Genomic DNA, 72,089 nt, shown 5'->3' with positions numbered 1-72,089 from the left:
GATCAAGAAGTGTGTTTAGCATCAAAAATGTGGATATTGGTAGGTGTTATGATTTAAAAAGTAATGGACAGAGAAAGTGATGTAGGTAGAGACACAAGATGGCTATTTAGAGAAAGTGTATATGGAAAACTGACAAAAAGGATATGTTACAGTAATGGTATAAGGGGAATGCATACATGGGAAGAATATAATTAGGTGGAAGGAGAGTGAGGAATTATTTTCATGAAAGATGTCAGCATGAATGAGCATAATCGGATGTGTGGGGACTAATATGCATTTTTTGGCGGGTGGGGGAACACAACTATATTGTAAGAAAAGGCAGTTGAGAGATATAGACAGACAAAACTAATTGTAAATGTATATCCCTTCTATGTACATTTTTCAGGTTCTCCAGTATGAAAAACAACGCCTTCTTGAATCAGTAGAAGCTGCAAAAAAGACTTCAGATGAACTAGTTCAGGAAGTTGAAACAGGCCGTAAACGTTGTCATGATAATCACGTGTAAGTTTTAAGAATATTTTCCTTTTTTTATTTCTATAAACATATCTTAAAGATTCAGTCATGGAAGTTATTCATCTGAAATACATACTAGAGGAACTCAAAGCATTACTTGTAAATCTGAGATCTGAACATGCACCATCAATGGAAGCCCAGTTAAAGCAGTGAAATGACCACTTGTTCACTGAACAAGTTGCATTTGGATTCTACACTACTAAAGACCCATTACTTAAAGAAAAAAAAATTGTCTCTCAACTTGTTGTCCTGCCAATAACAGGTCTGTTACTTCATCCTGTCTTCTAGATGGTTCAAACAGGAATGAACCATTCATTCATCTTGTGCACACCTTTCACTCTCCTGCATGCTCAGGTCCTGATCTCTCAAAATCTTTTTCATTCTTCCTTCCATCTCCAATTCGATCTCCCTCTTCTCCTTATCCCCTACCCTTCTGACATGTATATCGTCTTATGAGAAATTATGTATAATTTTTATCGTAAAAATCATAGTAATTCACACATCAAAATTGCTGGTGTTTGTGGCATCTGAAAGTGGTGGTAAGATGAAATGAAAAGAGGTGCTGAGTAAGGATTCATAGCCAGCTTTTGTTGCCACTTCTACTAAGCAAAGTACTTTGCTGGGTATTTGGATTACACTGCCTTTTGTTAAAGCTCATGTAAATCCTGTAGAAAAAACTTTTGCAGTCATTGGGAATGTAGACTCTTTTTGTAGAAATTAAAGATAAAATACATAAGAAAATAACAATAAGACCAGTTTGTAGGCTCCCTGCACAGACATTAGAGATAGACTAAAGATTTTATGATCTGTTGGCAGATATTTGTGATGAACAAGATTCTATCGTAGTTGGAGATTTTAACATACTAGTATCTAAATGGGGAGATTCCCTTTCTAGTAGCTCCGAGTATGGACTCTACCTAAATTTGCTTGACAGCATCCTAATCCAATTAGTTGTGAAACCTACTTGTCAATAATGGTGAAGTTGGAGTAAAGTTTGATAAATGTGATCATCAGCAAATTACTTGTGAGGTCGCTTTCACCGATAGGTAGTATTTGGCAGGCATCCACTAACCAGGGAGGTATATTACCAGTACAACCCACCTGGGTACCAGGGGGAGTTAGTGACAACTGCAGATAGTAAGTGGGAACATTAGACAGGAGTATTAGGTAGAAGTAGTCAGTAGGAATATTAGTTAGGAACCTCCACAAACACTGCACTAGACTTGCCCTCTGTCAGTGGCCCATTAAGGGTGAGGCACTAATGGGTAAGAAGCAGCACTGGAGTTTGCTAGTCATGGAGACTCTGTTGCTTTAGCCACCCCCTTAAGGGAGTTCTAGAAGGGAACAGGCATCAGAGATATAAACAGTTGGATAGATTTCAACAGTGCATGTAACATGGGTCAAAATGAGAGTTGTGAAAATATACCCCGATCTTAAACATGCATATTTTAATTAACTTTGAATTGCTCTTGACAGGCAAACCTGGGATGATATATTTCATGAAAATGGTATGAACATAGCTTGGAAAAACTTCAGAAAAACCTGCAAAGAAGCAGAGGGAACATATGAACTAAAGCATAGTAGATGGTGTCTCTCTTAAAGAAAACCGAGGTGGTGGAACTGAGAAAGAAAAAAGTGCCTGTTTAAGAAAGTAGCTCACGAGAAATTTAGAGAATCCAATAAAAAGGGAATAAGTCACAGCCCAGAATTTGTCATCGTATTAGCTTAACATCAGTAGTTGGAAAACTTGTGCAGACCATCATTTGAGATAGAATTGTATTCCACTTAGAGGACCACCACTTGATAGACGATTCTCGTATGGTTTTTGACAAAATTGCTTGTTTGACAAATCTGCTTTATTTCTTTTATGGTTAATCAACATGTACGATGAAAGTAAAGCAGTTGATGCTATCTAAGCTTTTCTAAAAGCTTTCGATAAGGCTCCGCATGAAAGACTTCTTGCAAAAATTAAGTCACATGGTACTGATGAGGGTTATACTTTAGTGGATAGGAAATTGATTAACTGGCCATAAACAAGGTGTAATGATTAATGGCCGAGCCTCAGTGTGTTAGATGTAACAAGTGGAGTGCCGCAAGGATCAATCTTGGGACAGGTTCACTTTCTCATCTATATAATTAATGTTGATAATGGGCTGCATTGCAAGATATAAAAATTCACTAGATACAAATGCACTTTAATGTCTACAGCTTCAAACTTATACAGCACACTGATGAACTGGGTTCATAAATGGCATATGAATTTTGATATCGATAAATGCAAAGTTTTATTTATTGGTAGAAAAAATGAAAAGGCAAGTTACAGTATAAATTCTGTAAGGTAAATTAAGATAAAGACTTGGGTGACCTAAATCTGAGTAAGCAGTGCAAAGAGTGAATAAAATTTGTGGCTTCTTAGGAAGAGCCTTCAAATTTAAGTCCAGGTAAATCATCCACACTCTTCACAATTCATCAGTCCATCTTCATCTTGAATAATGTGTTCAGTTTTGGTCACCCTACCCTAAAAAAAGAACATATGTAAAATGGAGACATTACAGAGTCAAGCAACCAAGATGATTCCTGGACTGAGAAACAAATTCTACAAGATGAGATATACAACTTGAATCTGTTTTTACTTAGAGAAGTTAACAGGTGATCTAATATATTTATTCAAAATGATCAAAGGCTTTGATAATCTTAATCTATCAAATTACCTAAGACTTGATTTGTCTGATTTTACTTGTAATGGATACAAACTTGTGGGCAAACAGTTTACTTCGGACAAAATGAAGTACTTTTTCATCTACAGGATTGTTATCTTAAGGAATGATTTACCAAATAGAGTTGTTGAAAGCAGTATCATAGTTATGCTTGAGAATACACTTGATAAATATTTGGCTTCAAGTCCAGGACTTTCATTATTTGTTCCTCCACAGATAAAAATGACAATTTGCAGGTTATTCTCTTTGAATTATCTGTATACCTTCTTACTCATCATACAAATCTCAGTTTCTGATATCTCCCAGTATCACAAACAGCCTCGAAAGGACCCACTGGTCTGTTGCTATTTGAATTCCTTTGTATTTGTATTCCTCAGTGATGTTATTTTGCCACCAAAAAATAAAAATACTTATTTGGTGTTTTCATTGCTTTTCCAGCATGAAAAGACCATAATGTTTCCCTATAATTCTTCAAAAACAGTATTAAACTGTAGAAATTAAGAATTTAATAAGATGTACAAAACATGCAAAGAAAATGAAGTTCTTCAAAGACAGTTGACAAAACTCGAATGCCATGGTTCTATAAATTTACTGTAGAGTATTTAGTTGTTGAATGTTAAGGCAAAGGATTAAAACACTAAAAATTTTTGGCTCATCTTGATAACAATATTATTGATAAGAAATCTACTTGTAAATTTTTTCATCCTTGCTCGCTATTTTCTGCCTTAGTGAGGGAGTGCCAGGAAGAGAAATAATGGCTACATTTACTCTCATCCAGTCCTTGCTGTCATATATAATGCATTGAAACCAGAGCCCCCTGTCATTTGGCAAGCCCACAGATGATTACATTGTTTCCCAACTGCTTCATATCCTCTGGTTTGGCCCATAGACAGCACAATGTCCACCTCCCCAAAAATAATCATCAGTTCATTGTATATCATGCATATCTTTCACCCTCCTCGATGTTCAGCCATGATACCTCAAAGCTCATCCTCATTCCATTCTTCCATTTCTTTCTTGGTCTCCCACTCCCCTTACCTTTACTTCTTAGGTGCAGATCCTCGTAATCAGTTTTTCTTTTCTTATCCTTTCCATGCTTTCAAACCATTTCAACACACTTTGGTCATCTGTCTCAATTAGACTGCTCTGACTACCACACCATTTACTATCCCTAGGCAATTAATTTCCAAGATGTCCACCTTCTTCCAGTCTTTTGTATTCATGGCCCAAGACTTATGTACATACAACATGGATGGCACTATTTTACCCTCAGACATTCCCATCTTTGCCCAAACAGACTGTTATCTCCTTCCACATACTTTTCAGTACAGCCACAGCCTTAATCTTCTCTCCTACATTATGATTTACTTCACAGCTTGAATGGATTCATCTGCTGCCACTTCCTCCCGTTTATCCTCAATCAAATGTTCAAATCATCCTTTTGCCCCCTTACTACACCTCATTACCTTACTTTAGTACACCTAAAGTCTCAACTTCTTTATTTCATATATTCCTAAATTCAGGCATTATCTGAAGCATTACTTGTTAAGCAATCCTCAAACACTGTTTATAACTGTCTTTCATGTGGTGAGTTGTGTAGCTTCCAGAAATTCCATGTTTATGCTGATGTGAAGTTTGAATTTGAGTGTTAATTACTTAGGCCAGCAGGTTCCATTCTCAAGTGAATGTCAGAATTCTGTTTTACAATGAGTATTGTTAGTTTACGCTAGTGTCTTCCTTACTATGAGAAAAGCAACCAGCATTTTGTGTTTAAGTTCTTTATTCATTTATAAAGACCACAGTGGTCAGGTGATTTTCTTCCATCCTCATATCCAGTTTGTGTGTTGCAGACAGGTATAGATAATGCATAAATTTACCCAGAATATGTAAAAGCTGAAGATTATATCATAACCATTACATTTTTTCTATAAAAGATCCTTCATTTTTCTCTGTTTTCCTTGCAGGGAGATCCAGAAACGCTTTTCAGCCCTAAATGAGTTGGTAGAATTGTCTCGCAGTATTCCTAAAGATAAAATGATTAGTTTTCATCATCATGTAGTGTCTAACGAAGGAACCAAAATGGGAGATGTTTAAGAATGCTTACATTATCATTTAGAGGATGGACATTTTACATGCTTTTATATAAAGCTATCAATTTTACTCTTAGAAAATCTTTGATACATGTGTGATACAATTAAAACTGTAATGGCTTTTAATAAAGAGAGTATTTAAAGAATTACCTCACTTGCAAGGGCCTTATTTCTCTCATATTCAGATAAATTCATGAAGTAAAATGCACATTTTACTCATAGGAAAGCATTAATTTGAACAGATCAAAACATTTGGTTTTGAGCTAATAGTTTTATTCATGTTAAGAGGTAAGTATCTTTGTACCGGAAACTGGACATCCTTGGATTTTTTGAGGTAAAAATGTCATACAGAAATGTATTGAGGGCACGTACAGCCACTAACTGATGCACAGCATTATTTTTCTACCGATGTGGTATAGGCAAAACACGCCCTAATTCAAAGCCACATATAGTAAAAGAAATAGTGAAAAGAAGAAATCAGAAACAAATTAGGGCTCTGCAGGCATTTGTAGAACCTAACTCCCAAGGGTAGAGAGGTTATACAAAGAAGGAAGAGAGGTTATACAAAGAAGGAAAAGATTTCCAAAGCAAAGCTGTTCCATAGAAGAATTAGGTATCATAAGTCATGTATATTTGCGTGTGTGGACGTGTATGTATATACATGTGTATGGGAGTGGGTTGGGCCATTTCTTTCGTCTGTTTCCTTGCGCTACCTCGCAAACGCGGGAGACAGCGACAAAGCAAAATAAATAAATAAATAAGTAATTTCTTAAGTGGCTTGTCTCCAAACAGAAACTATGGGAGACAGCAAGGTACATAGTGTTGGAAATGAAACAGCAGTTTAAAGATTGGAAAGTGTGTGACTGTATAGAAAGTTTTAGGTCATGTACAAAACTATGATGTACATTTTTCTGCTGCGTAGAGTAAGAAAATTTTAATTACAAAGAAATCAATATCTTAGCAAGCTAAAGTATAAGGTAGGTTGATAATGACTATTAAAAGTATTGGGCACGTGAAATATCTGGGATAAACCATGAAAAGGTCTATGGGGCCTGGATGTGGATAGGGAGCTGTGTTTTCGGCACATTACACATGACAGCTAGAGACAGTGTGAATGAATGTGGCCTTTTTTGTCCGTTTTCCTGACACTACCTCGCTGAACCAGGGGGTAGCAATGCTCCTTTTAGTGGGGCGGGGTAGCGCCAGGAATGAGTGAAGACAAGCAAGTACGTATATGTACATGTGTATATGTATCTTTTTATCTTTATACTTTGTTGCTGTCTCCCGAGTTAGCGAGGTAGCGCAAGGAAACAGACAAAAGAATGGCCCAACCCACCCACATACACATGTATATACATACACGCCCACACACGCACATATACATACCTATAAATTTCAACGTATACATAGACATATACATACATACACATATACATATTCATACATGCTGCCTTCATCCATTCCCACCACCGCCCTGCCACACATGAAAGGGCACCCCCCTCCCTCCAACGTGCGTGTGAGGTAGCGCTAGGAAAAGCCAACAAAGGCCACATTCGTTCACACTCAGTCTCTAGCTGTCATGTGAAATGCATCAAAACCGCAGCTCCCTTTCCACAACCAGGCCCCGCAAAACTTTCCATGGTTCACCCCAGACGCTTCACATACCCTGGTTTAATCCATTGACAACACGGTATACCACATCATTCCAATTCACTCTATTCCTTGGACACCTTTCACCCTCCTGCATGTTCAGGCCCCGATCACTCAAAATCTTTCTCACTCCATCTTTCCACCTCCAATTTGGTCTCCCACTTCTCCTTGTTCCTTCCACCTCTTGAGACATATAACCTCTTTGTCAGTCTTTCCTCTCATTCTCTCCATGTGACCAAATCCTTTCAATACACCCTCTTCTGCTCTCTCAACCACGCTCTTTTTATTACCACACATCTCTCTTACCTTTTCATTACTTCCTTGATCAAACCACCTCACACCACATACTGTCCTCAAACATCTCATTGACAACACATCCACCCTCCTCCACACAACTCTATCTATAGCTCACACCTCACGACCATATAACATTGTTGGAACCACTATTCCTTCAAACATACCCATTTTTGGTCTCCGATATAACGTTCTTGTCTTTCACACATTCTTCAACACTCCCAGAACCTTTGCCCCCTCCCCCACCCTGTGACTCGCTTCCACTTCCATGGCTCCATCTGCTGCTAAATCCACTCCCAGATATCTAAAACACTTCCCTTCCTCCAATTTTTAACCATTCAAACTTACCTCCCAATTGACTTGTCCCTCAACCCTACTGTACCTAATAACCTTGCTCTTAATCACATTTACTCTCAGCTTTCTTCTTTCACTTACTTTACCAAACTCAGTCACCAGCTTCTGCAGTTTCTCACACGAATCAGCTACCAGCGCTGTATCATCAGCGAACAACAGCTGACTCACTTCCAAAGCTCCCTCATCCACATCAGACTGCATACTTGCCCCTCTTTCCAAAGCTCTTGCATTCACCTCCCTAACAACCCCATCCATAAACAAATTAAACAACCATGGAGACATCACACACCCCTGCCGCAAACCGACATTCACTGAGAACCAATCACTTTCCTCTCTTCCTACACGTACACATGCCTTACATCCTAGATAAAAACTTTTCAATGCTTCTAACAACTTGCCTCCCACACCATATATTCTTAATACCTTCCACAGAGCATCTCTATCAACTCTTTTCATATGCCTTCTCCAGATCCATGAATGCTACATACAAATCCATTTGTTTTCCTAATTATTTCTCACATACATTCTTCAAAGCAAACACCTGATCCACACATCCTCTACCACTTCTGAAACCACACTGCTCTTCCCCAGTCTGATGCTCTGTACATGCCTTCACCCTCTCAATCAATACCCTCCCATACAACTTTCCAGGAATACTCAACAAACTTATACCTCTGTAATTTGAGCACTCACTTTTATCCCCTTTGCCTTTGTACAATGGCACTATGCAAGCATTCCGCCAATCCTCAGGCACTTCACCATGAGTCATACGTACATTAAAAAACCTTACCAACCAGTCAACAATACAGTCACCCCCTTTTTTAATAAATTCCACTGCAGTACCATCCAAACCTGCAGCCTTGCCGGCTTTCATCTTCCGCAAAGCTTTTACTACCTCTTCTCTGTTTACCAAATCATTTTCCCTAACCCTCTCACTTTGCACACCATCTCGACCAAAACACCCTATATCTGCCACTCTATCGTAAAACACATTCAACAAACCTTCAAAGTACTCACTTCATCACCCTCTCACATCACCACTACTTGTTATCACCTTCCCATTAGCCTCCCTCACTGAAGTTCCCATTTGTTCCCTTGTCTTACGCACTCTAATCTGCTCACCTCCCACGCTTCTCATGCCACAAGCATCTTTTGCACAAGCCATCACTGCTTCCCTAAATACATCCTATTCCTCCCCCACTCCCCTTACCTCCTTTGTTCTCACTTTTTTCCATTCTGTACTCAGTCTCTCCTGGTACTTCCTCACATAAGTCTCCTTCCCAAGCTCACTTACTCTCACAATTCTTTTCACCCCAACATTTTCTCTTCTTTTCTGAAAACCTCTTCAAATCTTCATCTTCGCCTCCACAAGATAATGATCAGACATCCCTCCAGTTGCACCTCAGCACATTAACATCCAGAAGTCTCTCTTTCGCACACCTATCAATTAACACGTAATTCAATAACGCCCTCTGGCCATCTCTTATACTTACATACGTATACTTATGTATATCTCTTTTTAAACCAGGTATTCCCAATCACCAGTCCTTTTTCAGCACATAAATCTACAAGCTCTTCACCATTTCCATTTAGAACACTGAACACCCCATGTACACCAATTATTCCCTCAACTGCCGCATTGCTCACCTTTGCATTCAAATCACCCATCACTATAACCTGGTCTTGTGCATCAAAACTACTAACACACTCACTCAGCTGCTCCGAAAACACTTGCCTCTCATGATCTTTCTTCTCATGCCCAGGTGCATATGCACCAATAATCACCCAACTCTCTCCATCAACTTTCAATTTTACCCATATCAGTCTAGAGTTTATTTTCTTACACTCTATCACATACTCCCAGAACTCCTGTTTCAGGAGTAGTGCTACTCCTTCCCTTGCTTTTGTCCTCTCACTAACCCCTGACTTTACTCCCATTCCCAAACCACTCTTCCCCTTTACCCTTGAGCTTTGTTTCACTCAGAGTCAAAACATCCAGGTTCCTCAAACATACTACCTATCTCCTTTTTTCTCATCTTGGTTACATCCATACACATTTATACACCCCAATGCGTGGGAAGTATTCTTTCTCCCGTATCTCCAGGGATAGTATATATATATATATATATATATATATATATATATATATATATTTTTTTTTTTTTGCTTTGTCGCTGTCTCCCACGTTTGCGAGGTAGCGCAAGAAAAACAGACGAAAGAAATGGCCCAACCCACCCCCATACACATGCCTTGATTCAATCCACTGACAGCACGTCAACCCCGGTATACCACATCGCTCCAATTCACTCTATTCTTTGCCCTCCTTTCACCCTCCTGCATGTTCAGGCCCCGATCACACAAAATCTTTTTCACTCCATCTTTCCACCTCCAATTTGGTCTCCCACTTCTCCTCGTTCCCTCCACCTCCGACACATATATCCTCTTGGTCAATCTTTCCTCACTCATTCTCTCCATGTGCCCAAACCATTTCAAAACACCCTCTTCTGCTCTCTCAACCACGCTCTTTTTATTTCCACACATCTCTCTTACCCTTACGTTACTTACTCGATCAAACCACCTCACACCACACATTGTCTTCAAACATCTCATTTCCAGCACATCCATCCTCCTGCGCACAACTCTATCCATAGCCCACGCCTCACAACCATACAACATTGTTGGAACCACTATTCCTTCAAACATACCCATTTTTGCTTTCCGAGATAAGTTCTCGACTTCCACACATTCTTCAAGGCTCCCAGGATTTTCGCCCCAAATTGGAGGTGGAAAGATGGAGTGAAAAAGATTTTGTGTGATCGGGGCCTGAACATGCAGGAGGGTGAAAGGAGGGCAAGGAATAGAGTGAATTGGATCGATGTGGTATACCGGGGTTGACGTGCTGTCAGTGGATTGAATCAGGGCATGTGAAGCGTCTGGGGTAAACCATGGAAAGCTGTGTAGGTATGTATATTTGCGTGTGTGGACGTATGTATATACATGTGTATAGGGGTGGGTTGGGCCATTTCTTTCGTCTGTTTCCTTGCGCTACCTCGCAAACGCGGGAGACAGCGGCAAAAAAAAAAAAAAAATGAATACATATTTCCTCTAAGGCTTTGTCCTATGTTCTTAATGCTCTCTTGCTAATGCAGGAAATGGTGAATATGTATGAAAAAAAATATCCTTGGGGATAGCGGAGAAAGTATACATCCCACATATTCCTTGTGTGTTGTAGAAGGCAACTAAAAGAGGGAGCTGGGGGCTGGAAATCCTCCCCTTCCATTTTTTATTTTCCAAGAGGGAAGGGAGGGTATTCCCTACTTGGCTCAGTCCTCTGTTTTTGATGCTATCTTGCTTTCACAGGAAATGGTGGATATAGTTCACCCCAGACACTTCACATGCCCTGGTTCAGTCCATTAACAGCACATCGACCCCGGTATACCACATCATTCCAATGCACTCTATTCCTTGCATGCCTCTCACCCTCCTGTATGTTCATGCCCTGAATGCTTAAAATCTTTTTCACTCCATCCTTCCACCTCCAGTTAGGTCTCCTGCTTCTCCTTGTTCCCTCCACCTCTGACACATATATCCTCTTTGTCAATCTTTCCGTAAGTCCAAACCACTTTAACATGCCCTCTTCTGCTCTCTCAACCATATACCTTATTTATCAACCAACACCTAGGGGTAAGTTGCAGTAGTTAGAAGTAGTAGGTAGGAACATTTAGGCAGGAGCATTAGGTACAAGTAGTAGGAAGGAGCATTAGGTAAAGGTAGTCAGAAGGAACATTAGATAGGAGCATCTTCAAACACTGCGCTTGGGTTGTCCTCTGCCAGTGGCCTGTTAAGGTTGAGGTAATAAAAGAGCTAAGGAATGGCACTGGAGTTTACTTGGTATGAAGTGTGTATTGCCATGGCCACCCCCTTGAGAGAGTTCCAGTTGGAACAGGCATCAGAGATATAGATAGACAGATAGATCCCTAGGGGTGGATGAACAACTGGGGTGACTGTGGACCAACTGCTGGAACAAGGACTCGAACCTATTTGCTTGACCCCGGGCAGTCCGTGAATGCGTCATGGTCAGGAACGCTATCTGCTTCACCAGAGGTCTATTACTTTCACCACTCTCTTCTCAACCATCGCATTACCTCTTTTCCAAACACCTCTGCAAATCTTCACTGTTGCCTCTACAAGGTGATGATAAGCATTCCACCAGCTGCCCTTCTCAGCACAATCACATCCAAAAGTCTCTTTTGCCACCCATTAGCTAGTACTTTTTTAATGCTGAAGGCTCCTGACAAGTACAAATAAAGGCTGAGCCTTAATCAAAATATAGAGAGAATTATGAAACAAAAAAAAGACTAGGGAAAGTATTTATGAATTTTGGAGGAAGTGAAAAACCTGTCTTTTGAAATCTGCATGGTAGAGAGTTCCAAAGCTTTGATGTGTAGGGAAAGAAGCAGGTATCAAAACAACCAACCCTTGAGTTGCTGATGGCCACACAATCATGTGATGCAGCTGCTTGCCAAGTATTGCCTGGTCTAGTAAGTGGCATAGGCACACAAGCACCTAGCTGTCAGGAGCAAAAACCAAATACTTATACAGGAGGGAAAGTGAACCAACATTGCAGCATAGGGCAAGGAGGTCAAGTTTGGAAGTAAGCCTAAGACAGTTTATGTCAGACTGCTTTTGACTCGACTCTGTCAAGTAAGGATGTAGAGCTAGAACAACCCCAAATGTGAGAGCAGTACTCCATTCAAGGAAGAATTAATCCCTTGTATAAACAGAGCAACTGTTCAGAAGAGAAGCTTCAACATCTTTCCTACTTAGATACTTTATACTTGTGTATGTCCCTCTTTTCAAATCAGGTATTCCCAATTACCAGCCATTGTTCAACACAGCTTTACAAGATATTCACCATTTTCCATTCAATTCATGAATACCACATGCCCCCACTCACACCCTTAACTCACTCACTCTCTCATCTTTGCAATGAAATTTTCCATCAAAACTGCTAAAACACTCACCCAGTTCCACCCAAAATACTTTTGATATTCCTTTTCATGGTCAGGTTCATAAGCACCAATATTAACCTATCTCTCACAATCAATCTTAATCTTTACCCACATCAGTTTGGAACTCACTTCCTTACACTTTCACAAATCCTACTTTAGCAGTAGTGCTAATCCTTCCTTAGCTCTTGCCCTCAAACAAACCCTTGACTTTACTCCATAAGACATTCCTCCCCTTTCCCTTTGAGCTTTGTTTCACTCATAGCCTGAACATCCAAGTTCCTTTCCTCAAACATACTCTCTATCTCTCCTTTCTTCTCATCTTACTTATATTCAGAGATCCCAACCTGAGACTTTGAAGAGAATGAACATTCCCTGCTTTGCCTTTTCTTCTGTTTTGTCATTTAGAAATTGAAATAAAAGAAGTAGGAAGATTCCAGCCCCTGTTTTCACCCCCTTTAATCGCTTTCTATGACACACAGGGAATACGGAGGTAGAATTCTTTCTCCCCTCCCTTAATACATATTTTAATTTTCTTAGGCAAGAAAAGGGAATGAGTTTTCACTTATATATTTCCAAAAGTCTTATACATAAGCAAACACATATCAATTATTTGGCAATATATGCCTTTACAAATCTGAAATGCTTAGTGGCTCACTTACTATAAGAGCTCTCATGCACCCACCAGCTGGATGCTTCCTGTGACTCAAGTATTCTTCAACAATTTCCAAAGTAAGGCAACAGCTCACACAGTTAACTGAAGGTACAAAACTATCAGTAATAAAAGTTTTATTCACCTAAAGCAGTATCCCTCATTAATATATTTCCTTTCATGAAAACTTCAGATAAAAGACTGTCATTAATAATCTATTGTGCAGATGTTTTTATTATTCACTACCCCTGGTAGAACTGAGGTAGCTCATTATGAAGGAACACACGACGGTCCACTCCCTCCTTTGTGATGACGGCCACACGAACAACTCCTCCACTGCTTCCATCACGGGTTAGGGCAAGGGTAAGTGCTGAAATACAAGTATATATAATCTAACATACTGCTTGGTCACAATCTACATTCACTTCTAATATAATGGACAAAAAATGAATGTCTGATAGTTACTAAGAAAGATACTGTACCGATCTGAAGCTAACGAGAACAGATCATAATTCTATTCCATTCGATAATCACTCAAAGGAACACTTTCATTCACACATCACTTACTGTTTTTCACAAATTCAACTGTCTCCTCCTGATTCATGTTGGGCCTGTAGGCTGCATCAACATGACCCCAAACATAAGTGCTACCAGAACCTCCAACAGCAACTGGTTGACGGATTATCATACCCCCAAGAGGAATTGTGTACACCTGAAAATGATAAGAAAGTGATCTCCATTATCTAGAATAGTCATTCACATGAAAAAAGTTTATCAAGAGAAAAAGTAAAAAAGATCTGACTGTTTACCTGTCCACCCTTGGATTTATCCCATCCAGCAACTATAATCCCTGCCATCAACATGTCTCGGTAATTGTAACAGATCTCTTTGAATGTGTTAGCTGCAACTTGAACAAGAGGGGGCTCTCCCAGCTTCACCCTGTAAGACAATGAAGAAAATGAGTTTCAAATAAATATTACCTGGAGAGCTGTCACACTTTTGGTTCTCAAGATACTAGATTTGTAACACTTTTGGTTGTCATGACACTAGATTTGTAACAATGATATAGGAAAACTTTAAGGCCTACAACTGACAAATAAGTATCTGGCATTGCTCAAATCTACACTATGAGAACAAGAAGACAAAACACTCAAATTCTGAACTTCTATGCACATATTTCTGCCATTGTCACAGCACTGAGTCAACCTAATATAATAAAACTACCACTTACAAGGTCAAACAGAAAGATGAAAAGCTACAGGAAACATGCAAGATGAAACAATGTAAAAGATATAATACTGTATAGTGATGAAATATATTTACAGTAGATTACTGAGGCATAAATGACGTAGGGAAAAATTTACAGATGAGATTAAAAATATTCTGATACAGCAATGAGAATTTATGAAAACAAAATAGGTACAATTAACTGCATACTGAGTACTGTGACAACTCAATACTTTGTCACTGTCAGTGTATTCAATGCATTTTAATATGTATTCACAATTCATTCTAACATTCATTATATCCCCAAACATTTTGCTGGGATAAGGGATAGGGGAGAAAGAATACTTCCCATGCATTCCTCACATGTTGTAGAAGGCGACTAAAGGGGGCGGGAGCGGGGGGGCTAGAAACCCTCCCCTCCTTGTATTTTAACTTTCTAAAAGGGGAAACAGAAGGAGTCGTCAAGCGGGGAGTGTTCATCCTCCTCGAAGGCTCAGATTGGGGTGTCTAAATGTGTGTGGATGTAACATGTCTAAATGTGTGAGGATGTATCAAAGATGAGAAAAAAGGAGAGATAGGTAGTATGTTTGAGGAAAGGAACCTGGATGTTTTGGCTCTGAGTGAAACGAAGCTCAAGGGTAAAGGGGAAGAGTGGTTTAGGAATGTCTTGGGAGTAAAGTCAGGGGTTAGTGAGAGGACAAGAGCAAGGGAATGAGTAGCACTACTCCTGAAACAGGAGTGGTGGGAGTATGTGATAGAGTGTAAGAAAGTAAACTCTAGATTGATATGGGTAAAACTGAAAGTGGATGAAGAGCGATGGGTGATTATTGGTGCATATGCACCTGGGCATGAGAAGAAAGATCATGAAAGGCAAGTGTTTTGGGAGCAGCTGAGTGAGTGTGTTAGTAGTTTTGATGCACGAGACCGAGTTATAGTGATGGGTGATTTGAATGCAAAGGTGAGTAATGTGGCAGTTGAGGGAATAACTGGTGTACATGGGGTGTTCAGTGTTGTAAATGGAAATGGTGAAGAGCTTGTAGATTTATGTGCTGAAAAAGGACTGGTGATTGGGAATACCTGGTTTAAAAAGAGAGATATACATAAAGGTGAGGGCAAAGGATGTAAGGGGAGATGGGATGGAATGGGATGTATTTAGGAAAGCAGTGATGGCTTGCGCAAAAGAAACGTGGGAGGTGGGCAGATTAGAAAGGGTAGCAAGTGGTGGTATGAAGAAGTAAGATTATTAGTGAAAGAGATATGAAATAGGATTTACGCATTTCTTTGACTAGGTGTCATTTTTTCTGTCGTTTTTAGTCTTCTACAAATCCTGGGAGCCTTGAAGAATGTGTGGAAGTCGAGAACATTATCTCAGAAAGCAAAAATGGGTATGTTTGAAGGAACAGTGGTTCCAACAATGTTGTATGGTTGCGAGGCGTGGGCTATGGATAGAGTTGTGCGCAGGAGGATGGATGTGCTGGAAATGAGATGTTTGAGAACAATGTGTGGTGTAAGGTGGTTTGATCAAGTAAGTAACGTAAGGGTAAGAGAGATGTGTGGAAATAAAAAGAGCGTGGTTGAGAGAGCAGAAGAGGGTGTTTTGAAATGGTTTGGGCACATGGAGAGAATGAGTGAGGAAAGATTGACCAAGAGGATATATGTGTCGGAGGTGGAGGGAACGAGGAGAAGTGGGAGACCAAATTGGAGGTGGAAAGATGGAGTGAAAAAGCTTTTGTGTGATCGGGGCCTGAACATGCAGGAGGGTGAAAGGAGGGCACGGAATAGAGTGAAATGGATCGATGTGGTATACCGGGGTTGACGTGCTGTCAGTGGATTGAATCAGGGCATGTGAAGCGTCTGGGGTAAACCATGGAAAGCTGTGTAGGTATGTATATTTGCGTGTGTGGACGTATGTATATACATGTGTATGGGGGTGGGTTGGGCCATTTCTTTTGTCTGTTTCCTTGCGCTACCTCGCTAACGCAGGAGACAGCGACAAAGAAAAAAAAAAAATCATAAAGTTGAATTTTCTCTTTCTTTATAAAGTCTTCTACAATATGCAGTTCATAAAGATGAATTTTCTTTTGACAATCATTTTTGTATTTGTTAACTTTGGGTCACAGTATCTGCGAATTCATTTTTTTCATAAATGTTGAAGGCTCCAATCACACACTACAGTCCACACCAACTCCAGGTCATAACTGAAATGCAAAGAGGTTAATGGAGGGGAAAAAAGAGACAAGGAAAATTACTTCGAATTTTGGATAAGTAAAAAACACTTTTTTCAGAAAATGCCAGGTCAGTTATTGGGAAAGAGTAAAAAGAGGAACACAATTCCAAAGCTTTGAGTCGTAGGGAAAGAAACTGTTATCAAAACAGTCCATGACTGAACTGCCAACGACCACATAGTATTCATGTGATGCAGCAGTGCTGTGGTCTAGTTAATGGTGGGGCACACCAGCATCCAGCTCTCAGGAACAAAATGTGGTACTTTGCTCAATGACATTCTAGTTAAAAGGAATATTAAATACTCACTCTAAAATTTCCATGTGTGATGAGACAATATCAGCAATAGCCTGAGTGTCTGCTGCTGAACCAGAGCGGCAGCAGTAAATTCGATCTGTTACCCGTGTTAGCTTATCAGTGACACGATTCGAAACAAACGTTCCCATTGAGGTCCGAGAATCAGCACCTACTACCACACCCCCATCAAACTCCACTGCCATGATGGAAGTCTGAAAGTTAAAAATCATAAAAATGATACAACTGTATAGAAATCCTTAATGTGAATAGGCTAGATCTTCATTGATTTAGTTATATACAAGATAAAACTTGAATACTGGTGTTCAAGTGAGAAACTCAAAAAAATCTCAATGTTCAAAGTAAATATCACAACTTCATCTCAAAGAAAGATCTTACATACAAACGAGAGGTGAAGAGTATAGCAGTACATAAATATACATAGGGAGGTAAAGAGTACAGCAGTACACATATAAATAAGAGTCAATAAAATTTTTTTCATGCATTATGTATAATGTACTGAAACTAGAACTAACCATCCTCATTCAAGCCACATGGACTAACTCCAAGCTTTCCCTTTATCCCTTACTATGCCCTGGTTCAGCCCACTGATTGCACATCAGTCCCCTAACACAACAAAAATCCTAATCATTCTATTGAAAACAAGGCACTAGTTATCGTAAGTGTTCTGGATTTTTTTTGCTCATTCTCTTCGTATGTCAGCACCATTTCAGCACTCCCTGGTCAACCCTCCCAGGCAGACTGTACTCACCATGACACTTATCTCTTACACAATCAACTTACACCACATTGTGTCCCCAGGCATTTCATTTCCGATACATCCATCTTCCTTCTTTTTTAGCCTTCAAGGCCCAGGACTCACACCCATATACTACTACTAAAACTACTGCACTGTACTCAATCATCCATGGCTTGACCCTTGTACACAATGACCTCTCCTTCCAAACACTCCTTAATGCACCTAGAATCATAGTCCCCTATTCCAACATATGGCTGACTTCAGCCCCTACTGTTCTATCCATTTCCATGTCTATCCACTTTCCAAAGGTCCTCCATTTAAATTTACACTTATACTATCCTGTCTTGCTCCTCTGTTGCAACTCATCTCTACTTCTGTATACATATACTTTCAACAGTCTTCATTTACATACACTACCAGCCTCTGTCACAAGCTTCTGTAATATTTCTTTGTAGTCTACCACAAGCTTGGCCACCTGCAAACAGCAACTAATTCACCTCCTATGCACCTTAGCCCCATTCCCCAGAAAACTGTACTAAATAGAACTGATAGAATATAAATTGTATTCTGAACATCACATCACATAAAAATCTAAGAAAGCAAGTTTCATACCAGGAGTAAGAGCTTGTGAACATACAGACAAAATAAGTTTCAATTTACTAAATATGAGCATAGTCATACCCCATGCAGAACAAGTGTGCCATGAGGGCTCTGTGTAAAATACATAAATATGATAAAAAAAAATGTACTTAGTACAATCACTTATGAAAATAAGAACTACAGCTTTAGGACTAACCAAAATATCATAAGAAGATTAATTAAAACTAGTATTTTGAATATGATTATGAAAGGATACTATTTTTAGCACACAAAAGTCAAGAGGTCATAAATATACTTTCTGAAAAGAAACCAAGAAAGAATATCAGTTTGGCACATTCAAAAACACTATATAAGGTTATGGAGTCTAAAACATCAGAATGTTTTGGAAAGGTTAGATAAGTCTTCTTGTGAAAAATAAATGTAAACAGAGTGAGACTAACCTATAATGAAGATCAGGAGAAAGACCAGGTGCCATAAATGAACAACGCCTCCTACTATCATTCAACTATATAACTGAGTTTGCCTCATCTCTTAATCACGATTAACAAAATGCTGCGATACCAATCTACAGAGAAAACTAACCTATGGCATTAACTTCGGACACCTGAAAATTTAATATATTAATACCTACAAGTATCAGGCTCAAAAGTAAGGAGAATAAGAGAATATATGAATATATATATATATATATATATATATATATATATATATATATATATATATATATATATATATATAAACTATTGGTAGATAAATGCACCGATATGATTTTCGTAGAAACTACAAAGTTAAAATCGCCACTTCCTTAAACTACAAACTTATCAATACTTACACCTGTTAGTACTTCATTATTCATCCAGTCGGGCATTAAAGCATCCAAATGACTACCGGACATCTTTGAGGAATGATTTTGCACCGCTGCTAACGCCATGATGACAAGAGTTGTTGTAGGAGGTACGGGTGTAACGCAAATACTTCTTATGCTACTACAACATATAAATTCTAGAGGTACACCATTAGATTTCATTTCATTTTTCTTTACAAGAAATCTACCTTACATACAGTACATGTCAATATATCTATGTTATATGAATAAAAACTTGGTTTCAGTTGTACTGGAGTTTCTATGCCTATTGTTTACATGTATAGATTTGATACATGAATAGATTTTCAGAGCTTTTGTTTTACATTAATAGAATTTCTCTTAAATTAAAAAAATAATAAGGGCAAGAAATATCAATAATCCACAAAATTAATTGCTCTCCAATACATAGTTTCCAAATTAGGGAATAACATGCATTTACATTTGCTATAACTACCGAGAAATGTCTGAAATCTGAATCAGATAAAAAAGTGTATTTCAAACCAATTTATAACTGCGGTAACCTGTCGTGATATTAATAATAAAGATGCCGGGGTATCTATGATTGCGATGCCAAGATGTTTTACCAGCAGCTTACAATTTCTATTTATTTAAGGACAGTCTTTGTTATTGCAGTATTTCCAGTCTTGTCTAAAAAATGCATTAATGATTTTCTTTCGAAGTATTTCACTAATGTGCAAATAATGATATACAGTAATAATTTCTTATAATCTGTAAATGTTCATTAAAAGACATTTAGAAGCTGTAAATGTATACTAATCCATCAATTTTAATATAATGCTACAAATCTGAATAATTCTGCAAAGTATTAAATGCAATTCACATCTTTAAAAAAAAAAGTTAAAACTCCTGAAAAATTGTTGGTTCTGCTGAGGGAGACGTGTCAGTCGGAACTTTCGTAGGAAGTCGTTGTCAACAACATGTATCTGAGGGAGTTATTATCATTTCTGGGCATTTTGTCAATTATTGGCGTTGCCGAAAGTTATTTCATCACTGTAGACGCCCATGCTGAGGAATGCTTCTTCGAGAAAGTTACAACAGGAACAAAACTTGGTAAGTTCATATATCTTTTCGGGAACTTCGTCCAAACTTAGAGCATCTGGTATGAACTACTGTATTAAAGTATATGTTTGTCCAGTGTGAATTGTTCGTGAAGAAGATTTATTTTGTGTATGTTTGAGATAGGTTGTCTCCACTGCACCAGATGTAATTTTGTTTATATCTTTTGGTCTATAGTCTAAATCTAGTAAGGAGGGCAGTCTTTAGAATCTTGTAAGCTGACGTAGAATCTAAGGCATAAGCATTTACAGCATATGTGATCAATTATTTTTGTGTTTTAAGAAATGTGGCGTGTTGGTGAAATTTTGGTGCTCAGAGGAGGGTATTGACACAGTTAACTGGTAATTGTCTAGAATAACTCCGCATCTCTGTTCGAGTTGAGTGATTACTGATTTCTGTTCTGTAGTGTTATTGTGACATGTAAAGGAAACGGTAACATGCGGAGCATGATTTGGAATAGTATATTGTATTGAATGATATTGAATAAGTCAATACGTGTTTAGCATATCAGGGAGAATGTGGAGTTAGTGTGAAAGTAGGTAATGCACTTGTAGAAATATCATAAAGACGTATGAAAACCTTATAGAGTAGCAAAATGTTAGTAGAAACATACCAGCTTAATATTTTTCTCTTGCTGTGGATTGCTCAGTCTGTCATTTGTTGATGCCAGTGGTTATGTTAATGGTAAGTTTTTATGAATTTAATTAGTATATATTGACTAGAATATAAAACAGTAAGATAAATCTTGACTGCTACAGACCTCAGGTGAGTATTTTTGTTGATTTTTTTCCGTGCATTATTCACTGATACTGAGCCCCGAAAGTTTGTGGGAGTCTCCAGGATTGGGTTTTGTCAACGAGATGTAAAGAATATTTAAAGAAGTTATGAAAAGGAGAAAAAACTTGGAAGATTATCCATGTTTGTTGCTGTACAGGATTTTACATTTGGCACACCTTGCATGCTCGACATCTTACGTGTTTATCGACATTTTCTGACTCATACATCTTCTCTTTCCCATTATCAAAAGATCTTTATGAAATGAACTTTTTTGAGTGAGTGCATAGAGTTCAACATCCATTGAGTCAGTATCACCGTATTTAGTGCCCCAAAGACTTGGTAATCAGCCATTAACTGGCATGGGATGCTCCATGTATGTATGTCAGGGCCATATCTTCCAGCATTATGTTATATGGTTAACTTGGCTCTAGGATTCTTTCTTCATAAGGAAAAAGTATGTATTCCAATTGAATTGGAAAGGCAACCACTGTAAGTCCAGATAGAGTCCCTACAGGGTAATAAAATCTTCTTCATTATAAAGGTATCTGATACTGTAGGATTTTTTTCAGATGATAATTATAGTTTTATGTGAAATAGGCTCACCTGCAATACTGATAAAGTGCACTCCAATTTGAATGATGGTGGGAAGAGGCAGCTTGTATGTTATGGTATTAAGGCTCATGTAAGTGTTTGTAAAAGGGATGAAAGTATATTTTTTAAAACTCATTATTCAAAATGATACCTGTAAGACTCTCGTTTCCTTGTCCAATTTGAGCATTTGTCACATGGTACTGGTTGCCAATTGAACCTTCTGGAAATTAATAAATGTTTTTGAAACTGGAAAACCTGTCATCTTCCTACAGAGTTGCTATTTGATCCTGCCAACCACATATAAGTGAATATTGAAAATCATTATCTGTGCATTGATTTTACATACATACTGGGTACTTTAGGAATTTATTAAAAAAAAGGGGGTGACTGTATTGTTGACAGGTTGGTAAATGTATATTAAATGTATATATGATTCATGGTGAGGTGCCTGAGGATTGGTGGAATGCTTGCATAGTGCCATTGTACAAAGGCAAAGGGGATAAGAGTGAGTGCTCAAATTACAAAGGTATAAGTTCGTTGAGTATTCCTGGTAAATTATATGGGAGGGTATTGATTGAGAGGGCGAAGGCATGTACAGAGCATCAGATTGGGGAAGAGCAGTGTGGTTTCAGAAGTGGTAGAGGATGTGTGGATCAGGTGTTTGCTTTGAAGAATGTATGTGAAAAATACTTAGATAAACAAATGGATTTGTATGTAGCATTTATGGATCTGGAGAGGGCATATGATAGAATTGATAGAGATGCTCTGTGGAAGGTTTTAAGAATATATGGTGTGGGAGGCAAGTTGTTAGAAGCAGTGAAAAGTTTTTATCGAGGATGTGGGGCATCTGTACGTGTAGGAAGAGAGGAAAGTGATTGGTTCTCGGTGAATGTGGGTTTGCGGCAGGGGTGTGTGATGTCTCCATGGTTGTTTAATTTGTTTATGGATGGGGTTGTTAGGGAGGTGAATGCAAGAGTTTTGGAAAGAGGGGCAAGTATGCAGTCTGTTGTGGATGAGAGAGCTTGGGAAGTGAGTCAGTTGTTGTTCGCTGATGACACAGCGCTGATGGCTGATTCATGTAAGGAACTGCAGAAGCTGGTGACTGAGTTTGGTAAAGTGTGGGAAAGAAGAAAGTTGAGAGTAAATGTGAATAAGAGCAAGGTTATTAGGTACAGTAGGGTTGAGGGTCAAGTCAATTGGGAGGTAAGTTTGAATGGAGAAAAACTGGAGGAAGTGAAGTGTTTTAGATATCTGGGAGTGGATTTGGCAGCGGATGTAACCATGGAAGCAGGAGTGAATCATAGGGTGGGGGAGGAGGCGAAAATCCTGGGAGCCTTGAAGAATGTGTGGAAGTCGAGAACATTATCTCTGAAAGCAAAAATGGGTATGTTTGAAGGAATAGTGGTTCCAGCAATGTTGTATGGTTGCGAGGCGTGGGCTATGGATAGAGTTGTGCGCAGGAGGATGGATGTGCTGGAAATGAGACGTTTGAGGACAATGTGTGGTGGGAGGTGGTTTGATCGAGTAAGTAACGTAAGAGTAAGAGAGATGTGTGGAAATAAAAAGAGTGTGGTTGAGAGAGCAGAAGAGGGTGTTTTGAAATGGTTTGGGCACATGGGGAGAATGAGTGAGGAAAGATTGACCAAGAGGATATATGTGTCGGAGGTGGAGGGAACGAGGAGAAGTGGGAGACCAAATTGGAGGTGGAAAGATGGAGTGAAAAAGATTTTTTGTGATCGGGGCCTGAACATGGAGGAGGGTGAAAGGAGGGCAAGGAATAGAGTGAATTGGATCGATGTGGTATACCGGGGTTGACGTGCTGTCAGTGGATTGAATCGGGGCATATGAAGCGTCTAGGGTGAACCATGGAAAGCTGTGTAGGTGTGTATATTTGCGTGTGTGGACGTATGTATATACATGTGTATGGGGGTTGGTTGGGCCATTTCTTTCGTCTGTTTCCTTGTGCTACCTTGCAAACGCGGGAGACAGCGACAAAGCAAAAAAAAAGAAAAAAGAAGTTTGTTGAGTATTCCTGGTAAATTAAATGAGAGGGTATTGATTGAGAGGGTGAAGGCATGTACAGAGCTTCAGATTGGGGAAGAGCAGTGTGGTTTCAGAAGTGGTAGAGGATGTGTGGATCAGGTGTATGCTTTGAAGAATGTATGTGAGAAATACTTAGAAAAGCAAATGGATCTGTATGTAGCATTTATGGATCTGGAGAAGGCATATGATGGAGTTGATAGAGATGCTCTCTGGAAGGTATTAATAATATATGGTATGGGAGGCAAATTGTTAGAAGCAGTGAAAAGTTTTTATTTAGGATGTAAGGCATTTGTACATGTAGGAAGAGTTGAAAGTGATTGGTTCTCAGTGAATTTAGGTGTGCGGCAGGGGTGTGTGATGTCACCATGGTTGTTTAATTTGTTTATGATAAGATGGGGTTGTTAGGGAGGTGAATGGAAGAGTTTTGGAAAGAGGGGCAAGTATGCAGTCTGTTGTGGATGAGAGAGCTTGGGAAGTGAGTCAGTTGTTGTTCGCTGATGGTATACAGCACTGGTGGCTGATTTATGTGAGAAACTGCAGAAGCTGGTGACTGAGTTTGGTAAAGTGTGTGAAAGAAGAAAGTTGAGAGTAAATGTGAATAAGAGCAAGGTTATTAGGTACAGTAGGTTTGAGAGTCAAGTCAATTGGGAGGTGAGTTTGAATGGAGAAAAACTGGAGGAAGTAAAGTGTTTTAGATATCTGGGAGTGGATTTGGCTGCGGATGGATCCATGGAAGCGGAAGTGAATCATAGGGTGGGGGAGGGGGCGAAAATCCTGGGAGCCTTGAAGAGTGTGTGGAAGTCGAGAACATTATCTCGGAAAGCAAAAATGGGTATGTTTGAAGGAATAGTGGTTCCAACAATGTTTTATGGTTGCGAGGTGTGGGCTATGGATAGAGTTGTGCGCAGGAGGGTGGATGTGCTGGAAATGAGATGTTTGAGGACAATATGTGGTGTGAGGTGGTTTGTTCAAGTAAGTAATAATAGGGTAAGAGAGATGTATGGTAATAAAAAGAGTGTGGTTGAGAGAGCAAAAGAGGGTGTTTTGGGCACATGGAGAGAATGAGTGAGGAAAGATTGATCAAGAGGATATATGTGTCGGAGGTGGAGGGAACGAGAAGTGGGAGACCAAATTGGAGGTGGAAAGATGGAGTGAAAAAGATTTTGAGTGATTGGGGCCTGAACATGCAGGAGGGTTAGAGGCGGGCAAGGAATAGAGTGGATTGGATCGATGTGGTATACCGGGGTCGACGTGCTGTCAGTGGATTGAATCAGGGCATGTAAGGCGTCTGGGGTAAACCATGGAAAGTTCTGTGGGGCCTGGATGTGGAAATTGAGCTGTGGTTTTGGGCATTATTACATGACAGCTAGAGACTGAGTGTGAACGAATGGGGCCTTTGTTGTCTTTTCCTAGCGCTACCTCGCACCCATGAGGGGGAAGGGGGATGTTATTCCATGTGTGGCGAGGTGGCGATGGGAATAAAGAAAGGGAGACAGTATGAATTATGTACATGTGTATATATGTATATGTCTGTGTGTATATATATATGTGTACATTGAGATGTATAGGTATGTATATTTGAGTGTGTGGACGTGTATGCATATACATGTGTATGGGGGTGGGTTGGGCCATATCTTTCGTCTGTTTCCATGCGCTACCTCGCAAACGCGGGAGACAGTGACAAAGCAAAAAAAAAAAATTATATATATATATATATATATATATATATATATATATATATATATATATATATATATATATATATATATTTTCTTTTTTTTTTTCTTTCGTACTATTCGCCATTTCCCGCATTAGCGAGGTAGCGTTAAGAACAGAGGACTGGGCCTTTGAGGGAATATCCTCACCTGGCCCCCTTATCTGTTCCTTCTTTTGGAAAATTGAAAAAAAAAGATAGGGGAGGATTTCCAGCCACCCGCTCCCTCCCCTTTTAGTCGCCTTCTACGACACGCAGGGAATACGTGGGAAGTATTCTTTCTCCCCTATCCCCAGGGATAATATATATATATATCTTTCAAACTATTCGCCATTTCCCGCATTAGCAAGGTAGCGTTAAGAACAGAGGACTGGGCCTTTGAGGGAATACCCTCACCTGGCCCAATTCTCTGTTCCTTCTTTTGGAAAATTGAAAAAAAAAAAAAAAAAAACCGAGGTGAGGATTTCCAGCCCCCTGCTCCCTCCCCTTTTAGTCGCCTTCTACGACACGCAGAGGATACGTGGGAAGTATTCTTAATCCCCTATCCCCAGGGATATATATATATATATATATATATATATATATATATATATATATATATATATATATATATATATATATATTTTCTTTCTTTTCTTTCAAACTATTCGCCATTTCCCGCATTAGCGAGGTAGCGTTAAGAACAGAGGAGTGGGCCTCTGAGGGAATACCCTCACCTGGCCCAGTTCTCTGTTCCTTCTTTTGGAAAATTAAAAAAAAACGAGAGGAGAGGATTTCCAGCCCCCCCGCTCCCTCCCACTTTAGTCGCCTTCTACGACATGCAGGGAATACGTGGGAAGTATTCTTTCTCCCCTATCCCCAGGGAACACACACACACACACACACACACACACACACACACACACACACACACACATATATATATATATATATATATATATATATATATATATATTTTTTTTTTTTTTTTTTTTTTTTTTCATACTATTCGCCATTTCCCGCGTTTGCGAGGTAGCGTTAAGAACAGAGGACTGGGCCTTAGAGGGAAAATCCTCACCTGGCCCCCTTCTCTGTTCCTTCTTTTGGAAAATAAAAAAAAAAAAACGAGAGGGGAGGATTTCCAGCCACCCGCTCCCTCCCCTTTTAGTCGCCTTCTACGACACGCAGGGAATACGTGGGAAGTATTCTTTCTCCCCTATCCCCAGGGATATATATATATATATATATATATATATTTTTTTTTTTTTTTTTTTTTTTATACTTTGTCGCTGTCTCCCGCGTTTGCGAGGTAGCGCAAGGAAACAGACGAAAGAAATGGCCCAACCCCCCCCCCCCCCCCCATACACATGTACATACACACGTCCACACACGCAAATATACATACCTACACAGCTTTCCATGGTTTACCCCAGACGCTTCACATGCCTTGATTCAATCCACTGACAGCACGTCAACCCCTGTATACCACATGACTCCAATTCACTCTATTCCTTGCCCTCCTTTCACCCTCCTGCATGTTCAGGCCCCGGTCACACAAAATCTTTTTCACTCCATCTTTCCACCTCCAATTTGGTCTCCCTCTTCTCCTCGTTCCCTCCACCTCCGACACATATATCCTCTTGGTCAATCTCTCCTCACTCATTCTCTCCATGTGCCCAAACCATTTCAAAACACCCTCTTCTGCTCTCTCAACCACGCTCTTTTTATTTCCACACATCTCTCTTACCCTTACGTTACTTACTCGATCAAACCACCTCACACCACACATTGTCCTCAAACATCTCATTTCCAGCACATCCATCCTCCTGCGCACATCTCTATCCATAGCCCACGCCTCGCAACCATACAACATTGTTGGAACCACTATTCCCTCAAACATACCCATTTTTGCTTTCCGAGATAATGTTCTCGACTTCCACACATTTTTCAAGGCTCCCAAAATTTTCGCCCCCTCCCCCACCCTATGATCCACTTCCGCTTCCATGGTTCCATCCGCTGACAGATCCACTCCCAGATATCTAAAACACTTCACTTCCTCCAGTTTTTCTCCATTCAAACTCACCTCCCAATTGACTTGACCCTCACCCCTACTGTACCTAATAACCTTGCTCTTATTCACATTTACTCTCAACTTTCTTCTTCCACACACTTTACCAAACTCAGTCACCAGCTTCTGCAGTTTCTCACATGAATCAGCCACCAGCGCTGTATCATCAGCGAACAACAACTGACTCACTTCCCAAGCTCTCTCATCCCCAAGAGACTTCATACTTGCCCCTCTTTCCAGGACTCTTGCATTTACCTCCCTTACAACCCCATCCATAAACAAATTAAACAACCATGGAGACATCACACACCCCTGCCGCAAACCTACATTCACTGAGAACCAATCACTTTCCTCTCTTCCTACACGTACACATGCCTTACATCCTCGATAAAAACTTTTCACTGCTTCTAACAACTTGCCTCCAACACCATATATTCTTAATACCTTCCACAGAGCATCTCTATCAACTCTATCATATGCCTTCTCCAGATCCATAAATGCTACATACAAATCCATTTGCTTTTCTAAGTATTTCTCACATACATTCTTCAAAGCAAACACCTGATCCACACATCCTCTACCACTTCTGAAACCGCACTGCTCTTCCCCAATCTGATGCTCTGTATATGCCTTCACCCTCTCAATCAATACCCTCCCATATAATTTACCAGGAATACTCAACAAACTTATACCTCTGTAATTTGAGCACTCACTCTTATCCCCTTTGCCTTTGTACAATGGCACTATGCACGCATTCCGCCAATCCTCAGGCACCTCACCATGAGTCATACATACATTAAATAACCTTACCAACCAGTCAACAATACAGTCACCCCCTTTTTTAATAAATTCCACTGCAATACCATCCAAACCTGCTGCCTTGCCGGCTTTCATCTTCCGCAAAGCTTTTACTACCTCTTCTCTGTTTACCAAATCAATTTCCCTAACCCTCTCACTTTGCACACCACCTCGACCAAAACACCCTATATCTGCCACTCTGTCATCAGACACATTCAACAAACCTTCAAAATACTCATTCCATCTCCTTCTCACATCATCGCTACTTGTTATCACCTCCCCATTTACGCCCTTCACTGAAGTTCCCATTTGCTCCCTTGTCTTACGCACCCTATTTACCTCCTTCCAGAACATCTTTTTATTCTCCCTAAAATTTACTGATAGTCTCTCACCCCAACTCTCATTTGCCCTTTTTTTCACCTCTTGCACCTTTCTCTTGACCTCCTGTCTCTTTCTTTTATACTTCTCCCACTCAATGATAGCATGAAGGTGAAACCGTACCCCAGCAGTTCATACAATTATATCTAACATGTAATTTTTCTATAAATGTGGCACAACATATTTCGTGCAGACAATCCACATCAGGTGCCAGCACTTAACAAAGTTATTTAAATCCCAACATCACACTTGAGTCCCGCCGTCCAGAAATCCTCCCCTCCTTGTATCAACTTTCTAAAATGGGAAACAGAAGAAGGAGTCACGCGGGGAGTGCTCATCCTCCTCGAAGGCTCAGAGTGGGGTGCCTAAATGTGTGTGGATGTAACCAAGATGTGAAAAAAGGAGAGATAGGTAGTATGTTTGAGGAAAGGAACCTGGATGTTTTGGCTCTGAGTGAAACGAAGCTCAAGGGTAAAGGGGAAGAGTGGTTTGGGAATGTCTGGGGAGTAAAGTCAGGGGTTAGTGAGAGGACAAGAGCAAGGGAAGGAGTAGCAATACTCCTGAAACAGGAGTTGTGGGAGTATGTGATAGAATGTAAGAAAGTAAATTCTCGATTAATATGGATAAAACTGAAAGTTGATGGAGAGAGGTGGGTGATTATTGGTGCATATGCACCTGGGCATGAGAAGAAAGATCATGAGAGGCAAGTGTTTTGGGAGCAGCTGAATGAGTGTGTTAGTGGTTTTGATGCACGAGACCGGGTTATAGTGATGGGTGATTTGAATGCAAAGGTGAGTAATGTGGCAGTTGAGGGAATAATTGGTATACATGGGGTGTTCAGTGTTGTAAATGGAAATGGTGAAGAGCTTGTAGATTTATGTGCTGAAAAAGGACTGATGATTGGGAATACCTGGTTTAAAAAGCGAGATATACATAAGTATACTTATGTAAGTAGGAGAGATGGCCAGAGAGCGTTGTTGGATTACGTGTTAATTGACAGGCGTGCGAAAGAGAGACTTTTGGATGTTAATGTGCTGAGAGGTGCAACTGGAGGGATGTCTGATCATTATCTTGTGGAGGCTAAGGTGAAGATTTGTATGGGTTTTCAGAAAAGAAGAGTGAATGTTGGGGTGAAGAGGGTGGTGAGAGTAAGTGAGCTTGGGAAGGAGACCTGTGTGAGGAAGTACCAGGAGAGACTGAGTACAGAATGGAAAAAGGTGAGAACAATGGAAGTAAGGGGAGTGGGGGAGGAATGGGATGTATTTAGGGAATCAGTGATGGATTGCGCTAAAGATGCTTGTGGCATGAGAAGAGTGGGAGGTGGGTTTTGCAGGGAAAAAATGCAATTGAGTGGGAGATGTATAAAAGAAAGAGACAGGAGGTCAAGAGAAAGGTGCAAGAGGTGAAAAAAAGGGCAAATGAGAGTTTGGGTGAGAGAGTATCATTAAATTTTAGGGAGAATATATATATATATATACACATATATGTATATCCCTGGGGATAGGGGAGAAAGAATACATCCCACCTATTCCCTGCGTATTGTAGAATGCGGCTAAAGGAAGAGAGTGGGAGGCTGGAAATCCAACCAACTAGTTTTTGATTTTCCAAAAGAAGGAACAGAGAAGGGGGTCAAGTGAGGATTTCCCTCAAAGGCACATTCCTCTGTTCTTAATGCTACCTTGCTAACGCGGGACACAAGGGGAAAGGGGAGTGGTGGGAGGAATGGGATGTATTTAGGAAAGCAGTGATGGCTGTCGCAAAAGATGCTTGTGGCTTGAGAAGCGTGGGAGGTGGGTAGATTAGAAAGGGTAGTGAGTGGTGGCATGAAGAAGTAAGATTATTAGTCAAAGAAAAGAGAGAGGCATTTGGACGAATTTTGCAGGGTTATAGTGCAAATGACTGGGAGATGTATAAAAGAAAGAGGCAGGAGGTCAAGAGAAAGGTGGAAGAGGTGAAAAAGAGGGCAAATGAGAGTTGGGGTAAGAGAGTATCATTAAATTTTAGGGAGAATAAAAAGATGTTTTGGAAGGAGGTAAATAAAATGCATAAGACAAGAGAACAAATGGGACCATCGGTGAAGGGGGCTAATGTGGAGGTGATGATAAGTAGTGGTGATATGAGGAGATGGAGTGAGTATTTTGAAGGTTTGTTGAATGTGTTAGATGATATAGTGGCAGATATAGGGTGTTTTGGTTGAGATGGTGTGCAAAGTGAGAGAGTTAGGAAGAATGATTTGGTAAAGAGAGAAGAGGTAGTAAAAGTTTGTTGGGTATTCCTGGTAAATTATATGGGAGGGTATTGATTGAGAGGGTGAAGGCATGTACAGAGCATCAGATTGGGGAAGAGCAGTGTGGTTTCAGAAATGGTAGAGGATGTGCTTTGAAGAATGTATATGAGAAATACTTGGAAAAGCAAATGGATTTGTATGTAGCATTTATGGATCTGGAGAAGGCATATGATAGAGTTGATAGAGATGCTCTGTGGAAGGTATTAAGAATATATGGTGTGGGAAGCAGGTTGTTAGAAAGAGTGAAAAGTTTTTATTGAGTATGTAAGGCATGTGTACGAGTAGGAAGAGAGGAAAGTAATTGGTTCTCAGTGAATGTCGGTTTGTGGCAGGGGTGCGTGATGTCTCCATGGTTGTTTAATTTGTTTATGGATGGGGCTGTTAGGGAGGTGAATGCAAGAGTTTTGGAGAGAGGGGCAAGTATGCAGTCTGTTGTGGACGAGAGAGCTTGGGAAGTGAGTCAGTTGTTGTTCGCTGATGATACAGTGCTGGTGGCTGATTCGTGTGAGAAACTGCAGAAACTGGTGACTGAGTTTGGTAAAGATTGTGAAAGAAGAAAACTGAGAGTGAATGTGAACAAGATCAAGGTTATTAGATACAGTAGGGTTGAGGGACAAGTCAATTGGGAGGTAAGTTTGAATGGAGAAAAACTGGAGGGAGTGAAGTGTTTTAGATTTCTGTGAGTGGATTTGGCAGCGGATGGAACCATTGAAGTGGAAACGAGTCACAGGGTGGGGGAGGGGGTGAATGTTCTGGGAGCATTGAAAAATGTGTGGAAGGCGAGAACATTCTCTCAGAAAGCAAAAATGGGTATGTTTGAAGGAATAGTGATTCCAACAATGTTATATGGTTGCAAGGCGTGGGCATTAGATAGAGTTGTGCGGAGAAGGGTTGGATGTGTTGGAAATGAGGTGCTTGAGGACAATATGTGGTGTGAGGTGGTTTGATCGAGTAAGTAATGAAAGGGTAAGAGAGATGTGTGGTAATAAAAAGAGTGTGGTTGAGAGAGCAGAAGAGGGTATTTTGAAATGGTTTGGTCACATGGAGAGAATGAGTGAGGAAAGATTGACAAAGAGGATATATGTGTCACAGGTGGAGGGAACGAGAAATGGGAGACCAAATTGGAGGTGGAAGGATGGAGTGAAAAAGATTTTGAGCGATCAGGTCCTAAACGTACTGGAGGGTGAAAGGTGAGGAAGGAATAGAGTGGATTATAACGATGTGGTATACCAGGCTCGATGTGCTGTCAATCGATTGAACCAGGGCATGTGAAGCGTCTGGATTAAACCATGAAAAATTTATGGGGCCTGGATGTGGAAAGGGAGCTGTGGTTTCAGTGCATTACACATGACAGCTAGAGACTGAGTGTGAATGAATGTGGCCTTTTGTCCTTTCCAAGCACTACCTCGTGGAGGGAGGGAGGGAGGATGCTATTTCATGTGTGGGAGGGGTAGCAATAGGGATGAATAAAGGCAGAAAGTATGAATTGTGTGAATTTGTATATGTATGTATGTATGTATGTATATGTATACGTTAAAATGTATAGGTATGTATATGTGCGTGTGTTGACGTGTATCTAAATACATGTGTATGCGGGTGGGTTAGGCTGTTCTTTCGTCTGTTCCTTGTGCTACCTCACAAACGCGGGAGACAGCAACAAAGTATAATAAAAAAAAGATAAAAAAAATGCATGTACGTATGTACATATGCATGTGGGTAGGTTGGGCCATTCTTTTGTCTGTTTCCTTGTACTACCTCACTAACGCGGGAGACAGCGTCAAAGTATAATAAAATATGAATAGATTATTCATACTTACTGGCTTTCATCCATTCCTGGCGCTGCCTTGCTCCACAGGAAAATGCAATCGCTACCCTCTGCTTCAGTGAGGTAGCGCCAGCAAAACAGAAAAAAGGCCACATTAGTTCACATGCAGTCTCTAGCTGTCATGTGTAATGCACCAAAACCACAGCTCCCTATCCACAATTAGGCCTCCTTGTATCATAGAAGGCGATCAAGTGTGTGTGTGTGACACAGAATATCATAATAGATCCATGATCTCTTGAATGGTTCTAGAAACACCACTAGGAAAGGGAAACATGAAAATCTTAAGCACTTTTGTGTATTGGCACATCTTAAGGGAACTGGTTACAGAGTGAGCAAATAGAAACAATTGTGATTATGTATACAGAGCTGTAGGAAACATTGAATAGGGTCATGTAAGCTTGTAATTTGTGTGAAGTGAGATTGGCACTATGGTCCACTTGACCCACCCCCTATTATACCTTGACATGACAAATTGTGATTGACCTCTCTCAGGTTATCCTTGTGTCAGGTGTTACCTGTGTAAGGTCATTCATATATGTCAGGAATTGTTTCCTAACTCACAGATATGCTGTTTACTGTGCCAAGATTTTATATATGATCCAGACCATATATAGCATGTTTGTAGTCAACTGCCAGAGGCATCCCATACTTTAAAGGGAACATCAGCCATCAATTTGTTAACTTTCTGACAGCTGAAGACAACAAACCTGTTGTGAGATATAGTAATAATGTTTATTTTGATCCAGTTTCTGCTAATCAAATTGGTGTATAAGTTGCATTCACTCTTGCCTTTGGATTTTGTCTTGGAAACTTGGTTCCTCCTCTTTACAGTGATGGACAAGACCATGACATTTCTAAAGTAAGTTCCTCAATAGCTGATGAGAAAAGAGAAAAAGGTTGGTGCTCATTGTTGAAGAAAAATTAGATGATGTAACTGAGGCTCATTCTTTTATCCAGATGCTTCTGTTCTTTAACCATTTGTAGCTCCCAGGGTAGTAGTATGTTTTATTGTGTACTGTATGTATTTAATCCTGAGGATAGGGGAGATATAACACTATTCATAAATATCCTGTGTTTTTTAACAGGTAACTAAGAGGGTTTGAAGTAATGCTGGAAATCCTTTTTTGTATCATTACTTTCCAAAAGAAGGAATATTTGGAAGGAGTATTGCTTTTCCAAGATACTGTCACCTATTCCTGACAGGAAATGGAGAACAGGTTTTAAAGAAGGACTTGTTTCTCCAACTTTAGCAAAGTAGCATCAGGAACAAATAAGCAGCAGCTTCATTTGAACTCGTCTGTCATACTGAAACCATCATATATCATCCATAGCCAAGTTCTAATCATCTTTTGCATGATATAGAATGTGACAAGAGTTAGGAGGAGGGGGAAATGAAAATATTTCTCTTATAGTAACTTCTGAAGATTAGGCCTAGAGAGAACCAAAGAGCCAAGCAAGGATTTTTTTGAAGTCCCAATTGTCTGTTCTTGATGCCCCCCCCCCCCCCCTCTCTGGTGAGAAAGGTGAAAAAAAGTAGATATTATTTCTCTGATATTCACAGAAGAGTATGGATTTCCTGATTTTATGAGAGGTGCTTAGTAGAGGGATAGCTTTTTCCACCCAAGAGGATTTGGATTATCCTTGAAGTACCTAAGAAAGAAGAGGTAATAGACATTGTATCTAAAGTCCCTGTTGAGTTGAGATATTCCTCCTAGAGTAGGGCTTGTTCCTTTATACGTTTAATGGTCACTCATTTAGCTACATGTGTACCAGAATCCTTAATACATGATAATGTAATTTTCCATTCAAATTCTTTTATTGTTCTTCCACGCTTTAACCCATTTTTGACTTCTCATTTATTTATACATTTGTTTATTCATGAAAACACAAGACTTACCTACTTGTCTTTTGCAGGGTTAGCTTTTGAAGTAGCTGAAGGTGGCTTTCTTGACATAGATATCAAGATTTACAGCCCTGATGGAAAGACCATTCATGAAGGTGAACGTGAATCCAATGGCCGATACACATTTCCTGCCAGCATGGATGGCGTTTACACTTACTGCTTCTCAAACAAAATGTCTACCATGACCCCCAAGATTGTTATGTTCTCTATGGAGCTTGGTGAAGAATCCAAATCTGATCACGGTGCTGCAAATACTGAGGAAGGTGAGATATTAAAGATAAACTACGTAAGGAGATAACAGTAGGACTAATTTATAGTCCCTCACACAGATACCAGAGGTAGAAAAAAGGTTTTATTATCAGTTAGCAAAAAATTTTAATGAATGATATTCTCTCATATAAGGTTTTAACATACTGTTATCAAAGTGGGAGGATCACTTTCCAGTAGCTCTGGGTGAGGACTTTACCTAGATTTTCTTGATAGTGCCCTCATCCAATTAGATGAGAAACCTACTCACAATGAGAATATATTCAGTTTTAACTGCAGATGAGGATCTTGTTAATGATGTTGAAGTTCGAGAAAAGTTTGGTACATGTGATCATTGACAAATTACTTTTTAGGCGCTTTCAACACTACATTTGATGTTGGTCAACTTGACAGTCGTTAAAAGTACCTGATTCTAAAAATGCAAATTTTCATGATCTTTGCATTGCTCTTGGCAGGCAAACCTGGGATATGGTCAATGACGATTACATGAACATAGCTTGGAAAACCTTAAGTAAAGCCCTTAAAGCATTGGAGGGATCATACGTGCCAATTCGTAGTGGATAGTACATTTCTAAAATGAAGCCTAGGTGGTGGAATGGTGAAATAAAAAAGTACCCTTTGTCTAAGAAATTATATCATAAGAAACCCAGGATTCCAATAACCAACATGATAAGAGTAAGTCATATAAATTTGGGTAGAGAAATCAAGTGTTTTATATAATAAAGCAAATGTCAATATAAAGTGTATATTTCTGAAAAAAGCAAAAGAAACCCAAAGGAGTTTTACACTTATATTAGAAGCTAGAGAGTCATTACCCAGTCCTGTTTTTTTTTCATACTTGATTGCCATTTCCAGCTTTAGTGAGGTAGTGCCATGGAACAGAAGAGAGGCCACATCTACTTACATCCATTTGCTAGCTGTTATGTGTAATGTACCAAAACCACAGATCCGTATCACAACCAAACCTCACAGACCTTTCCATGTTTTATCCTGTATGCTTCACTTACTCTGGTTCAATCCATTGACAGCATGTGGACCCCAGTATACCATACTGTTCCAATAAACTATCCTGTGTATGCCTTTCACACTCCTATATGTTCAGGCCTCTATTGCCCAATATCTTTTTCACTCCATCCCTCTATCTTTGATTTGGTCTCCCTGTTCTTTTTCCCTTACTTCGACACATATATTCTATTTCTCACCCTTTCCTCACTCATTCTCTCCTCATTTGTCCAGACCATTTCAGCACCACCTATTCTGCTCTCTCAACCACACACTCATTATTACCACACATATCTCCTACCCTTTCATTACTTATTGATCATACTTAGTTAATCAAACCACCCTCCTCCGCACTGTCTTATCTATAGCCCATGCCTTACATCCATATGATGTTGTTGGGACTACCATTCCTTCAGACATACCTATTTTTGCCCTCACTGATAATGTTCTCTTTTTCCACACATTCTTCAGTGCTCACATTACCTTCACCATCTTTGACTGACTTCCACTTATGTGGTTCCATTCACTGCCATGTTCACTCCTAGATATCTAAAACTTTTCACTTCCTCCAGTTTTTCTCATTCAAACTCACGCCCCAACTAACCTGCCCCTCAGCTTTGCTCAACCTAATAACCTTGCTTTTATTCACATTCACTCTCAACTTTCTCCTTTCTTTTACTCATCCAAATACAGTCACTAATTTCTGTAGTTCCTCACTTGAATCTGCTACCAGTGCTGTATCATCAGCAAACAACAACTGACTTATTTCCCAGACCCTCTCATCCCTCTTGACTGCATACTTGCCTCTTTCTCCAAGACTCCTGTAATTACCTCCCTTATCACCCCATCCATAAACAAATTGAATGGCAATGGTGCTACACCATATATTCTTGAGACCTTCCACAAAGCATCTCTATCAACCCTGTTGTATACCTTCTCCAGATTTATAAATGCCGCATTAAAATCCATCTATTTTTGAGAGTATTTCTCACGCTCAATCTTTAAAGCAAACACCTGATCCACACATCCTCTACCACTTGTGAAACTGGTCCTCTCCAATCTGATGCTCTATACATGCCTTCATCCTCTCAATCAATACCCTCTAATGCAACTTACCAGGTGTACTCAACATATTTATGCCTTTATCCCCTTGCCTTTGTACAGTGGCACTATACATGTATTCTGCCAATCCTCAGGCACCTCACTATGATCCATCCATGTATGCATACACACACATTGAAAATCCTTACAAACCAATAAACATTACAGTCACCTTCTTTCTTGATAAATTCTCCTGCAATACCATCCACGCTGGCAACCTTGCCATATTTCATCTTGTGCAAAGCTTTTACCACCACTGCTTTCTTCATGAAACCACTCTCCATGACTCTCACTTCACATACCACCCCGTCCAAAACACCTTATATCTGCTACTCTGTCATCAACACAATTAACAATCCTTCAGAATACTCACACAATCTCCTCACTTCATCACTTCCTGTTAACACTTTTTCTTTGCGCCTTTCACTGATGTTCTCATTTGTTCTCTTGTCTTTTGCACTTTATTTACCTCCTGCCAAAATATCTTATTCTCCCTAAAGTTTACAGATGCTCACACACCCAAGTACTCCATGTGTAAACAGAGCAGCTGTTCAGAAGAAAAGAAGTTTTGACTTTAAACAGGATACCCAATTTCTTACAGACTTAGCTATTCCTGTTATGTCGGGTTTCCAAGAAAGAGTGGATGTTACGACAATACCAAGTAAGTTCATTGAGAGAAGAGGTGGAATTGCAGAACCATTAAAGGAGAGACAAGAGTTGTGAGGAGTTTTCGATAGACAGATGGGTAGAAACTGGGTCGAGGAAGCATTAAACTGAACTGGATTTCATCTACCCCGCCGAGATATCCTGTCTGATTTTATTGAGAAAGCTGTGTCAAGAGTAGATACAGATCGAGTGAGAGAAGACAGGGCAAAATTGAAGAATGTGGATGAATGTGGTGTTGAGTCATTAGCTTATGAGTGCATTTGATTATTTATGGAGAAGAGGAAATGTTGAAAAAAAGGAGAAAAAGTGTATGGGACAGGACAAAACCTTGGGAGACACCACTGTTGATGGAGAAATGGGAGCATGCTGATCCATCAACAACCACAGAGATAGATCAGCCGGAGAGGAAGCTAGATATGAAAGAGCATAGTGAGGGAAGGGAGCTGAGAGATGAGACCTCAGTGCCACCCCCTTTCAAAAGCTCTGGATATGTCAAGGGCAACTACATGTCTCCCCAAAATCTTTCAGGGATGATGACCAGACATTAGTAAGATAGGAAAGAATATCACCTGTGGATCTCTCCTTATGGAGGCCATGCTGATGATCAGGGAGAGAACTGTTATTTTTGAGGTGTTTGAGGATATGGGAGTTAAGGAGGGATTCAGAAGCTTTGGAAACAGTAGATGTCAAAGCAGTAGGATGGCAGAAGGGTGAGAATGGTCACCCTTCTTAGGGATGTGATGTATCAGTGCATGCATCCAAGGAGAAGGAAAAGTTTTGTTCTTTAAATTGAAATGGAACAGACAAGCAAGCACAGGTGCAAGTTCAGAGGCACACTCTTTCAGTACACACCGATGGATGCCATTGGGTACGAAATCACTGCTTGTGTCCAGAAAGAGAGATGTGCTTTTTGGACAGTCCAAAAAAGATTACGGGGAGGGGCATAGGATTAGCAAGAGGAAACCAGGGGATGAATGGATGTTAGAGTCACCCAAGGTGGAGTTAGGGAAGAAATGTTACCAATGAGAATTGCTTTGTCTGTGGGAGAGTCAGCTATAATACCGTCAGAATGGAAAAGTGAAGGAAAGGTAGAGCAGCAGAAGTTGCTAGAGATTCCTGTAGCTAAAGACCAGGAAGGCCTATCACTGGATGACAAGGAGAGGTTACTGCACTTCCTTTTAATAGAAAAATGCTTTGCCTGATGGATAATGTGCTTGCATTGATTATGGGCAGTGATAAAAGCTGATTGGGAGCCAGAGGAAGGAGAGTTTTTTCAAGCTTAATATGCTTAATCTTTTACCAGAATGGCCTCAGAACAGGAACAGTTGAACCATGGATTGGCTTAAGAGGTCATCTTGGAGGAAGGGGGAATAGATGCTTCCATTCCTGAATGAATAAAATCTGCTATGTGTTTGGCAGAGACAGAGGCATCACATTGGAGACAGTAATCAACCCAGGAAGAATCAGAAAAGAAGTTCCATAAGTTTTTCCAGTCACCTTTGTTGAGGTGCCAGTATCTATACTTAGAAAGGGCAGCTGGAGGGAGAGGTGTCATTGAAATAGATACATTCATGAGAGTGAAATCAGATGACCCAATTAGGGGCAAGAATGTGTATATACAACAGGATGGACTAGAGGTGAAAAACAGATCTAGAATATTTGAAGAGTGGTCACAGCTGTCAAGAATATGAGTAGGATGGGAGATAATTTGCTTCACACAAATCTCTTTTCCAAGCTCACTTATTCTCATCACTTTCTTCTCTCCGACATTATTTCCTTTTTTGCTAACCTCTACAAATCTTCACCCTCGTCTCCAAAAGATTTTTTTTTTTTTTTTTTTTTTTTTTATACTTTGTCGCTGTCTCCCGCGTTTGCGAGGTAGCGCAAGGAAACAGACGAAAGAAATGGCCCAACCCCCCCCCATACACATGTACATACACACGTCCACACACGGAAATATACATACCTACACAGCTTTCCATGGTTTACCCCGGACGCTTCACATGCCTTGATTCAATCCACTGACAGCACGTCAACCCCTGTATACCACATCGCTCCAATTCACTCTATTCCTTGCCCTCCTTTCACCCTCCTGCATGTTCAGGCCCCGATCACACAAAATCCTTTTCACTCCATCTTTCCACCTCCAATTTGGTCTCCCTCTTCTCCTCGTTCCCACCACCTCCGACACATATATCCTCTTGGTCAATCTTTCCTCACTCATTCTCTCCATGTGCCCAAACCATTTCAAAACACCCTCTTCTGCTCTCTCAACCACGCTCTTTTTATTTCCACACATCTCTCTTACCCTTACGTTACTTACTCGATCAAACCACCTCACACCACACATTGTCCTCAAACATCTCATTTCCAGCACATCCATCCTCCTGCGCACAACTCTATCCATAGCCCACGCCTCGCAACCATACAACATTGTTGGAACTACTATTCCTTCAAACATACCCATTTTTGCTTTCCGGGATAATGTTCTCGACATCCACACATTTTTCAAGGCTCCCAAAATTTTCGCCCCCTCCCCCACCCTATGATCCACTTCCGCTTCCATGGTTCCATCCGCTGACAGATCCACTCCCAGATATCTAAAACACTTCACTTCCTCCAGTTTTTCACCATTCAAACTCACCTCCCAATTGACTTGACCCTCAACCCTACTGTACCTAATAACCTTGCTCTTATTCACATTTACTCTTAACTTTCTTCTTCCACACACTTTACCAAACTCCGTCACCAGCTTCTGCAGTTTCTCACATGAATCCGCCACCAGCGCTGTATCATCAGCGAACAACAACTGACTCACTTCCCAAGCTCTCTCATCCCCAACAGACTTCATACTTGCCCCTCTTTCCAAGACTCTTGCATTTACCTCCCTAACAACCCCATCCATAAACAAATTAAACAACCATGGAGACATCACACACCCCTGCCGCAAACCTACATTCACTGAGAACCAATCACTTTCCTCTCTTCCTACACGTACACATGCCTTACATCCTCGATAAAAACTTTTCACTGCTTCTAACAACTTGCCTCCCACACCATATATTCTTAATACCTTCCACAGAGCATCTCTATCAACTCTATCATATGCCTTCTCCAGATCCATAAATGCTACATACAAATCCATTTGCTTTTCTAAGTATTTCTCACATACATTCTTCAAAGCAAACACCTGATCCACACATCCTCTACCACTTCTGAAACCACACTGCTCTTCCCCAATCTGATGCTCTGTACATGCCTTCACCCTCTCAATCAATACCCTCCCATATAATTTACCAGGAATACTCAACAAACTTATACCTCTGTAATTTGAGCACTCACTCTTTTCCCCTTTGCCTTTGTACAATGGCACTATGCACGCATTCCGCCAATCCTCAGGCACCTCACCATGAGTCATACATACATTAAATAACCTTACCAACCAGTCAACAATACAGTCCAAAAGATAGAGATCAGATATCCCTCCAGCTGCCCTTTTCAGCAAATTTACATCCACACACATTTAGATACCCCATCCTCAGCCTCTGAGGAGGATGAGCACTCCCTGCATGGCTCCTTCTATTAACTCTTTTTGAAAGTGAAACACAAGAAGTTAGGGTTAACCATCTCACCGCTCCCTCCCCCTTGAGTTGCCTTCTACGACATGTAGGGAACTCAGGTTAGAATTCTTTTTCCCCTGTCCTAGAGATAACCCAGTCATTAGTTCCATTAATTATGGAAAATAGTGATTTGATTCAAGACAAGGAAGCCACGTCAGAAATGTTGAATGACTTCTTTGCATCTGTATTTACGATCAAAAACACAACCCATTTCCCGAAACCAGTTTTATTGGTAAAAGAGGGTAAAATTCTTCAACAAATTGATATAAAAGCTGGTGGTATACTTTCAGTGATATGAAAATTTATAATTAATGAAGTGGTAGGTCCTGGTATGTTGTATATGAGATCAATGAAAGAGGTGATAATTGAGGCAGTTAAGCCCTTGACTGCTCATTTCAGTAGGTCACTTACTTTGTGAAAATTCCACATGAATGGATGTTTGCCAGTGTAACACTGTCATTCAAAAAAGGAAAATTGTTGTTGAATTGGCCAATGTCTGTAGTTGGAAAACTTATTGAAACTATCATTCAAGATAAAACTGTAAATCACTGATAGGACCACTTTTTAGTAAACAATTCACTCATGTCTAACAAATTTGCTTCATTTCTTTTATGACCTAATCAGCATGTATGACAAAAATACACAGTTGATGTTATCTATCAAGTTTCAAAATGCTTACGATACGATTCCACACCAAACTTTACTCGCAAAAGTTAAGTCACATGGTATTGATGGCATTGTACTTCAGTGGATAGGAAATTGGTTGACTGGCCATACACAGAGAGTTGTGATTGATGGCCCAGTCTCAGAATGATTAGATGTAACAGGTGGAGTACCACAGCGATCACTCTTTTTTTCATACATATTAATGAAAACTGTAATGGGCTGCATTGCAAGATATGAGATTTTGCTGATGATACAAAGCTGGAAAGTAAATCTACAGATGATCTTCAATGTTTGCAGCTTCAAACTGACATGAACAAACTAATGGACTAGACGCATAGGGGGTAAATGAATTTAGATACTAATAAGTGAAGAGTTATGTGTTGATAGTAAAAAAGAAAGGCAAGCTTCAGTATGGATTCTTTAGAACTGCAAAAGGTAAATAAGGAAGAAGACTAAGGTGTAATAATCCCTGGTGACCTAAGACTAAGTAAGCAGTGCAGAGAAACAGTGCAAAGAGTGAATAAAATTCTTGGATACATATGTAGGCCTTTGAATTTAAGCCCAGGGAAATTGTCCTTACTCTTTACAGTTCAATGGATCATTCACATCTTGAATACTGTGTTCAGCTTTGGTCATCTTACCTAAGAAAAAAAAGACAAAAAGTGGGAGAGTACAGCGTCGAGCTGCAAAGTTGATACCGGACCAGGCAACGAATCTTACGAGAGTAGATGAAATGACTTGAATCTATTCAAGAATCTATTGATTTAGAAAGAAGGTTGAGAGATGATTGAATATAAGTATTCAAAATGATCAATGCCTTTGTTAATCTTGATCTGTCACGTTACATAATGCTTGATTTACTGATTTTACTCGTAGTAATGGATACAGACTTGTGGGTTTACTTTTTACCTCAGATTAGGTGAAGTGCTTTTTCTTCAACAGGACTTTCAACATATGTAACGACTTGCCAGTTAGCATAGTTGAAAGCAGTACTAAAGATACTTTTAAGAATAGACTTGATAAATACTTCACTCCAAGTCCATGGCTATCATTATTTGTACCTTCTTAGTCACAATGACAATTGGCAAATTATTTTCTTTGAATTATGTGTATGCCTTCTAGCTTTTGCCACACTCATCTGTAAGTTTCTCGAATCTTCCATAATCACAAACAGCCTAGAAAGGACCCAATGGTCTGTTGCTGTTTGATTTTATTTTGTTTTTCATTGTATATCATCCAAATGTTGAATAGGATTAGATGATATTCATTAATTATAATTCCACACCATAAAATCTTATAATTCTGCACTGTGGAATCAATTATAATTCCACACAGTGAATTGATCAGCTGTTTGGGAGCATTCTTTCAAATTAAAAGCCATTTCTTTCTTAGTATAGACCACTTAGATATTCATGCCAGTTTCTTTGTGGTATGATGAAGGATATAGATGAAGGGGCATATACCTAAACAGAATATCTATTTGTTTTTATTTATTATACATAATCACTGTTTCCTGCATCAGCGAGGTAGTGCCAGGAAACAGACAAAGAATGGCCCATCCTTTCATATACATGTTTTTTATTATTATTTTGCTTTGTAGCTGTCTCCCGCATTAGTGAGGTAGCGCAAGGAAACAGACGAAAGAATGGCCCAACCCACCCACATACATATGTATATACATACACGTCCACACACGGAAATATACATACCTATACATCTCAACGTATACCTATATACACACACAGACATATACATATATACACATGTACATAATTCATACTGCCTGCCTTTATTCATTCCCAACGCCACCTTGCCACACATGAAATAACAACCCCCTCCCCCCTCATGTGTGCGAGGTAGCCCTAGGAAAAGACAACAAAGGCCACATTCGTTCACACTCTGTCTCTAGCTGTCATGTAATAATGCACCGAAACCACAGCTCCCTTTCCACATCCAGGCCCCACAGAACTTTCCATGGTTTACCCCAGACGTTTCACATGCCCTGGTTCAATCCATTGACAGCACGTCAACCCTGGTATACCACATCGTTCCAATTCACTCTCTTCCTTGCACGCCTTTCACCCTCCTGCATGTTCAGGCCCTGATCACTCAAAATCTTTTTCACTCCATCTTTCCACCTCCAATTTGGTCTCCCACTTCTCCTTGTTCCCTCCACCTCTGACACATATATCATCTTGGTCAATCTTTCCTCACTCATTCTCTCCATGTGACCAAACCATTTCAAAACACCCTCTTCTGCTCTCTCAACCACACTTTTTATTACCACATATCTCTCTTACCCTATTATTACTTACTCGATCAAACCACCTCACACCACTTATTGTCCTTAAACATGTCATTTCCAGCACATCCACCCTCCTCCGCACAACTCTATCTATAGCCCACGCCTCGCAACCATATAACATTGTTGGAACCACTATTCCTTCAAACATACTCATTTTTGCTTTCCAAGATAATGCTCTCGACTTCCACACATTCTTCAACTCTCCCAGAATTTTCACCCCCTCCCCCACCCTCTCATTCACTTCCGCTTCCATGGTTCCATCCGCTGCCAAATCCGCTCCCAGATATCGAAAACACTTCACTTCCTCCAGTTTTTCTCCATTCAAACTTACCTCCCAATTGACTTGACCCTCAACCCTACTGTACCTAATAACCTTGCTCTTCTTTCAAACACTTTACCCAACTCAGTCACCAGCTTCTGCAGTTTCTCACACGAATCAGCCACCAGCGCTGTATCATCAGTGAACAACAACTGACTCACTTCCAAGCTCTCTCATCCACAACAGACTGCATACTTGCCCCTCTTTCCAAAACTCTTGCATTCACCTCCCTAACAACTCCATCGATAAACAAATTAAACAACCATGGAGACATCACACACCCCTGCCGCAAACCTACATTCACTGAGAACCAATCACTTTCCTTTCTTCCTACACGTACACATGCTTTACATCTTCGATAAAAACTTTTCACTGCTTCTAACATCTTGCCTCCCACACCATATATTCTTAATACCTTCCACAGAGCATCTCTATCAACTCTATCATATGGCTTCTCCAGATCCATAAATGCTACATACAAATCCATTTGCTTTTCTAAGTATTTCTCACATACATTCTTCAAAGCAAACACCTGATCCACACATCCTCTGCCTCTTCTGAAACCACACTGCTCTTCCCCAATCTGATGCTCTGTACATGCCTTCACCCTCTCAATCAATACCCTCCCATATAATTTACCAGGAATACTCAACAAACTTATACCTCTGTAATTTCAGCACTCACTTTTATCCCCTTTACCTTTGTACAATGGCACTATGCAAGCATTACGCCAATCCTCAGGCACCTCACCATGAATCATACATACATTAAATAACCTTACCAACCAGTCAACAATACAGTCACCCCCCTTAAATTCCATTGCAGTACCATCCAAACCCGCTGCCTTGCCGGCTTTCATTATCCGCAAAGCTTTTACTACCTCTTCTCTGTTTACCAAATCATTTTCCCTAACCCTCTCACTTTGCACACCACCTCGACCAAAGTACCCTATATCTGCCACTCTATCATCAAACACATTTAACAAATCTTCAAAAGACTCGCTCCATCTCCTTCTCACATCACCACTACTTGTTATCACCTCCCCATTAGTCCCCTTCACTGAAGTTCCCATTTGCTCCCTCGTCGTACGCACTTTATTTACCTCCTTCCAAAACATCTTTTTATTCTCCCTAAAATTTAATGATACTCTCTCACCCCAACTCTCATTTGCCCTCTTTTTCACCTCTTGCACCTTTCTCTTGACCTCCTGCCTCTTTCTTTTATACATCTCCCACTCATTTGCATTATTTCCCTGCAAAAATCGTCCAAATGCCTCTCTCTTCTCTATCACTAATAATCTTACTTCTTCATCCCACCACTCACTACCCTTTCTAATCTGCCCTTCTCCCACGCTTCTTATGCCATAAGCATCTTTTGCGCAAACCATCACTGCTTCCCTAAATACATCCCATTCCTCCCCCACTCCCCTTACTTCCATTGTTCTCACCTTTTTCCATTCGTACATGTACTCAGTCTCTCCTGGTACTTCCTCACACAAGTCTCCTTCCCAAGCTCACTTACCCTCATCACTCTTTTCACCCCAACATTCTCTCTTCTTTTCTGAAAACCTCTACAAATCTTCACCTTCGCCTCCATGAGTTAATGATCAGACATCCCTCCAGTTGCACCTCTCAGCACATTAACATCCAAAAGTCTCTCTTTCATGCGCCTATCAATTAACACGTAATCCAATAACGCTCTCTGGCCATTTCTCCTACTTACATACGTATACTTATGTACATCTCTCTTTTTAAACCAGGTATTCCCAATCATCAGTCCTTTTTCAGCACATATATCTACAAGCTCTTTACCATTTCCATTTGTAACACTGAACACCCCATGTACACCAATTATTCCCTCAACTGCCACATTACTCACCTTTGCATTCAAATCACCCATCACTATAACCTGGTCTCGTTCATCAAAACTACTAACACACTCACTCAGCTGCTCCCAAAACACTTGCCTCTCATGATCTTTCTTCTCATGCCCAGGTGAATATGCACCAATAATCACCCATCTCTCTCCATCAACTTTCAGTTTTACCCATATCAATCTAGAGTTTACTTTCTTTCACTCTATCACATACTCCCACCACTCCTCTTTCAGGAGTAGTGCTACTCCTTCCCTTGCTCTTGTCCTCTCACTAACCCCTGACTTTACTCCCAAGACATTCCCAAACCACTCTTCCCCTTTACCCATGAGTTTCATTTCACTCAGAGCCAAAGCATCCGGGTTCCTTCCCTTCATATACATGTATATATACATAAATGCCCATATTCACATGTATACATATCAACATATACATACATATACATACACAGACATATACATACATACACATGTACATATTCATACTTGCTTGCCTTTATCCATTCCTGTTGATACCCTGCCCAGCAGGAAAACAGCATCGCTATCCCATGCTTCAGCAAGGTAGCGCCAGGAAAACACAAAAGAAGGCCACATTCATTCACACTCAGTCTCTAGCTGTCATGTGTATTTCACCAAAACCTCAACTTCCTATCCACATCCAGGCCCCACAGACCTTTCCAAGGTTTACCCCAGATGCTTCACATCATTCCAATTCACTCTATTCCTTGCATGCTTCTCACCCTCATGTATGTTCAGGCACCGATTGCTCAAAATCCTTTTTACTCCATCCTTCCACCTTTAATATGGTCTCCTGCTTCTCCTTGTTCCCTCCACCTCTGATGCATATATCCTCCTAGTCAATCTTTCCTCACTCATTCTCTCTTTATGTCCACACCATTTCAACACACCCTCTTCTACTCTCTCAACCACACTTTTTTGTTTCCACACATCTCTCTTACCTTTTCATTACTTACTTGATCAAACCACCTCACACCACATATTGTCCTCAGACGTTTCATTTTCAACACATCCACCATCCTCTGTACAACCCTATCTGTAGCCCATGCCTCTCAACCATATAACTATAACTACTATTCCTTCAAACATGCTCATTTTTGCTCTCCAAGATAACGTTCTCTCCTTCCACACAATCTTCATCGCTCTCTAAACCTTCGCCCTCCCCCACCCTGTGACTCCTGCTTCCATGGTTCTCTCCGCTGCTAAGTCCACTCCCAGGTATCTTAAACACTTCACTTCCTCCAATTTTTCTGCATTTAAACTTACATCCCAATTAACTTGTCCCTCAACCCTACTGAACCTAATATCCTTGCTCTTATTCACATTTACTTTCAACTTTCTCCTTTTACACACTTTTCAAAACTCAGTCACCAACTTCTGCAGTTTCTCTCATGGGTCAGCCTCTAGAGCTGCGTCATTGGCGAACAACAACTGACTCACTTCCCTAGCCCTCTCATCCCCAACAGACTGCACTCGCACCTCTCTCCAAAACTCATGCATTAACCTCCCTAACCACCCAATGCATAAGCAAATTAAACAACCATGGGGACATCACACACCCCTGCCACAGACTGACATTCGATGGGAACCAGTCACTCTCCTCTCTTCCTACTCGTACACATGCCTTACATCCTTGGTAAAAACTTTTCACTGCTTCTAGCAATTTACCATCCACACCATATTCTCTTAAAACCTTCCACAAAGCATCTCAATCACCCCTATCATATGCCTTCTTCAGATCCATAGACTCTGCATACATATCCATGTGTTTTTCTAAGTATTTCTCGCATACTCTCTTCAAAGCAGACGCCTGATCCACACATCCTTTACCACTTCTGAAAGCACACTTCTCTTCCCCAGTCTGATGCTCTGTACATGTTTTCACCCTGTCAATCAGTACCCTCCCATATAATTTCCCAGGAATACTCAACAAACTTATTCCTCTGTAGTTTAAACACTCACCTTTATCCCCTTTGCCTTTGTACATAGGCACTATGCATGCATCCGCCAATCATCAGGCACTTCACCATTATCCATACATACATTGAATATCTTTACCAACCAATCAACAGCACAGTCAACCCCTTTTTTAATAAGTTCCACTGCAGTACCATCCAAACACACTGCCTTAATGGATTTCATCATCCACAAAGCTTTCACTACCTCTTCTCTCTTTATAAAACTATTTTCCCTAACCCTCTCACTTCATACACCACCTTGACCAAAACACCCTATATCTGCTGCTCCAGAATCAAACATTCAGCAAACTTTCCAAATACTCACTGTATCTCCTCACTTCATCACTACCTGTATTACCTCCCCACTTGCCCCGTTCACCGATGTTCCCATCTCTTCTCTTGTCTTATGCAGGTTATTTACCTCCCTCCAAAACATCTTTTTCTTCTTAAAATTTAATGATGCTCTCTCACCCCAACTCTCATCTTCCCTCTTTTTCAACTCTTGCACCTCCCTCTTGACCTCATGCCACTTTTTATACATCTCCCAGTCATTTGCTCTCCTTCCCTGCAAGTATCATCCAAGTGCCTCTCGTTTCTCTTTCGCTAACAACCTTACTTCTTCATCCCACCACTCACTACCCTTTCTGATCTGCCCACCCCCACCTCTCTCATGCCAAATGCATCTTTTGTGCAAGCCATCTATTCCTCCCTAAACACATCTCTCTCTTCACCTGTCCCCCTCATGTCATTTGCTCTCGCCTTTTGCCATTTTGCACTCTCAGTCACCCCTGATACTTCCTTACATATGTCTCCTTTCCAAGCTCACTTACTCGCACCACTCTCTTCACCCAACATTCTCTCTTCTTTTCTGAAAACCTTTACAAATCTTCACTTTCACCTCCACAAGATAGTGATTAGACACCCCTCTAGCTGTCCCTTTCAGCACATTAACAACCAATATTGACTGTTTTACATGCCTGTCAATTAATATTTTTTATTTTGCTTTGTCACTGTCTCCCGCGTTAGCGAGGTAGTGCAAGGAAACAGACGAAAGAATGGCCCAACCCGCCCACATACACATGTATATACATACACGTCCACACACGCAAATATACATACCTATACATCTCAATGTACACATATATATACACACACAGACATATACACTTACTGGATTAACATGTAATCCAGTAATGCCCTTTGACCATCCCTCTTACGTACGTATATATACTTATGTATATCTCTCTCTTTAAACCAGGTACTCCCAGTCACGAGTCTTTTTTCAGCACACAAATCCACAAGCTCTTCATCATTTTATTACAACACTGAAAACACCTCATGTACACCACTTTTACCCTCAACTGCCACATTACTCATCTTTGCACTTAAATCACCCTTTGCTGTAACCCAGTCTCATGCATCAAAGCTGCTAACACACTCACTAAGCTGCTCCCAAGACACTTGCCTCTCATGATCTTTCTTCTCATGACCAGGTGCATAGGCACCACTAAACACCAATCTCTCTCCATCCTATTTCAGTTTTACCCAATCAATCTAAAATTTAGTTTCTTTCACTCACATACTCCCACAACTCCTGCTTCAGGAGTAGTGCTACTCCTTCCTTAGCACTTGTCCTCTCACCAACCCCTGACTTTACTCCCAAGACTTTCCCAAACCACTCCTCTCCTTTATCCCTAGAGATAGGGGAGAAAGAATACTTCCCATGTATTCCCTGTGTGCCGTAGAAGGTGACTAAAGGGGATGGGAGAGGGGAGCTGGAAACCCCCGTCCTTGTAATTGAATTTCTTTAAAGGGAAACGGAAGAAGGAGTCAAGCGGGGAGTGATCATCATCCTCGAAGGCTCAGATTGGAATGTCTGAATGTGTGTGGATGTAACCAAGATGAGAAGAAAGAAGAAATAGCTAGTATGTTTGAGGAAAGAAACCTGGAAGTTCTGGTTCTGAGTGAAATGAAGCTCAAACAGAATATCTATACTGCTTTATTCCATTATTCTTCATACTTTGGTAAACTGACTATAGTGTGGATGACTACATTCATTGCACTGATAACTCTTAGGTTTGTCTTACAGCTTTAAAGATGGCAGTCAGTATGCTCTTTTTGCCGGACTGACCCGTGTTCATTACGCTAATTATAACAGTATCATAACATATGCTTATCTTTAACCCAGGGTTACAGGGTTACAGTCACCTGTATGTTATGATTTCTTGGTCAGAAGTTAAATGCTTATAAAAATTGACATCGTAAGATGGAATAGTTGATTAGGTAGGTAGTAGTAATTGGTGTATTACTGTTATTACCCATCTGGGTATTAGAAGGATTAGTGAAGGCACCATTGTGAGCCACCATTTCAGTGGTTGTCAAGTTGCACTCCTTTAATGCAGGTAGCTGATTTCTATTCCTCACCCACACATGGACTGCTCTCATTCTTTCTACTGATATAAAATCTCTCTCCTTGTCATATGTAGCACTTGACATCACTTAACTTACACAACTTTGTAACCCCAGCTTTTCTGGCAGTGAGCACTATGTGGCAGTCCTAACTTTTGGCAAAATGGTAGAAGTAATAGCTAGCAGTAGAAGTATTTAGGAGCATTAGGTAGAAGTAGTAGATTAGAACATTAGGCAGGAACAATAGCCAGACTCATTAGGTTGGAGCCTCTGAAAACACCGAGCTGGCATTGCCCTGTGCCAGTGGCCTGTTAAGGGTGAGACACTCAACGTTAAGAAGCAGTATGTAAGTTCAACAGTTATAGAGTCTCTTTTGCCATGGCCACCCCTTTGAGGGCTTTCCCAAAGGGAACAGGTATGAGAGACATAGGTAGATAGATAGATGTTTTCTCAGTATCAGAGTAAGTTTTTTTCAGTGGGGAGTTAGAATGTCATTTTGGTACCAGAAATAATTTGTATTCATGAGATTTTCTTCCTCCTCCCACCACTCTCTGTCTATCAGTGTTAAAAACATTTTGTTTCATGCCCTTTACAATTCAGTCATTTATTGTGAGCTTAAGAATTAAGAAATTTGTTACACTTGATGTCTACATCAATCTTCAGGCATCAACCTTAAGTATGTTATCTTGATATTTCTTTCCACACCCCAACCCCATTTATCAGGTAATGGTTTTAAGAATTATTAATCGCAGATACAGAAACTTTATAGTTTTGACCTTATAAAGGAATAGTAAAACAGGACCATTTGCTATTTTGAGATTTTGCCAAAGATTTGACACATTTCAGGAAGGTAGTTGGGAATTAATTATGCAGTTAATTTATTATAAGAAAGCTTTGGGATAAATTAAGGGAAACACCTCTAGAAATCATCAGAAGCCACAAACACCGTACCCAACTGAGTATTAGGATGGCTGTGTTGATCTGTGAAAATATTAATTACTGTAAAAGTAAGGAAAACATGTCTAGAAATCTGAAGAACCTGTGAAAATCTAATTTAACTCATAATAGGGAGGGCTTTGCTGATCTGGGAAAATGTGGGGCACCAGAAGGGAAATATTTGTATAAATCAAGAGAATGTGTCAGATAAACTTAGTTAGATAATGGGGGGGGGGGATTATGCTGATTTGGAAAAATGTGGGATGCAGTAAAGATAAGGGAAGCACATTTACAAATCAAGAGAACTTGTGATACACTTACCTGCCACCTCCTAGAAACATATATTAATGTATTTCCAAATTATGGAAAGTATTTATATAAGCATTACCAGTAGCTATTTCTATGGTGCTCCTAATCTAGAACTTTACCAAACCTTAGGATAGTTTTATTATTAAAGGAAAAGAATACTAAATAATTAACTAGTCCCATGGGTGAGTTTGAAAGTAAAAGTTTGGGAGTTGGTGGTAGGAGAGGAGGTAGGTGGATTACATGATACTTGAAGAGGGTATGAATGAAATTATTTTGCTTTGCTGTTATTGTGAAGTACATGATGACACTAGAAATTGTAAAATGCAATTGTAAATTATTTCATTATTAAAGAATAAGAATATTAGGTACCATGCTTTGATATGTACGGCATAGTAGAAGGATGAACACTAGTTTTTTAAGAGGTGTGCATCAGTGGCTGGGAAACGCATCCAAACAATTTTGCAAAGGATAGGAATCTCATATTTTTTTTTATCAGCATCATTATGAAATTTATTATGGCCAAGAAACCTTGGTTAGTTTGTTCATTTTTTCCTTTGATGATACGATGATTATTAGAATAGGTCTGTTAAAGATTTCTAATTCATAATGTGTCTTATAATGATGACAGAGCAGAATAGTTGAGTTGTGTTGCATAGCCACAGCTAAAAGATTTATATCCATATCCCAGTTGGTGCACATATATTTTTAGTTTTAGTGTCATGGCATGATTCCCATGATCACTTACAGTTTGCCATGCCTTCCATAGTAAGTGTATCCATTTCGGTCAGTTATGTTTATGTTTTTTGATGTATGCTGTCACAGTTTATATTTAGATGTTTTCAAGTTAGTTGTCATATCATTATACTGCACCAATAAAGATCATCGTCATGAGATGGAATTTAATTCCTCATGATTTGCCATTGCTTGTGTATTAGGAAGGTAATATTATTTTGATGTAGTATCCTTATAAAAGGCATTTTGACAGAAAAACATGACAGCATCGGTATAGATATCTCATTTTTAATGGAGAGTAATATTAATCATAAGGTAAAACTAAAGCATATTTTTCAGAACTCTTGTTGTTGCAAGCCCTTTACATCACTCTTAAGAACTTTTACTCTAATTTTTCTGATGTTACTTATGTGAAACATCTCTCTACAAGCTATCAATGTATGGGGGCCCACTATTGTTGCAAACATGTATCTTAATAAATATCATGATGTTGGTACAATACTAATGATTTTTTTTTTCTTCCAAGGAGAGGCAGGTGGCAACAAAATGGAAGATATGATTCGTGAATTATCAGCTGCTCTGTCAGGAGTGAAACATGAACAAGATTACATGGAAGTCCGAGAACGTATCCACCGTTCTATTAATGACAATACTAATTCACGAGTGGTCATGTGGTCTGTGTTTGAGGCCTTAGTGCTTGTGGCCATGACAGTTGGCCAGGTTTACTACCTCAAACAATTCTTTGAGGTTCGAAGGGTAGTTTAGATCTCAGCTCCATCATAAAAAGTAGGCTATCCATCTTCATTCGGTAGAAATTGCAACTGAACAAAATACTGTTGTACAACTGTAGCAAATATACTCGACTTACTTTTTTCTTTAATTTGAAGTAGTTCACTTGTAAAAAATGCATCACTGATTTAGTATTTCTACATTTATCAAAACTATATTATTAATGGGCATACATTGGGGTTTATACACCTGTTATAGTGTAATAGGTTCAAGGTGAATGCTGCTAAGATGGGGATATTAACAATCTTATTGATATACTTGTTATCCTTTAACTATATGTTTTTCTAAATCACAAGATTATAAAAAAGCTATTACAGCTTTGTATGATTTTTTGAAAACTGAGTACTTTTAATGCCAGTTGTAAATTATCCTTTTAAGGAATCTTTTAATACTGGCCACTAATACCATCCTTTGCTTTCCAATATTAAATGTAGATTTCAGAGTTGTATGTGATAGGTATTTATGTACTTTTGTATGTTATGGATTATTAGCAAAGGAAATGAAGATTAGGGAGATTACTCCTCTGCTGACTTAAACTGTTTTTATTTAAACTATCATCATTTCATTAAATTCATTATCAGGAAGCATATAATTTATTTCAAAAATGTTTGCTATGATCTCTTTCAAGATCTAAAGGGGAATTGTTGTGTTTTGTATGTATTTTTTAAGCTGTGGCATGGATGTAAATTTTGTGTGTGCAGTTCATTTAAAGTGAATAAAGTTTATATGTTATATCTGTCATTGTGTACATGTCCTTAAAAACTGGAAACATTCTTGCTCGGATGGACTTACTTATGTTTCTATGGACTTAAATTGCATGAAGTAACAAGTCATGAGAGTCAGAAAATGACAGTTGCATCTTTGGGACAGTGTGAAAAGCACATTAGAGTTTGTGTTAATTTAAGATTCTCCAGCGTTGTTTGAGATCATTTGAAGTTCCTAAATCTGTCTCTCTCTCTATCTATCTAACTATATCTCTGATGTCCTCTCCCTCTGGGAACTCCCATCAAGAGGGTGGCCAAAGCAGAAGAGTCTCCACTTATCCCTGTCTTTAGATGTCTCCCTTACATTCACCATTCCACTCATTCTTCCACTATTTTTCTCCCTCCAGGACTCTTCCACTCTGTTTCCCAATGTAACAGGTGGTCTTCCTCTCACACCCACCTCTTTGGTTGCACTGTCACATTCTCTTCTTGTAAACTCCCAAACTTGCATTTTTTCAACTTTCCCAGACCACTTTGAAGTATTATGTTTCAACCACTCTACAGCTCCACAATTCACTCCCTTTGCATTCCCTGCCATAAACATCTCTCACACACCCTCTAATTTCTTTCTTCATTCCACCTAGTCATACCATATGATCCTCTCAAATAAGTCATTTCCATAGCCTGGATATTTGACTTTTGTGACTCATTCTATGTCAATGTCATGGCTGCATAGTTTAGGGTTAGGAGGACTACACTCTTCCTTAATCCTTCCTTCACTTCTGTACTTACACCTCTACCCTTCATTATTCTATTAAAGGACCCAGTGATCCTTCTACCCCGTACTGCTATCTCCTTTATCTCTTCTAGCATCTCACCAAACTTACCCAAGATAGCTCATGATTACTTAATACTCTCACTTCGAGTTTTCTCCTCATATTCAAAACACAGTTTACTTTACTTTTTTGTTTCTCTCTTTAAGGTTTTGCAAAATCTATTGTTTCACTCTGTTTCCTTTCAAACACCATTGCTTTATTCAGATTCATCTTCAGTCGCTTATGCTTACATAATAAAGCATGCTTACAACACGGTATCATCCACAAACAGACTTTTCACCAGCCACCATACTTCATTGCCACACTTCATCTCTGTACATTTCCTTAGTTTTGCTTTCACCTCTCTTATCATTCCATTGATACATGTCTTGAAAAGCTATGGTGACATCACACAGCCCTGCCTCACACCCTCATGTACAGTGAAACCTACTCTCAACTCTCCATCCTTTCACATGTGCATTTGCTTCCATAGAAGGCTTCCACACTTTCAACAATTGTCCCTTACCCCGTATATCCTTAACACATCCCGTAAAGCATTCCTCTCAACACTGTCATACACTTTCTTCAGACCCATAAGAGCATCATGCCATTTCTTACCTTTTGCTAGATACTTTTCCAGTCATTTTCACCACAAAAATCTGATCTTCACATCCCCTACCTTTCCTAAAATCCATCTTAACACTCACTTATTCACTTCCATCACTCTATCAATCAACGCTTGCATATCCTTTTTCTGATACACTTAATAGACCTATTCCCCTATGATTGCTACATACATCCTTAGCACCTTTTTCTTGCATGTAACAAATGCTGCCTTACCTTCTCCCTCATTCACCAGTTCTTCAAAGATCCCTTTCCATCTTCTTTTCACTTCCTCCTTTTGATTCAGCAACTCTTCAGCAACTCCCAATCCTTATTCATCACATTAATATTTCCTTTTCTACATCTACTTCTTTCCTTTTTCACCTCCTTCCAGTAGATTTTACTATTTTCCCCAAACTTTTTACTTTCTTCCAAAATCATCTACTATCAACTTCTTAACATTCCATTTACACATCATATATTCTTCCTTCCTTCTGCTTTACTGAACTTCCACTGGCACATTCCTTTCAAACAACCTACCATTTGCATTTCTCTTCACTTCCACATCATTTGTAACCTCCTGCATCCACCATGCATTTCCCTTTTTATTCCTATATCTCATGACCATTACCGCTAGGGATAGGGGAGAAAGAATACTTCCCACATATTCACTGCATGTTGTAGAAGGCAACTAAAAGGGAAGGGAGCGAGAGGCTGGAAATCCTCCCCTCCTGTTTTTTGATTTTCCAAAAGAAGGAACAGAGAAGGGGCCAACTGAGGATATTACCTCTTAGGCTCAGTCCTCTGTTCTTAACGCTACCTCTGATGCGGGATATGGCGAATGTGTAAAAAAAAATCTCATGACCTGTATACAAATACTAATTCTACAGCCTTCAACAGTTTCTCTAAACATTTTAGATACCTCATCCACACATGACTGCATACCTATATTTACTGCACTTATCATCTAAACTTTCAGTCACCCTCCTTTCTTACTACTCCTTGTATTCTTTCTGATTCATGTCACTTCCCAACACTTTTGCCTATGCATTTTTCCTTGCACCATAACTCCAAATTTACAACTCTAGTGTTTAACAGAGCTTTTCTCAACCTTTCATCCATTGCCACAGAATCAATCAAACCGTTCTTCTCTTCCATCATTTCTCATCCATGTATATCTATAGATCATCGTGTGCTGAAAAATGGTGTTTGCAAGGACATACACAAGGACATACACAAGATAACTTCCGAACTATCTTTACGAACTATCTTTACCAGTTTCATCACATCCCACCTTTACATTCATATCACCATTACAACCACCTTTTTCCATATCAAAAGCATTTTTAGTCATTCAAATTTCTCCAGAAACACTTCATTTCATCTTTATCTTGCATGGTTTTCACATTCACAGATGCATGCTCACATCCCCATGCATACTTCACAATTAAAGTCTTTGCTAAATGCTGTATCATTTAGAAGAATACAGATAGTGTAAATTAATGGAAATATGTAGTATACTGTAAGTCTCCGTATATTATTTCTGTAACAATTGAGATAAACATTTTTTCACAGAGATATGGGTAAATCACATGAACGGCTAAGTTATATTTCACATAAGTTTCTGTCCCACCTCACTCAGTAATGATGACATACAAATATACCCTTTTCATGTGTTAAAGTCATTCGTGTCCTAAACTAATCACCCACTTATACCCCTGTACAGTTTTGCATAGTCTTATATTGGATTCTAGCAGTGATACATGTATCATCAATGAATCCTGTGGCCTGTGTAGATTAACAAAAAAGAATCGTACACTTTGAAATAGCCTTCTTTGTTATTGACTGTAGTTACATTAACAAAAGACAATTCAAGTGCATACGGCCTGAATGATCATTTATGTATCCTCATCCATTGATAATCGAATTCTCCTGCACTGAAAAACCTCCATAAACAGTAACTATATAGATTAAAATTAAATGGTCTTCACTTGCATTTTCACAAACTGATAAAGAGTAAACAAGCAGCAGTTGTTTTCCTAGCATCATTTCAGATACCTCAATCTTTAAACAGGCCTTTTGATTCTAACTCTGTCTTGACACACTTCTTTTTTTCAAGCTATCAGGTATATTATCATAGATGGTATATTCAAACCTTTTATGTATCAGTTATAAATAGTAACATATGCACCTTTTTCTTGAATTCCCCCATCTTCCTCTATATTATACTTGTTTGACTTTTCTCATCTTATCATAGTAGCGTCAGGAATAGACAAGTAATCCTTGCTGGAAAAATCTTCGATTAGCTCCTTCCTCTGCCCCCTCTTTTGGAAAGCAGTAATACAAAATGGGAAGATTTTTAATACCCTATGCTTCCACCCCTCTTAGCATGCAAGAGGTATAAGGGTAGCCCATCCCTAGAGATCTCGCACCACATTTGTTTCATATTTATATGTTATATGTTGTATGTTGGTGGCAAAGATTTAGATTTGTGGTATAATTAGCATTATTTGGGGTATGAGAAAAGAATTTTGTGCCAAATTTCATGCTCTATCTATTTCTACTATGAAGCCCATTCCCTCCAGGAACTCCCATCATGGGGGCGGCAAAGGAAAGTCTTTGATAATGCCAAGTAATAGCAAAAAATCCCAGAATTATACTTTTTTCTTTGATCTTTGGCACTTAAAGAATAACAAAAATTCTTTTACTGACCTCTGTACCATTGGAGTGGCTCATGTCACAAATTTATACTGTGTATTGTGTGTATTGTATGAGGATTGTAGAAAGGTATTGGTGTTTCTATTACTGTAGCCCCTGTCATCATCATACTGGATTCGAAATATGTGTCTACACTTCAGTAACCTCTGCTCACAGAATCCCTTACCCCCAACAAATACAACACTGGCAAAACACATACTCTGAAATAACCAACAAACATTAAACAACTGACCTTACTCAGTCTTGAACCTCAATTCACCAGATATAGACATAACCATCAGAAACCACAACCTCCAGACAAACATGAGTCACAATCTCCTGCTTACACTCTGGAAATCATCCATCATTACAACACTGTAAACACTGTTTCAACATACCCAAGACTACATTTTAACTACCATAAAGAAGATACCGAGCACTTACTATTTTTTCATTTTGTCTTCGACAAAAGACCACATCAAGGCCAGGCCTTAAATTGAAATATAAAGAGGTTAATCAAAGGGAAAGAGAATAGACAAGGGAAAGTCTTTAAAAAATTTTGGAGGTGAAAAACATCGTATTTTCAAAAGTGCAAGGTCATAGTTGTTAGGAAAAACATGAGAGGGTAGAGAGTTCCTGAGCTTCAAAGTGTAGAGAAAGAAACAGTTATCAAAACAGCCTACCCTTGAGTTGCCAACAGTCACACAGTAATCATGCAACGTAACAGTTTGTTGATATTGTGTGGTCTAGTTAGTGGTGGTCACAAAAGCAGCCAGTTCTTGGGAGCAAAAACCAAAGTACTACCTATAGCAGAGTGAAAGTGAACCAACATTGTGGTATTGGCCAAATGGAGAGTTGATAAGTCATACCTCTTTTGACTCAACTCTGTCAAGTATGGACACAGAGGTAAAACCATTCCAGATGTGAGAACAGTACTCCATACAAGGATGGCTCTCAAGAGTTGGTAGGCTTCCGGTGGATTTTAAAGGACAAATGATCAGATTCTTTATCTATCAGCACATCAAGAAAGAGCAGTTTGCCTTCTTTTTCCCATTCAATCTTGAATTCGATGGTGAAAAGAGAATCTGATAATTTGTTCTTTAAGATCTTCAGGAAGTGTACCATCCCTGAGAGCTATATTCATTATTTCTCAGCACATGATTCTTCTATAAAATTGTCTTTAGTTATGTCTATGTTTTTAAAGAGTACTACGGATATGTGAACCCTTAGACCTGGTACACTAATGTAGTCATATAAGATGTATCTTTAGGTAGTTATATAATCCCAATTAGTTTGTGAACAAGCTTACCAGAAAGCTAGGAAGACATTTTATGCTCCTTGTAATAAAGATGTGACAAATAAGGATAAGTCTAAATGTTTACTGTTGCCCTATTCTCCCAACTTAACTAATCTAAGACATGTTCTAAAGGGGATAGAGGTGAGTGTTCAAATTGCAGAGGTGTAAGTTTGTTGAGTATTCCTGGGAAATTATATGGGAGGGTATTGATTGAGAGGGTCAAGGCATGCACAGAGCATCAGATTAGGGAAGAGCAATGTGGGTTTAGAAGTGGTAGAGGATGTGTGGGTCAGGTGTGTGCTTTGAAGAATGTATGTGAGAAATGCTTAGAAAACAAATGGATTTGTATGTAGCATTTATGGATCCGGAGAAGGCATATGATAGAGTTGACAGAGATGCTTTGTGGAAGGTATTAAGAATATGTGGTGTGGGAGGTAAGTTACAAGAAACAGTGAAAAGTTTTTATCAAGGATGTGAGGAAGAGAGGAAAGTGATTGCTTCCCAGTGAATGTAGGTTTGCGGCAGGGGTGCATGTTGTCTCCATAGTTGTTTGATTTGTTTATGGATGGGTTTGTTAGAGAGGTGAATGCAAGGGTTTTGATGAGAGGGGCAACTATGCAGTCTGTTGTGGATGAAAGGGCTTGGTAAGCGAGTCAGTTGTTGTTCACTGATGATAGAGTGCTATTGGCTAATTCTGATGAGAAACTGCAGAAGCTGGTGATTGAGTTTGATAAAGTGTGTGAAAGAAGAAAGCTGAGACCAAATTTGAATAAGAGCAAGGTTATTAGGTTCAGTAGCGTTGAGGGACAAGTCAATTGGGAGGTAAGTTTGAATGGAGAAAAACTGGAGGAAGTGAAGCGTTTTAGATACCTGGGAGTGGATTTAGCAGCGGATGGAAGCATGGAAGTGGAAGTAAGTCACAGGGTGGGGGAGGGGGCGAAGGTTCTGGGAGCGTTGAGGAATTTGTGGAAGGCCAGAACGTTATCTAGGAGAGCAAAAATGGCGAGTGGATAGTGGTCCCAACAGTGTTATATGGTCGCAAGTTGTGGTCTGTAGATAGGGTTGTGCGGAGGAGAGTGGATGTGTTGGAAATGAGATGTATGAGGACAATATGTGGTGTGAGATGGTTTGATTAAGTAATGAAAGGGTAAGAGAGATGCGTGGTAATAGAAAGAGTGTGGTTGAGAGAGCAGAAGAGGGTGTATTGACGTGGTTTGGTTACATGGAGAGAATGAGTGAGAAATGACAAAGAGGATATATTTGTCAGAGGTGGAGGGAACGAGGAGAAGTGGGAGACCAAATTGGAGGTGGAAGAATGGGGTGAAAAAGATTTTGAGCGATCGGGACCTGAACATACAGGAGGGTGAAAGGTGTGCAAGGAATAGAGTGAATTGGAGGGATGTGGGATACCGCAGTCGACGTGCTTTCAATGGATTGAACTAGGGCATGCACGAACAAAACAGCTCCCTTTCCACATCCAGGCCCCACAAAACTTTCCATGGTTTACCCCAGATGTTTCACATGCCCTAGTTCAATCCACTGATTGCACGTCGACCCCGGTATGCCAAATCATTCCAATTCGCTCTATTCCTTGCACGCCTTTCACCCTCCTGTATGTTCAGGCCCCAATCGCTCAAAATCTATTTCCCTCTATCATTCCACCTCTAATTTGGTCTCCCACGTCTCCTCGTTCCTTCCACCTCTGACACATATATCCTCTTTGTCAATTTTTCCCTTCTCATTCTCTCCATGTGACCAAACCATTTCAATACACCCTTTTCTGCTCTCTCAATTATACTCTTTTATATTACCACACATCTCTCCTACCCTTTCATTACTTACTCGATCAAACCACCTCATATCACATATTGTCCTCAAAATTTCATTTCCAATGCATCCACCATCCTCCGCACAACCCTGTCTACAGTCCATGCCTCGCACCCATATAGCATTGTTGGAACCTCTAGTCCTTCAAACATACCCATTTTTGCTCTCCGAGATAATGTTCTGGCCTTCCACACATTCTTCAACGCTCCCAGAACCTTCGCCCCCTCCGCCACCCTGTGGCTCACTTCCGCTTTCATTGTTCTATCCACTGCTAAGTCCACTCCCAGATATCTAAAACGCTTCACTTCCTTTACCTTTTCTCCATTCAAACTTACCTACCAGTTAACTTGTCCCTCAACCCTACTGAACCTAAGAACCTGGCGCTTATTCAAATTTATTCTCAGCTTTCTTCTTTTACACACTTTATCAAACTAAGTCACTAGCTTCTGCAGTTTCTCACCCGAATCAGCCACCAGCACTCTATCATCAGTGAACAACAACTGACTCTCTTCCCAAGCTCTCTTATCCACAACAGACTGCATATTTGCCCCTCTCTCCAAAACTCTTGCATTCACCTCCCTAACAACCCCAACAAATCAAACAACCATGGAGACCTCACGCACGTCTGCCGCAAGCTGACATTTACTGGGAACCAATCAATTTCCTCTCTTCCTACTCGTACACATGCCTTACTTCCTTGATAAAAACATTTCACTGCTTCTGGCAATTTGCCTCCCACACCATATACTCTTAATACCTTCCAAAGAGCATCTCTATCAACTCTATCATATGGCTTCTTCAGATCGATAAATGCTACATACAATTCCATCTGTTTTTCTTAATATTTCTCACATACATTCTTCAAAGCAAATACCTTTTCCACACATCCTCTACCACTTCTGAAACCACACTGCTCTTCCCCAGTGTGATGCTCTGTTCATGCCTTTACCCTCTCAATCAATATCCTCCCATATGATTTTCCCAGGAATACTCAACAAACTTATACGTCTGTAATTTGAACACTCACCTTTTATCCCCTTTGCCTTTGTACAGTGGCACTATGCATGCATTCCGCCAATCCTCAGGTACTTCACCATGAACCATGCATGCACTGAATATCCTTACCAGTTAGTCAACAACACAGTCACCCCCTTTTGTAATAAATTCGACTGCAGTACCACCCAAAAACTGCTTCCTTGCCGGCTTTCATCTTCTGCAAAGCTTTCACTACCTCTTCTCTGTTTACCAATCCATTCTCCCCTTGACATTCTCAGGTCAGGGTTTGCCGAGAGGACAAGAGCAAAGGAAGGAGAAGCACTACTCCTGAAGCAGGAATTGTTGGAGTATGTGACAGAATGTAAGAAAATGATTGATATGGGTAAAACTGAAAGTGGATGGAGAGAGATGGGCGACTATTGGTGCCTTGCACCTGGTCATGAGAAGAAATATCATGAGAGGCAAGTGTTTTTTTGGCAGCTGAATGAGTGTGTTAATAGCTTTGATGCACGAGACCGGGTTATAGTGATGGGTGATTTGAATGGAAAGGTGAGTAATGTGGCTGTTGAGGGTATAATTGGTGTACATTGGGTGTTCAGTGTTGTAAATGGAAATGGTAAAGAGCTTGTAGGTTTGTTTGCTGAAAAAGGACTGGTGATTGGGAATACCTGATTTAAAAAGAGAGATGTATGTTTACGTATGTAAGTAGGAGAGATGGCCAGAGAGCGTTATTGCATTATGCTTTAATTGCTAGGCGCGTGAAAGAGAGACTTTTGATGTTAATGTGTTGCGAGGGGCAACTGGAGGGATGTCTGATCATTATCTTGTGGAGGCGAAGGTGAAGATTTGTAGAGGTTTTACGAAAAGAAGAGAGAATGTTGGGGTGAAGAGAGTGGTGAGTGTCTGAGCTTGGAAAGACTTGTTTGAGGAAGTACCAGGAGAAATTGAATGCAGAATGGAAAAAGGTTAGAGCAAATGACGTAAGGGGAGTGGAGGAGGAATGGGATGTATTAAGGGAAGTAGTGATGGCTTGCGCAAAAGATGCTTGTGGCATGGGAAGCATGGAAGGTGGACAGATTAGAAAGGGAGGTGAGTGGTGGGATGAAGAAGTGAAATTGTTGTGAAAGAGAAGAGAGAGGCGTTTGGACAATTTTTGTAGGAAAATAGTGCAAATGACTGGGGGATGTATAAAAGAAAGCGGCAGGTCAAGAGAGAGATGCAAGAGGTGAAAAAGAAGGCAAATGAGAGTTGAGGTGAGAGAGTATCATCAAATTTTAGGGAGAATAAAAAAAAATTCGTGGAAGGAGGTAAATACAGAGCATAAGACAAGAGAACAAATGGGAACATCGGTGAAGAGGGCAAATGGGGAGGTAATAACAAGTAGTGGTGAAATGGGAGGGAGATGGAGTGAGTATTTTGAAGATTTGTTGGATGTGTTTCATGATAGATTCTAGATATAGAGTGTGCGAAGTGAGAGGGTCAAGGAGAATGATTTGGTAAACAGAGAAGAGGTAGTAAAAGCTTTGCGGAAGATGAAAGTCGGCAAGGCGGCGGGTTTGGATGGCAATGCTGTGGAATTTATAAAAGAAGAGGGGTGACTGTGTTGTTGATTGATTAGTAAGGATATTCACTGTATGTATGGTTCATAGTGAAGTGCCTGAGGATTGGCGGAATGCATGCTTAGTGCCATTGTTCAAAGGCAAAGGGGATAAAGGTGAATGTTCAAGTTACAGAGGTATAAGTTTGTTAAGTATATCTGGGAAATTACATGGGAGGGTATTGATTGAGAGGGTAAGGGTATGTACAGAGCATCAGATTGGGAAAGAGCAGTGTGGTTTCAGAAGTGGTAGAGGATGTGTGGATCAGGTGTTTGCTTTGAAGAATGTATGCGAGAAATACTTAGAAAACAAATGGATCTGTATGTAGCATTTATGGATCTGGAGAAGGCATATGATAGAGTTGATAGAGATGCTTTGTGGAAGGTACTAAGAGTATATGTTATGGGAGGTAAGTTGCTAGAAGCAGTGAAAAGTTATTACCAACGATGTAAGGCATGTGTACGAGTAGGAAGAGAGGAAAGTGATTGGTTCCCAGTGAATGTCGGTTTGCGCCAGCGGTGTGTGATTTCGCCACGGTTGTTTGTTTTGTTTATGGATGGGGTGGCTAGGGAGGTGAATGAAAGAGTTTTAGAGAGAGGGACAAGTATGCGGTCTGTTGTGGATGAGAGGGTCTGGGAAGTGAGTCGAATGTTCTTCGCTGTTGATACATCGCTGGTGGCTGATTCGGGTAAGAAGCTGCAGAAGCTGGTGACTGAGTTTGGTAAAGTGTGTGAAAGAAGAAAGTTGAGTGCAAATGTGAATAAGAGCAAGGTTATTAGGTTCAGTAGGGTAGAGGGACAAGTCAATTGGGAGGTAAGTTTGAACGGAGAAAAACTGGAGGAAGTGAAGTGTTTTAGATATCTGCGAGTGGATTTGGCAGCGGATGGAAGCATGGAAAAGAAAGTGAGTCATAGGGTGGGGGAGGGGCGAAGGTTCTGAGAGCGTTGAAGAATGTGTGGAAGGGGAGAACGTTATCTCGGAGAGCAAAACTGGCTATGTTTGAAGGAATAGTGGTTCCAACAATGTTATATGGTTGTGAGGCGTGGGCTATGGATAGGGTTGTGCGAAGGCGGGTGGATATGTTGGAAATGAAATGTTTGAGGACAATATGTGGTATGTGGTGGTTTGATCGAGTAAGGTAATGAAAGGGTAAGAGAGATGTGTGGTAATGATAAGAGTTTGGCTGAGAAAGCAGAAGAGGGTATGTTGAAATGGTTTGGTCACATGGAGAGAATGAGTAAGGAAAAATTGACCAAGAGGATATATGTGTCAGGGGTGGAGGGAACGAGAAGTGGGAGACCAAATTGGAGGTGGAAGGATGGAGTGAGAAAGATTCTGAGCGTTTAGGGGCTTGAACATACAGGAGGGTGAAAGGAATGTAAGGAATAGAGTGATTTGGAACGATGTGGTATACCGGGGCGACGTGCTGTCAGTGGATTGAACAAAGGCATGTGAAGCGTCTGGGGTAAATCATAGAAAGTTTTGTAGGGCCTTGATGTGGAGACGGAGCTGTGGTTTCGGTGCGTTACGCATGAGAGCTAGAGACCGAGTGTGAACTAATGTGGCCTTTTTTGTCTTTTCCTAGCACTACCTTGCGGGGGGGGGGGGGGGGGGGGGGGGGGGCGCGGTTTGCTTTTTCTTGTGTGGCAGGGTGGCGACGGAAATGGATGAAGGTAGCAAGGATGAATATGTACATGTGTATATATGTATATGTCAGTGCATGTATATGTATGTATACGATGAAATGTATATGTATGTATATGTGCGTGTGTATGCTTTTATGTGGGTGGGTTGAGCCATACTTTCGTCCGTTTCCTTACACTACCTTGCTAACGCGGGATACCACGATCAAATAAAATGAAAAACTATATATATATATATATATATCTTTCTTTTCATACTATTCGCCATCTCCCGCATTAGCGAGGTTGCGTTAAGAACAGAGGACTGAACCTTTGAGGGAATATCCTCACCTGGCCCCCTTCTCTGTCCCTTCTTTTTGGAAAATTAAAAAAACCGAGAGGGGTGGATTTGCAGACCCTCGCTCCCTTCCCTTTTAGTCGCCTTTTACGACACGCAGGAAATACATGGGAAGTATTCTTTCTCCCCTATCCCCAGGGATAATATATATATATATTATTTATTCTATTTATTTATTTTGCTTTGTCGCTGTCTCCCGCGTTGCGAGGTAGCGCAAGGAAACAGACGAAAGAAATGGCCCAACCCACCCCCATACACATGTATATACATACACGTCCACACACGCAAATATACATACCTATACATCTCAATGTACACACATATATACACACACAGACATATACATATATACACATGTACATAATTCATACTGTCTGCCCTTATTTATTCCCATCGCCACCTCGCCACACATGGAATAACATCCCCTCCCCCCTCATGTGTGCGAGGTAGCGCTAGGAAACGACAACAAAGGCCCCATTCGTTCACACTCATTCTCTAGCTGCCATGTAATAATGCCCGAAACCACAGCTCCCTTTCCACATCCAGGCCCCACAGAACTTTCCATCCTTTACCCCAGACGCTTCACATGCTCTGATTCAAACCATTGACAGCACGTCGACCCCGGTATACCACATCGATCCAATTCACTCTATTCCTTGCCCGCCTTTCACCCTCCTGCATGTTCAGGCCCCGATCACTCAAAATCTGTTTCACTCCATCTTTCCACCTCCAATTTGGTCTCCCACTTCTCGTTCCCTCCACCTCCGACACATATATCCTCTTGGTCAATCTTTCCTCATTCATTCTCTCCATGTGCCCAAACCATTTCAAAACACCCTCTTCTGCTCTCTCAACCACGCTCTTTTTATTTCCACACATCTCTCTTACCCTTACATTATTTACTCGATCAAACCACCTCACACCACATATTGTCCTCAATCATCTCATTTCCAGCACATCCACCCTCCTGCGCACAACTCTATCCATAGCCCACGCCACGCAACTATACAACATTGTTGGAACCACTATATATATATATATATATATATATATATATATATATATATATATATATATATATATATATATATATATATATATATATATATGTATATATATATATATATATATATATATATATATATATATATATATATATATATATATATTTTTTTTTTTTTTTTTTTTTTCATACTATTCGCTATTTCCCGCGATAGCGAGGTAGCGTTAAGAACAGAGGACTGGGCCTTTGAGGGAATATCCTCACCTGGACCTCTTCTCTGTTCCTTCTTTTGGAAAATTAAAAAAAAAAAAAAAAAAAAACCGAGAGGGGAGGATTTCCAGCCCCCCGCTCCCTTCCCTTTTAGTCGCCTTCTTCGACACGCAGGGAATACGTGGGAAGTATTCTTTCTCCCCTATCCCCAGGGAATTATATATATATATATATATATATATATATATATATATATATATATATATATATATATATATATATATATATATATATATATATATATATATATATATATATATGTATATATATATATATTACTTCCTGCCCCAGGAGTCCCTTCTGTCCACGTCCATGGGTCAGGATCACAGGTCATAAAGTGTTATGATGCGTGTGCATCTATGTGGAAAGTGTGCAGGGTAATTGAGTAATAAGTATTGGACGTGTCATGGGAGATACTGGAACGGTGTTAGAAGCGTTGTAGTAATGGGTGATGAGTGATGTCCGAAGCACAGACTGGAAGGTGTGACTCGTGATTGTCTGGTGTTATGGATTTTGATGGGTGTGGGTCTGTGGACTGGAGTTTAAGACTGAGTTGGCATGTTGGGTGTGTAGTGCTTATTAGATTATTTCAGTGTATGTTTTGTCAGTGTTGTGTAATGGGAGAGGAAAAATCTGTGAGAAGAGGTTACTGAAGTGTGAGACGGGGCGTCAGCTTTTTATGTCTACCCGAGGACTGGGAGTTAGTTATACTGTGGTTTGGATGGGAGCGGTCTAGTGATGTTGCATGTATTTGAGTGCCGAGCATATTGAGGTAGGACTGCATTAGGGGGATCTTTGTTCCATTATATAAGTGTTGAGAGTAGTTGGCTTTATAGTAATTAGTGATTGTTCCGAGTGCACTGTCTGTGTGGATTACTGCTTTTGTATATTGAGATAGTGAAAGAACAATCATAGTTTAAAGTGGAACAGATAGATTGTTTGTGTAGGATTTTAAGTACTTCTTTTCTCGCCTACATCTGGTTCAAGTCAGTGTTCTGGGAACATTAAGTTTGTGTATTGCTTTTGTACTGATGTTATTGATGTGGAGATTGATGACCATGTGTGTAGCATATGTGATGCATAGAATGGTTGGTATTTGGATTAATATGAGTGACTGTCCACTCAAGGTGTTTGGCAGGTGTGAGCTCGATTTGTGTTCGTGTGGGGTTAAAAGATTGTTGGAAGACTTCTGTGCAGTGCAAACATTCTGCTCTTGCTGAGCCATTTTACCGATTTATGTAATGAAATGCTGCATGTATGACGTTGCTTACGTGATGTCAGGGTGTTGTGATGCGATCATGAGGTCGTCTGGACATGAAAGGACCTTCATGTTGAAGTTTGCCTGAGGTAATGGGAGAATGTGTAGGAAGTGGTTGAAGAGTGACGGAGAAAGAATTGCACCTTGCCTTGGGGGATTTCAGTGTATGGTCTAAGTCTTGTAAGGGTGAAGCCATCGAGAGTGACTCTGGCATGGCGGCCTTTCTGTGATATTGTTATTGTTGTGGAGGATGGTGTCAAGTTATTTTTTTGTGCAAGATGTGTCGAGGGACTTTACTGAATGTCTATTACCACTAGTCCCGTGCGGGAGGTGGGGTTGTGTGGATATGTGTGAGGTGAGTGTGAGGTGGTGGTAAAGTGTTTAGGTCTGAAGCCATGCTCTGTGGGTGAGAGTGATATGTTTTGTTTGATTTAGTGTGATTTTTTTTTACAGAGTCTGGATACGGAAGACAGAATTACTATAAGGCGGTAGAAGGAAAAGGAGTTGGGCGGTACGGAAGGTTTTAGGATTGGTGTTATGTTCGGAAGTTTTCAGATGGAAGGGATTTTATTGCGTAATGAGGAGTAGTTGAGGTTATCTGTAAGTGCTTGATATGTAAATTAACCAAAGTGTTTTTAGGGAAAATTCGTTATGTTGTCAGGTCCCGTAGCAGAAGAGTATTTCAAAGTTTTGTTTACATTGCTTGTATCAGTGAGGGTGGAGGGTTGGTGGACAGTTGTTTCTGGATGGAATCTGTGTAGTTTTTTTTTAGGATTTTCCGTGACGGGGAACGCTTTGTTTTTGGTTGAGTCTCCTGAGTATTTCTGTGTTCTATCAGGAGTGTGTCATGAGCAGGGAGGGGGAGGAGGGGTGGGGGGATGGGGGGGGGATGCACTGGTGCGATAAGAGTGGATTTTCTTTAACGTGCGTCCAGGTTGGTTGTTGTGGGTCCAGTGGTTCGTTGTGTAGAGGAGGAAGTGCCAGTTTCCAGCTTGTCTTTCAGTGATTAGGTCAATGCATGCGTTGATTATGTTGTATTTTTACGGATTGTATATCTAGGTTGTTGTTGTCCATGAGCTGTTTTGTGGTGTCAGTGATGATGGTGAAAGATATGGTTTGATGGACGAGTGTTATGAGGACTCCTCATCCTTGTCTGTCTCTTCTTATAGTTGTGTAACTGTAGAAAGGTGGGAGGGTAGATTTAGATGTGTTTAGTTTCATGGCTTTGAGGACTATGTGGATGTTGTGTTCGGTGAATTGATTATTTCTGTGTCTTTGTCTCTGATGCTGCTGGCACTGAGTTGCAAGATGCTTAATTTGTTGTAGCGGTTTAGTGGAGCAGAGTGGCTTGTTTGTGAAGTGAGTGTGTGTGTTCTGTGATGCTTTTTATTAGGTGTTTGTGCTGGAGGTGAGGGGATTTGTGAGAGGGGCCTGGGAGCAGCTCTCTGAGTGGTTTCTGCTCTTTCAGTGTTCTGAATAGTCTCTGATGGATGACAGTGATGTGTATGGGAGGTGATACCGATGAGTGTAGATGAAGCATTTAATGGAATAGTGATATTTAGTGGTAGGCATTTAGCACTATCGGCAGAGGTATACTTGTGTTGCGGTGGTTCAGTGTTAGGGCTCATGTGCGCGGCTTGCATTAGTAGCTGGGATGTGATGACCGGGCCATCATCTCTCAGCAGATGTGCGTGGATGTGTAAGACGTCTGGGTATGGCTCAGACACGGTGCCCTATATATAAGCTGTATGGAAGAGTGGTGACTAAGATGCTGGTGGTATGCAGAGAACATCAGACTGGGGAAGGACAATACAAAGGACGATATAAAGAATGTATTGATCAGGTGTTTGCTTTGAAGAATGCCTGAGAAATTAAGAATCAGGAGAAAGCATATGGTGAGGATGATAAGAGATGTTCTGCAGAGGATGTTATCAATATGTTGTGTGGGATGAAAGCTATGAGAAGAAGTGAGGAATTTTTATGAAGAGAGTAAGGCGTGTGTGCGAGTGGGGAGAGAAGAAGGAGCATTGTTCCAGGTCAAGGTGGTCTGCGGCAGGAGTGTTTTGATGTCACATTGGCTCTTTGAAATTGTGTATGGTTGAAGAGGGAGGTGAATGCAGGGGTATTGGAGTGAAGATGTTTGCAGTCAGTTGGGTGTTGGGAGGCCTGGGAGGAGAGTCAGTTCATGTTTGCTGGTGATAGTGTACTGGTGCCAGATTCGAATAAGAAATGATCAAGGTTGGAGTCTGAGTTTGGAAAAGCGTGTGAAAGGAGAAAGTTGAAATCATGTAAAAGTAAGGTTACTTGGTTTAGCGGTGAAAAGAGACAGGTTATTTAGAGTGCGGGTTTGAATGGAGAGCATTGAGATAGACTAGTTTGTTTTAGATACCTAAGAGTGAATATGGTAGCGAATATAATTATGGACGCTGAAGTGAGCCGGAGGTTGAGTGAGAGCGTGCGCTGAGGAATGTGTGGAAAGTGTGGAAAGAGAGGTCACTGCCATCAAGGGCAAAGATAGGTACGTTTAATAGCATAGTACTCCCGTCGGTGCTGTACGGGCGTGAAGCGCGGGTCTTAGACAAAAATGTGAAGGCTATGGTGAATGCGTTGGAAATGAAAGGTTTAAATTATCAAGTGTGAGGAGGGCTGATCGAATAAGAAATGATAGGGTAGAGAGAGACAGTAAGAGGAGTATCTTTGAGAGAGCTAAGGAGGAAATGCTGAAATGGTATGGAGACATGGAGAGGATGAGTGAGAAAACGATGACTAAAAGAATGTACAAGTCAGAAATGGAAAGTATAAATTAGGAAGAGCGGACCAAGGAGGAGATGGAAAGATGAACAGAAGGGTGTTCTGAAGGCTTGGAGCCTATGTGAAAAGGTGTGAGGCATGCAAGGGATAGAATGAATCAGAGCGATGTGGTTTACTAAGGACGACGTGGTGTCAGTGGTCCAATCTAGGGTATATGAGGCGTTTGAGGGAAACTTTGGAAAGGCCTATGGAGTTTGTTTGTGGATGGGGTCTTTAATATCAGTGCATTATACATGACATCCAGAGATTGGATGTGAGCGTGAGGTCATTTCTTTGTCTGTTCATGGCGCTACTTCCATAATGTGGGAAATGGTGAACATTCATGAAGAAATTAAATTATATATAGGTGTTACCTGGCTCCGGCTGCAACAGGTTCCACTACGAGTGTACAAACATCTTTAGCGAGGCTGCATCACACGAGGTACAGTCTTGTCAAAAAACTCACTCCAAAGGAGTCCACATTGCCCGGTTATTGGAAGTAGCGCAGCCTTGGGCTATAGGAGCCATTAGAAAGAAGTCCTGGTTAACACCATGAAATTCATAGAAATTGGATTTAGGTTACCTATGGATAGT

The 72,089-nt window shown here is 40.2% G+C and overlaps 3 protein-coding genes across 3 annotated transcripts in view; 2 read left to right on the top strand and 1 right to left on the bottom strand.

The window, feature by feature from the left end:
- The window catches only part of LOC139752840 (uncharacterized), a 43,885-nt gene extending 38,419 nt beyond the window's left edge, over positions 1 to 5,466 (top strand). Inside the window, exons 3-4 of the mRNA XM_071668792.1 lie at positions 386 to 501; positions 5,195 to 5,466. Of these exons, the coding sequence (XP_071524893.1) occupies positions 386 to 501; positions 5,195 to 5,324 (246 nt within the window). The 3' untranslated portion in view covers positions 5,325 to 5,466. The remainder of the gene's footprint in view (positions 1 to 385; positions 502 to 5,194) is intronic.
- A 7,717-nt stretch (positions 5,467 to 13,183) lies between these two features.
- On the bottom strand, positions 13,184 to 19,373 carry Prosbeta1 (proteasome beta1 subunit). The gene is made up of 5 exons (XM_071668790.1): positions 19,216 to 19,373; positions 17,039 to 17,238; positions 14,089 to 14,218; positions 13,847 to 13,991; positions 13,184 to 13,649 (listed from the first exon to the last, which is right to left on the bottom strand). The coding sequence occupies exons 1-5, from the start codon at positions 19,312 to 19,314 to the stop codon at positions 13,522 to 13,524; spliced, it is 702 nt and encodes a 233-aa protein (XP_071524891.1). The 5' UTR covers positions 19,315 to 19,373; the 3' UTR covers positions 13,184 to 13,521.
- A 759-nt stretch (positions 19,374 to 20,132) lies between these two features.
- On the top strand, positions 20,133 to 54,391 carry CHOp24 (transmembrane p24 trafficking protein CHOp24). Its single transcript, XM_071668791.1, has 3 exons — positions 20,133 to 20,319; positions 34,700 to 34,951; positions 53,395 to 54,391. The coding sequence occupies exons 1-3, from the start codon at positions 20,187 to 20,189 to the stop codon at positions 53,631 to 53,633; spliced, it is 624 nt and encodes a 207-aa protein (XP_071524892.1). The 5' UTR covers positions 20,133 to 20,186; the 3' UTR covers positions 53,634 to 54,391.
- Positions 54,392 to 72,089: the final 17,698 nt, after the last annotated feature.

This window comes from Panulirus ornatus, chromosome 13, assembly GCF_036320965.1.
Source record: "Panulirus ornatus isolate Po-2019 chromosome 13, ASM3632096v1, whole genome shotgun sequence".
Taxonomy (NCBI): Eukaryota; Metazoa; Arthropoda; class Malacostraca; order Decapoda; family Palinuridae; genus Panulirus; species Panulirus ornatus.
This window is presented reverse-complemented; position numbering and strand designations above follow the sequence as displayed.

Coding starts and splice junctions, on each gene's coding strand:
- Prosbeta1 (XM_071668790.1), bottom strand. CDS start 19,314: ATGGCGTTAGCAGCGGTGCAAAATCATTCCTCAAAGATGTCCGGTAGT. Junction 17,239..19,215: donor ATAATGAAGTACTAACAGGT/GTAAGTATTGAT, acceptor TTTAACTTTCAG/ACTTCCATCATGGCAGTGGA. Junction 13,650..13,846: donor AGTTGAATTTGTGAAAAACA/GTAAGTGATGTG, acceptor CTTGTATTTCAG/CACTTACCCTTGCCCTAACC.
- CHOp24 (XM_071668791.1), top strand. CDS start 20,187: ATGTATCTGAGGGAGTTATTATCATTTCTGGGCATTTTGTCAATTATT. Junction 20,320..34,699: donor TACAACAGGAACAAAACTTG/GTAAGTTCATAT, acceptor TGTCTTTTGCAG/GGTTAGCTTTTGAAGTAGCT. Junction 34,952..53,394: donor TGCTGCAAATACTGAGGAAG/GTGAGATATTAA, acceptor TTTTCTTCCAAG/GAGAGGCAGGTGGCAACAAA.